The 72089-nt window shown below is 44.1% G+C and overlaps 1 protein-coding gene across 1 annotated transcript; it reads right to left on the bottom strand.

Annotated features, from left to right (window-relative positions):
• Nucleotides 1-45623: 45623 nt before the first annotated feature.
• Nucleotides 45624-52719, bottom strand: LOC114690825. Its single transcript, XM_037199565.1, has 5 exons — nt 52545-52719; nt 50155-50289; nt 49634-49788; nt 46846-47242; nt 45624-46609 (listed from the first exon to the last, which is right to left on the bottom strand). Exons 1-5 carry the CDS (start codon nt 52717-52719, stop codon nt 46395-46397), a joined length of 1077 nt encoding a protein of 358 aa, XP_037055460.1. The 3' UTR covers nt 45624-46394.
• Between the last annotated feature and the right edge of the window lie 19370 nt (nt 52720-72089).

Here is a 72089-nt window from a genome sequence, read left to right as displayed (position 1 = left end):
GGATGTGTTGAGTTGGGCTGTGATGACAGTTACATCACCGTACAACAGGAATTCTTCAGCTCCCTGGAATGCAGTCCAGTGGCATCTAAAAACTCATTATGTGGGATACAAGCATAACCTTAGCTATAAAATCATTTAATTGCACAGAAATATAGATGCTGGTGTGAACTGCTTACACTTAAGGAACTCATACATGAAGGAACCCCAACAAAAATACAAGTACAATGGAGAGGAATTTTCTCATTCCTGGAATGTTTTGCCATGACTGTGAAGGAAGGCTGGGAAGAGATGGGCAAGGATGCAGTGGCTTCTTGGATAAACATCTTGATCTCTTGGCCATGGCTGAAGCTGTGCTTCAGAGAAGGAGCTCTGCTTGAGGGGCTGAGTCCCTTGGGCTGCAAACTACCCCCAGGCAAAAGATCTCTGCTCCTAAAGTTTGATGTACATCAGGAGCCTGTGTGACAGACTGGTGCAAAGTCTGCATTGAGGCAAGATTTATGAATGTGTCCCACCTGCAAATTCTCTCTGGTCCTTAAGCTTCCCTCAGATAGACAACTTCCCAGAACCGATCAGCACCTAACAGTAAGTTGAGCAACTCCTGAACATCAGCATCCACAGGAACATATGTCTTTGCTACCAGAGTTAAGTTGCTATGGGTGCACAGCAAGGAAGGAGAGAGACCTCCAGAGTCCTGGAGTCAAGCACCTGTAGGAGGCAAATGCTTTTCCAGGGCCATTTCAAGAACCACAGATAAGAAATACTTCTTCTGGTCCCTGGGAACTTTGGCTCTTATTTTATGAAAAAAAAATTGAAACACTACCCTTTCCCCTTCTCCGTCCCTCACATGATTTCTATGGAGAGAGATCCTGGGGAAAGAGCAGTGTTGGCTGCAGAGTCAGCAAAGCCTGATCTGGAGGCTTGAGATAGGCATGGAATTCTCTTCTAACCCTGGCCTGACTCAGGATCTGCAGAGATGATTTACCTTCCATGGCTGAAAGAAGAACTCGTGTGTGTGTGTGTGTGTTCGTGTGTGTGTGCACAGAAGTTCTTGTAGCCACCCAGTGCCTCCTGTGGAGGCCCACAAGAATTTCCTACTGAGATCTGAGCTTGCTTTACCCAGCAGAGCTGCATTAGAGGATTGCTTGACCATGTGCATGGTTTCTAGGTGATTGGAAGGGTTTTACACTTGGCTGAGCTAGGGGTAGGTCTTTTGCACTACCCCTTGGCTTTCCTATAAATAGCCCTTTAGAAGAGCCAGGAGGGGCCAGTAGATAAGGATTCAGGCCCTCCCGAGCTATCCTGTGTTTCTATCTGTCTCTCTCCCCTCTATCCTTCTATCTAAATCTCTTATCCCTCTCCTCAAGAGCACACTGGGGTAAAATGTGGGAGCTGGTCTCCCAGCTAGTTTCCCACAGACTCCTCAGCAGGGGCCTGTACCACTGTCCCTCTACCACCCACCCTGCCCCTGTCATCTCTAGGAAATGTGGTCACCATAATCGGCTGCCACCCTTTAGTACTTCCCATTACTCAAAACAAACATGGGCAGTGCAGTCTCTTTCCCACCTGCATTGCCCCACTTTCCATCCTTCTCTGCAGCCACAGGGCCACCGTAGTTCCTGGAACAGGGCCGTGCTTCTATCCAGGGCCTTGGCGCTGTCGCTTCCCCCGATGGAAATCTGGGAGTTAGACTCACACCATTCGCAGTTGTGTTCAAACGCCCTCTCCACCGTTCTCCCAGGCTCCTTCTAAACCCCATGTCTATCTTATTCCACTTCAGGGCACATCCTCCCCTTGTCATTTTTGATAAATTTGTATGGTTTTTTTTCTAGGTATTCTTTATCTCTCCATAAGCATGGTGAGGGGAGAACCCTGGACTTGCAGTATCCCTCATCTCATCCCTTAGAATAGTGACTAATACATCTGTTTCTACTATTCTGGGGCTGCTGCAATGGTCTCACTGACCTATACAGCATGGTCCTTGTGCTGAGCAATGAGGGGATATTCCTCGGCGACACTGGAGTTGTCTGAGTTTGTTCCAGCCCACTCTGCAACATTCATATGAGGAAATCAACTATGCATCATCCCAACATGTCTCACCACCTCATAGCCATGATTTCCTGACATCCTAAATGGATGGGAGCTTCTGGGGGGAGGGGACACAACAGAAACTCTTCCCTAAGGTATGTGACAGATGCTCATGGGAATACGTCGATTCAGGCACAGGAATACTGTCATTGTTGCACATGCTCGTGTTCATCAAATGACAACAGTGGGGACCAGTGCCATCCTTTGCCGAGGCCTCAGAGTGCTCCAGGCACTGAGAATAGAATTTTCCCCTATACAAAGGAGTCTGCAGTTTCTCAGGCAGAGACCCACTAAACCTAAGGGATGCCCAGGGACCTACCGTGAGGGGCAAGGCTCGGGACTGTACAGGTGTGGACAGGAGGATCAAACGAGCCACTTCAGCCTGGACCTTTAGAACTCCCCCAGGAAGCTGTCAGTATGGGACTGGCTGATAGATTTCTGACTTAGAGCTTTTCTATGAATCTGGTGCAGACAGAACAAAGGTATAATATTTCCTTCTCTCTGCTAAAAGACCCAGTACAGGGCAGAGGCATGGGTGGGCAGGTGGCTGGCTGTTGAGGGACCTGAGGGCTTTCCCACTCACCCACCCGTGCCCAAAAAGGACATCCAGACATCAGCTGTAAATATCAGCTCATTGTAATGATGCCTCCAGTCCAAATCAGCCCCTAACATGCCAGGACCCCAACATACATTCTGCTCCGGAGCCAGATCCCATCTCAATACTTCCAGCTTGTTCAAAGCTGACTACTTGGTTCTCAAGCCCCTCCCTGCCCCAGAAGACACAAAGCATTCACAAGAGCAAGGATAGATGGCCATGCTGTCCTACTGGCCACTATGACAATCCACTCAGTCTCTTGTCACAGGCCAGCATGTCTCCTACCTCCCGTGACCCTGTCAGTGAGGTCTCCACATGCGCTCAGAAGCATATTCTCCCTTCTCGTCTTCACAAACCTCCAGTTGCCTCCTGCCTGGGTACCAGCTGAACTCAGAGCTTCCTTAGGTTAGCCCACAATCCTCTATAGCAATCCAGGTACTACTCCAAACCCAAGCTTCATCAGCCAGCTCGACACAGGTCTTCCAATCCCAGAAAAGCAAAGTAAAGACTTTCCTGTGACTTCTCAGGACAAATCAACACCCTGCACAGCCCTGGGACCCCTAACTGATCAGCTTTGTCTTCTACTACCAACCCCCTCCTCCACTGGTGTGCTTCTTACTGCCCTCAGCCACACCAGGGTCCTTCCTCTTTCCCTCAACAAACGCTGTTGGCATCTGCCTTTGTACTAACAGCTGCCCTTGGCTAGAAAACTTTCATGCTCAGAGAAAAATCGTTACGGTGGCATTAGGCCTTTGTTAAAATTCCAACTCTTTAGAGATTATGTCCCTGATCACACCTTTCTGTGTGTTTGAAAAACAAACAAACAAACAAACAAAAAAACAATCAAGGGGTCTGGAGAGATGGCTCAGTGTTAAGATCCATGCACTCTTGTCCCAGAGGACCTGAATTCAGTTCCCAGCACCCACGTCAGGCAGCTCACAATCACCTGTGACTCCGGCCTCAGGGACTTTCTCCAAGAAACCCTGCAATCATGTGCATACGCCACAGACAGGCACACCAGCACACATACACATAAATAAAAGTAATAAAAAATAAACTTTTAAGACAAGCAAGCAAAACAAAACAACCACCGAACGCTTCCTTACATCATTTAGAATGCTGATGTTTTACTTGCTTGTTGTTCTACTTTTAGGCTTCATGAAAACAGAGGCATCCTCTATGGGGTTAATGCTTTATCTCTGTGGTTGGTCATGGTGTTTGGCTCACACTGGGTGTCTAATAAATGTATATGGAATAAATGGATGGATGTAGAAATAGCCTTCAAAGATTCTCAGGACCATTAGGCCAAGGGGATGAATGATTCAAGTCAAAGAACCAAAGAGACAGCTGAGAAAATGCCAGACATCATAATGCACAGAGCAGCGATTCTTCACGGAAACCCTACGAGCACCATCAGGAGGTCGGAAATGAATGTTGTTTGGTCCGCAGTAGGCAGCACAGTGGCCCCTGAGCATGCCTGTCCTGGTCCATGGGCCATGTAATTAAGTTAGACTGCGTGGTGTGATGGCTAATCTTATCAGCTTGACAGGATCTAGAATCTCCTGAGAGACAAGCCTCCAGCCATACCCAGGAGGGGACTGTCTAGATTAAGTCAACCTCTGGCCAGAATGGAGTTAATGGAGGTGCTGAAGACTAACCCAAAAGGCTGTGTCACAAGGCCCTGGGCTTGGGTCCTGGACCACAGTAAAAGAAAACCACCTAGCTGAGCTGGACTCTTCATCTCCTGCTTCCTAACTATGGCCATGGCCAGCTGCTTCAAGCTTCTGCCAACATGATTTGTTTGTCATGATGGATCTGGAACTGTGTACAAATAAACCCTCTCTCCCTGAAGTTGCTTTTGCCAGTGTGTTTTATCACATCAATGAGACAAGTAACAGAGACACACAGTGAGGGAGAATTGTGGTTGCAATGAATTCACGGTTGCTGATGAGAGAACTTTTAAATAGGGATTTTTTTTTTTCCTGACTGGGCAGGCTCAGCCTTATTCCAAGGGCCCACATGACCCAAGGGAGAAGGAAGAGCCATTCAGAGAGCAATGTGTCTAAAAAGAGACCCAACTAGCTATCACTGGCTGTGGAAATGGAAGAAGCTGTGAGCTGTAGAAGATGCAAGGAGAGGTTCTCCCAGAAACTCTAGAGAGAAGACAGCCTGCTGGCAGCCCCATCCTAGCCCAGTGAGGACCAGGATGGGCTTCTGACTTGGAGACGAGTGAGAGAGATAAAAAGCAGGTTCTTCCCAGAAATCCAGAGGAAATGCTGCCCAGCTACTGGTTTCCAGCGATGTAAGGCAATAAATACATTTGTGTTCCTAACCCGCTGGATTTGCGCATGTGCTCTCATAGCAGCAAGGCGAAAGTGGCATGTGGCAGCGTAGTCTTCTGTCTGGCTTTTAGTAGTAACTAAAATCCTAGAATACAACATCCTATCCTTGTTTATTTGTCCGTCATCAGGTGCTCAAATCAAAGAGGTAACTGCTGTTAACTGGATAGTATGACATTTGTAGAGTGAGCATATTCAACAGGTTTGGTTGTTCCTGTAGTTAACACTATATTCTGTGTACTAGAGAGGCCTCACCAGGCACCCAGAGCTCTTGTAATGAATATCTAACTTCTGAATTAAACACCTCAACTCTTTTGCACGTTGCAAAAACTTTAGCTGAAAAGAACACAGCTGATAAAATAACTGTAATAAAATAATCTCAGAAGCATAAATCCCAATGCAGTAATATGACAAAATGCAGTAATATGAGAAAGAGGAAAAGTCACAGCAATGTAACACCTTCCAAAGTTACTAATCTCACAGTAATGGCCTCCAGCAAGAATGAACTAGGTTAAATCCTAGACAAAGAATCCCCCCAAAATGAATATAAGCATGCTTTAAAGAAGTAAAAGAAGAAAAGAAACACATGAATGATTCCAAGAGAACAAACACACACAAACCAGATGTATGAAATAAAAAAATGATGCAATATATGTAAGAAGGCCTCTATAAACTGATAGAGATACCAAAGAAAACCCAAATTGAGATAGATAAAGAGGCAAACAAATAAAAATTTCCCTGGACAGCCTCACCACTAGAATGGGTCAAGGAAAGCACAGAATATCTAAGCATGAAGGCAAGGTGAAGGGATCAGAACATTCCAGCAAAGACAAATATCAATTAATAATATATAAGAAAGACTTGTTATTACATTCCATACACCATTACATGCAAATCTAAGAATCATGGGCACAAGAGGGAAAGCATGGAAAATATTTTCAACAAAATCATAGAATTTTCCCAAAATTAGAGACAGACGTACCAATCAAGATAAAAGAGTCATTCAGAATACCAGGCAAGACCAGAAAAGAACCTTCCCTCATCATCATCCATCAAGAGGACATTACAATTCTAAACACATATGTGGCAAACACAAGTGCACCCGATTTTATGAAACAAATACTGTGGCATGTAAAGTCATAAATTATCCCTAGTATAAGAGTAGCAGGTGACTTCAATACTCCACTCTGAAGTCTACTGACTCCACCAGTAGACAGATCATCCCAATTTAAAGAAAAAAAGCAGAAAAACATCTGAGTTAAATGGCATCAGAAGCAGTAGCCAATGTACCTTCATATGCCTACCCATTTTTCTAAATTATCAGAAAAGCATAACTTTTTCTCCCTTTTCGTTTTACATTTATTTTCCAAACATGCTTTCTCAAATACTGTGGGCTTCCCAAACATGTTGGGTTTCCTTTCTCTTTATGTAACACTCCCTTCCCAGCATGTGAACGTTTGCCTACCATGTGTCTGATTTCTATGGGGGTTAAAATGACACGGTTGTTAAAGCCTTTCTTCTCTGTTATTCTCCTCTAGGCAGGTGCTGACATTCAGTTTGCCTTCCCTGGGTAGAGGGTAGCCGAATTCTAATACATTTTTAAAATTTTACTAGAAACATTTAAATTCTAATAAGATTGTCCTCAAGCTTTGAAAACAATGTCATCATAGATCAAACGAAGTTAACAGACATCTATGGAACATTCCATCCGGACACTGCAGAATACCCACCTCAGTAGCTCATGGAACTTTCTCAAGATATGACACAAAGTTAAGTCTTACCAAATATAAGAAAACTAGAATCTCCCATGTATTCTCTCTGATCACTATAGACTGACTGCAAATAAATAGCAAGAGAAACCCCAGAACACATATGAACTCATGGTGATTAAACAACACACCACTGAATGATCAATGGATCATTGAAGAAATCAAGAAGGAAATTTTTAAATTTTTCGAATTCAGTGCAAATAAAAAGAGAACATATCAAAACAGTAGATTATGATGAAATCAGTTCTAAGAGAGAAATTTGTAGATGCAAATACGTGCATATAAGTGCCAGATGTAGCAAGCAGAAAATCTAATGATATACTTTAGAGCCCCAGAAAAAGAATAAAAGTCAAATCCAAAATGATAAGATGAAAAGAAAGTAATAAGACCATGATAGAAATCAATGAAATTTAAATAAGAAATACAAAGAATCCAGAAAATAAACAATTGGTTCTTTGATGAAATAAACAAGATCTACAAACTTTAGCCAAAAAAAAAAAAAAAAAAAAAAAAAAAAAAAAACGGAGAGAGGATAGGAGAAGACCTAAATTAACAAAACAAGAGAAGAAAAGGGAGCCAGATACTGATAAAACTCCAAAAATCATTTGGACATATCTTAAAACACATATATTCCACTAGATTGGTAAATCTAAATAATTGTATCAGATACATGTGACTTAGCAAAATTAAACCAAGATGAGATAAATAATTTGAACACATGTATGACATTCAGGGGAACTGAATCAATAATTACAAGAAAATCACCCAACTAGAAGAAGGCCTAGAGAAAAGTATAAACTAATTGCCCTAATGACCACAGGTGTAAATTTCTCAAAAGTGGGGAGGGGGACAAAATTCAGGAACATTACATACAGATTGCCCCCCACTAGCAAGTTGGCCTTATTCCAGAGAAGCAAGGATGGTTCAATATATGCAGAGTAATAAATGCAGATATCACAGAAATGTATGCAAGGACAGAAATCACATGATCTTCTCAATAGATAGAGAAAAGAAAAGGCTTTTGACAAAACATTCCTTAATGATTACACACACACAAAACCACACAGGTACACACACACACACACACACACACACACACACACACACACACACACACACACTGAAGAGACTAGGAATAGAGGGAACGTATCCAGTATTATACCAATTGGTGAAAGCAAGTCGGGATGTTCACTTTCTCAGCTGTTACTGTAGTACTTAAAGTCTTAGCTCAATAAGACAAGATAAGCAAAAAAGAGATATAAATGGAATGGAAGGAGTCAAAGTGTCTCTATTTGCAGATGGTAGGATTCTATACAAAAGTAAGCCTTAAAATTCCACTAGAAAATTCGTAGTGCTTATAAATACTTTAAGTCAATGGTGGGATGCAATATTGACACACAGAAGTCAGTAGGCGTCCTATACATCAGTAACCAACATGCTGAGGAAGGAGGCAGAGAAACAATCTTGTTCACATTTGCCTCAAAAGAAAGTACCTTGAAATAAACATAAGGAAATAAAAAACCCTATAAGTGAAAGCTTGAAAAACATAGAAAAAAAGAAATTGAGGAAGATACTCAAAGATGGAAAGATCTCCCATGCTCATGGGTTGGAAAGGTCAATGTGAAAATGGCCATCTATAGATGCAGTGTAATCCCTATAAAAATTCCAGTGACATTTTTCACAGAAATAGAAAAAAACTTCAATTCTTTTGTAAGTCCAAAAAAACCAAAACAAAACACAAAACAAAACAAAACAAGAAACCCTGAATAGCCAAAGCAATCTTGAGCGAAAATAATGCTCAACAACATGTCACAGTAACAGACTTAAGCTGCACTACAGAGTCGTAGTAACAAAAGCAGTGTGCGCTGGCGTGAAAACTTTCATATGGGTAAATGGAACAGGGAACCCAGATATAAATGTACACAACTACAGCCATCTGATTATTGATATCGATGCCAAAAGTATACACAGGAGAGAATAACCTTTTTAAAAATGGTGCTAGAAACACTGGATATCCACACATATAAGAATTAGATTAGAACCCCATCTCTCATCCACACAAAGATCATCTTTAAATGAATTGAAGACTTTCATGGAAGGCCCAAGACTACAACAAGTAGAGGGAATACTAAGGAAATCACTTGAAGACACAGAACAGGCTAAGTCTTTATCGATATGATTCCAGTGCTCAGAAAACGGGCCTGTCAATTGACAAAGGAGCCTCATGACATCAAAATGCTTTTAAGGGGCAACAAGGAGATGAATGAGTGAAGAGATCACCCACATTATGGGAGAAAGTCTTCATTAGCTAGACATCTAACAGAAGACTAATATGTGTAACACACAAGGAACTAGAAAAATTAAAGGACAAGAAAACAAAATAAAGAGTTCTAAAAAATAACTTGAAAATGTTTGTCATCCCTAGCAATTATAGAAATGTGAATCAAAACAACTTTAATATATTTTATTTTACCCTAGTCAGAATAGCAAAGATGAACAAAACTATTGACAACAAGTGCAGAAGAGGGTGTGGGGGAAAGGAAGCCTCGTTCACTGTTGGTGAAGTTGCAAACCAGCCCAGCTACTCTGGAAATCAGTGTGGGGAATTCTCAGAAAGCTAAAAGTAAATCTACCATATGACCCAGCAATACCACTCCTTGGCATATGCCCAATGGGCTGGACATCACACTCCACAGATACCTGCTTAGCCAAGTTCATTGCCACTCTATTACAATAGCTAAGAAATGGAAACAACCTAAATGTCCTCAAACAAGGAATGAATAATGAAAACACAAGACATGTATACTATGGAATGATATACAGCTATAAAGAACAATAAAATCATGAGCTTTTCAGGTAAGTAGATGGAACTACAAAAGATCATGTTGAAGGAGGTGACAGACCTAGAAAGATAACTGTTTCATGTTCTCTTCCATGTGTGGCTCATAGCTATAAATCTTGAGATGTAAGTACATATCCTGGAGGAACTGCAGAAACCAGGAAAGCAAAAGTGGTCCATTGCAGGGAGCAGAGCAATACGGAGTGGAATATCAGGGTACAAGTAATCTGATTGGGAAAATGAGCAAAGGGGGTGAATATAATTAGGGAGAGGCAGAAGATAAATACAGAAGAAGGAAGGAAGAGGGTAAAATTACAGTAAGGATGTCTGAAAAAAATCATAAGGATCATACTGTTAATAATCTGCCGATAATACATGTAAGTTGGTATACAAACATAGATATATAGTTTAAATGAAATTTTCCCATCTGGGATGACAATGCTCCCTCCAAGAGGCAAAGATTGTCTAACAAAACCACCCTGGCACTGAGCATGAGAAACCCTATTTTGAGTTGTTGATCAGTATTGTCTAAGAAACTCCCAAAACACTACAGGTTATTTCTGTTGTCCTTCGTTGTCCCCCAATGATGAAAGGTAGGTTCCTATGGCTGAAGACATCATGCACTTCAGATTCAGAGCCAAGTGGCCCATGAGCTGGAACTGACCTGAAAGCCTACTCCCTGAAGGCTAGCTTTCATGGTACTAGAAAGAAACAACCAATAATCCTACCCAGTGATGATGCCTATGAACCACAACCATAACCAGTATGGCATGATAACCCTAAAGGTGCAGCAGTGGCATTCATACCTTGGTGGTAACCAACATCTCTCTGGTTATATTTAAGACCACTCAACAAGAGAGAAATCATGCTTGATACCAGAAATCTAAGCCAATTACCCATGATTTGGAAGATAACCTACAACTACTACTTTTTGTAAACCAGCATAATCTCTAACTACATTCTAAATATTTTTCCATATGTTCACAGATAAGAAAAAGACACAAATATCTATATCTATATATCTATATATATCTATATATCTATATATCTATATATCTATATCTATCTATATATATATATATATATATATGTTTTTCAAGACAGGGTTTCACTGTATAACAGCTTTGGCTTTCCTGGAGTTAGCTCTATAGACCAGGCTGGCCTTGAACTCATAGAGATCCACCTGCCTCTGCCCCCTGAGTGCTGGGATTAAAGTATGTGACACCATTGCCCAGCTTTAAATAAATATTATAAAGTCCTCAGCATCCTCAGGCATCAGGGAAATACAAACTCATTTGAGATTCCAACTTATCCCAGTCAGAATGGACCAAGAACAACAAATGTTGGCAAGGATGTGGGGAAGGTAGGACCCTTATTCTCCTTTGATGGGAATGTAAAGCGATGCTTCCCCGATATCCATCAGGATGGAGGTCTCTCAAAAAACTAGAAACAGAACTACCTTATTATCCAGATATACCATGCCTAGGAATGGACACAAAGGACCTAACATCTCTCACAGGCATGCCCAAACAGACATTCCTATTGCTGTTGTAGTCACAAGAATAAGGAAATGAAACCAGACAGGATGTCCATCAGGTAATGAATGGATAATGAAAATGGAAAATTGTATATGCAATGTAATTTTATTCAGCCATAAAGAAGTGAAGTGATGAGATTTGTAAGAAAATGGATATAACTGGAAAATACACTATTTCAGAGACCCAGGCTCAGGAAGACAAATACCACGTTCTCTCTCATCTGCAGATCCTAACTTCCTATATTCACACACCCCCGCCACACACAAACACACACACAAACACATACATACATGTGAGTGCATGTATGCCTCCCCCGACTCCCATCTGTGTGTGTGTGTGTGTGTGTGTGTGTGTGTGTGTGTGTGTGTGTAGACCAGGAAACTAGAAAATAGGATACGAAAGAGGTTTTAATGCAGGGATAAAGACAGTAAAATGTAGCTGATATGAAATGAAAAAGGAAATACTAGGTATGGAACTGTTTAAGCAGAAATGAGGGAGAAGAGGGGTTGGGGAGTATCAACCAGTATTTAAGATACATTAAAAAAAATACCCTACTACTTGTGAGCTAGTTTTTGTTTTGTTGAGTACTGGTACCCTGTGGTTCCCTGCTTGGGTGGATAAAGCTGCTCCCAGCTGGAGGCACGGCTCAGTTGGTAGAGTGCTTGCTGGTGTGCAGGAATCTCTGGGTTCAGTCCCCACCATCACACAGAATTGAGCTGGTGATGCACACCTATAATCCCAGCACTGCGGAGGTGAGAGACAGGAGGATCAGAAGTTCAAGGTTAGTCCTGGCTACACAGAGAGTCTGAGGTTAGCCTGGGATCCATGAGATCCTATCTCAAAGTGAAAGCAAAGCCCAAACCAAAACACAATGGTTCCCAGAAGCCATGGGTTATTAAATGAAAGGTTGTGTGCCAGGAGTTAACTACCTCCCAATGAATTGTTTTTCATGGAAACCTCTGAGGCCTTCAAAATAATACAGGATATTCCCATTGCTCTTGGTTGCCTACCAGAACTAGATGTTACAAATATTTTGCTAAAGATGCCACATAGCTTGATTACAAGACACAGAAAAATCAAGTGAATATTGAGAAAAAAAAAATTTCCTCCACGATGGTCAACATTTGCCATGCTTGAAGTGCTATGCAGGATACTGGGGAGGGGGGGGGAGTCATCAATAGTCTTTACTGTTGCCTCCTTGGTGCTATACTACTGGCCTACCGGACAAGATGTGCCCACTGGTGCAGTAGTGGTATGATGGTTATAGGAGTAACCAACTTCATTCTGACTGGAATTGAGGCCTGCTCCACAGGAGAGGGTTTGGTCTTGCTACTCTAAACCTTGCCCAAAGTCCATTGCTGGTGAGGTCATGAAGCTATTACTGTTGTTTTTGGAAGTGTACATATAACTGTGAAATCATCTAAATATTTATACTTACACTAAATTTTTTATATTATGTTACTATCAGCTTTGGTCAGAGAAGTTTCGTTTTGAAGTAGGTGGTGATTAATATAGAGACTCATAACTTGTCAGAGTGCTGAAAATAAGCACTCTTTGGACCAACACATTACATACAAGTGTGAAAATGCTATAATGAAACTCATTATTATGTATAATTCATATATGCTCAAAATAAGAAAGGAAGAAGAAAACTGAAAAAGTGCAGTAGATGATAACTCTGCTTACTACTTGCAAGTGTCATATGAAGAGGATACACAGAAAATCATTAGGGCTCAGTCATAAATTGAGCTTCCACATTAGCTTCTCCAAGGTTCAGGGACCATCACAGGAGGGGAGGCAGAAAGGATGTAAGAGCTGGAGGAAGCAGATGAGTGCTATGGAATATTATCTTCTAAGGATGATATTGCCATGGTATTAATCAACTCATGGCATCTATGATTACCTGCAAAATATAAGCCCCATAGTAGACTCATCAATATTTCATCACAGAGTGAGAAAGCACTCACAAGACCCTAACCCTACTGAGGAAGTAATACAGTTATTGATTACAGGGGAAGGAGCAACATTTTCTTCAGTGCTATAGTCACTGGCAAGTTGTCCATGCTTCTGTAAGTAACCCCTCAATGATGCTCCCATAACAAGATCTAATCCATCAGATGAAGATGTCTTAATGAAACATTATTCTGTCCAAGTAATACATACTTTAAAAGGAAGAAAAAAGAAAATAGAGAAAGTGATATGGATTATAACTCATTTCTCACTACCTTGTAAGTGTTACATGACAATTTCTCTAGAAAACTATTAGTTAGCATAGTTCTAGTTTACCAGCAAGACAGAGGCAGTACTAACATAATTTCCTAAATATAAAATTTGGGTCAACTCCCATTGTAAGATTTGTGTAGATTTCTGCCAGCTCTCATTGTAATTTTGTAAAGGGGGTTAATTCTTCAAATAAAAAAAGTTCTTGATTTTGTGTACAAGCTAACACACACACACACACACACACACACACACACATACACACATACCACATACACACACATTCAAAACTTTAAATATTCCTATATTACATTGTATTCTGCATATTCTGCCCTTGAATTGTCAAGGTATAGCTTCTCCAGCTAGAATATTTTCAACTTGGTTTTTGAGAAGTCAGTGCCATCTCCCACTTTCTGAGCAAATATGGCAGTCTTGTCAACACTTGAAGGACACTCGTTAAACGCAGCAATCTGGTTCAGCAATGGGGCTCTCTGCCCACTTTGGTTACTCAAACTGGAGGCAATGTTTCAATGTGCTGGGCAGTAGGTCAACATTTTCAGGCACCATTCCATCTATTTCCCATAATAATCGCTCGGAAGGTAAGACGTCCATTAAAAAAAAAAAAAAAAAAAGCAAGTCCCACAAAGCCACATAGTCTAATACTACCCATTTTGAAATGGAATCTTGGTCTGTCTGAGGCCAAAGTCTACATTACATCTTTTTTCTTTACTAAAACTTTCAGTTCCACATCTTTTGACAATTCAGTTTTCTTGTCTGGGTCCTGGAAACAAAGAGTCATTAAGGAAGAGACACATGACATTGACCTATGACACACATACTCACATACCCAGACATGTACTCCTCACATATATATGTGTATACATATGCCACAGACACACACACAGAGAGAGAGAGAGAGAGAGAGGGAGAGAGAGAGAGAGAGAGAGAGAGAGAGAACTATAATGGCAGGCCTGCTGTTACTGATGATCCAGTTTTATTAAGTACCAAGTCATAACTTCATATGACTGAGTCTGTAAGGATTTTGAGGATAAGAGGTAACATAGGAAGAAAAAAATACCTACTTTTTAACTTAGATAATGAGAACCAAAGTTTAGTCTCTCACAGTTCTGGAAGGAAGAAAGCCCCAGTTTAGGTTTGATCTAGGCTGGTTCCTAGTAAAGATCATGTGTAAGTTTGTCAAGCCCTGTCTCCCCGGGTTTGGAGAATACAGGAAAACCTTGGTATTCCTTGGCTGAAGACGTATCACTCCAGCCTCTTTGTCATTATGATGTGATATTCTCTCTTTGTGTCTCGGTGTCTCCGCTATAGTCTTTATCTTAAGTATCCCCACAAGTCCATGTAGTTAAGGCTTGGTCCTTAGGGAGCAGTGATTAGAAAGTGGTACAACCTTCAACAGTGTGACACCTTCAGCCACTGGGGACCTGCCTTTGGAAGGTCTCTCTGGACCCAAGGTCTTCTTCTTCCTCACTTTGACATAATGAATATGAGGTGAACAGTTTTGCTACTGTAGGCTGTGTTGGGCTGGATAACCTCACCATAGGCCTCAGAGTGATGTGGTCCATTACTCACCAGCTAAAACCTCCAAAACTATGAGCCAAGAGCAGCCTTTTCTCTTTATAAGTTGATCATCTTAGGTATTTGTTACAGTAACAGAAAGATGACTGAAAAAGAAAAGTTTTGGTATCCAAACACCCTTCCTCTTATAAGGGAACATTCAACATGTTCAAATTCCACATACCCTCACCTTAGCTCAGTTATGTCAGGAAGGACTATTTTCCCAAAGAAGGGCATGTTCACATGCACCAGGACTTCAACACATCCTTCAAAGGACACAGTTCTACTCACAACACTCAACTGCACACACACACACACACACACACACACACACACACACATACACACACACACATTCTAGATAAATATTGGGATGTTCAACATATTCATGGATGGAATGACTCATTGGGAATAGAAATGTGCTTCAAGATGATTTGAAGTGGGACAATCAGGATGCACTTTAGATGTAACAAGACTGGCCATGAGCTGATAATTATTGAAGCTAAATAAGGAATATGCTGGGTTTGGGGTTCATAACCCCATTGAAGATCATAGTTTCACAAAATATCACTCATGATACTTAGGGCCAGTAAGACTTGCCCTTATTTCCCCTCTCTTGGACTGTAGGGTGGAGCCTTCTGTTTCTTGTGTTTGTCCCATGTGTGAAGTCCATGGGGGAAAAAAGCCTTGGAGAATCCACGGTGACTGTGGAGCACATGCCACAAATGACCTTCGTTGCTCTGTGTTGTCTGTCATGACAGCATCACCTGACCATTCCTGACTAATGCGGTGGGCTGGGCTTGGGGTTTGGGTTAAATCTCAACCAATAATAGCTTAGGGAATTGGGCCTAGTAAGCAAATTATGCATATTAATGCTTCCAACAAGCTACACAAAGTACCTAGGAGGCTTTAGTGAAGGACATGTAGGGAGCAGCCAGCACATAGTAGGTACTCAGGAAAGGTTGTACTCTGACTTGCCATCTGCCTTGAGTCCCTGTGTTTCCTCATCTTCATATGAAGCCATATGGCTGGATCAGATGTCTTGGTTAGTTAGGCTGATATGACCATGTTAGGTCTCAAGCGTGGGACAAATGGCTAACTGAGGTGCCCATTAACATACCAAAGTGGACAATGGCAGCCATGTTCTCTCAGCATCCCTCAGTTTCTGCTTGCCACAGAGCCCTCCTGGTTGGCATACCCTGCTCCCTACCCTGAACTCTCCAGCCCAGGCGTCGGGCTGGGCTTCCCTTTCTCCAGTTCCTCTGGCCCCTATATAACTCAGCCATTTTGGCTATGCCAGTCTCCTGGTCAAGGCCACCCTCTTGGTTGCTAACTCTTCTCTTTTCTCCCCTTCTCCCTCTGTTCCCATGGCCTGGCTCAGGGTCATGTTCATTCTGGACTCTCTCAGATGTCTCTGCCTCTGGCTATGCTCTCTCTCATATCTACAACAAACTTCTCCTCCATACCTAGGAGCACTCATGTCTTTCCCTTTTTATTTCTTTTTTTTTTTTCCTTCAGACAATATACTGTGGATTGATCCATGTAGAACAACAGGATTTCATTCTTCACAGGTCTATGGCCAGGAAGTCTTAGGTCAGGGTACCAGAATTACAGAGTTATGATGAGGGTTCTCATCTGGTCATAAACTTCTTTTTGTATCTCCACACACAGAAAGAGTTCTTGGCAAACCCCCTTTAAGGACTCTAATTCTATTTGTGAAGCCTCCACCTTTGAAACCTGCTCAGCTTCCAAAGGCCCCACATTCTAATACATGGAGAAGAGGATTTCAACATCAGGAGATTTGTGACACACAAATGTTAGATCTTCGTAGTCTCTAAGGGGGCTGCTGCTCTCAGTGCATGACAGATTGAGGAGTGACTTGCAGCCAGAGTTGTGGAGTAGGACCCCAGGGCCTCTGCACAAACCTTGACAATGATGGATCGCTGAGGGGACACTGAGTGCCCAGCTCTGCCTTCTTTCTCGGAAGAGCACTAGGATCATTTCCCTGTCACGGGAGTCATTTATTATGTTCATAGACACTTGGCAGCCTTTGCAAACAAGTACTCAGAGTTAGGAGCTGTCCCCCATGAAGCTTCATAGATATGCACCTAGAAGGTGACCTGCGGAGCCGAGGAAAGCCACACAAACATGTATTATGGCTTCAGATTAGTCATTCCCCATGGTTATTTTCTTACTAATGCGATCAGATCTGCCTCGCTGCCTGCTTCTCAAGGCAGCTTTCTCTGTGGAACTGTTTTTGCTCCTTAACTAAAGCCTCAGGGTAGAACACAGCAGCGGAAGCCAAGAGAAGAGCTTCCTCCTCCTTTCAACCTCACGGCAGCATTTTCTTCCAGTGTCTTTCCCAACAAATCACCGTTCCCCACCTAACTTCTTCAAGCAGCCTACGTACAGTGTCAATATCCCAGACCAGGAGGTTGCAGTTGACAGTTTCTGCACACCCGGGTTTTAGTGTATGGTCAATGGATAGTTAACACCAGTCCTAGGAGCCCCGACCTGACTCATGGTTCTAAGGCATTGTGGTCCTTGATATGGCTGTGCTTGTGTCGATAAAATACATTCACTCAAGACTTCATCCAGTCCTCGCAATTGCCCTCCATCTCTCCCTGCTTTCCCTGCTTTCTTCCCTTTAGCAATAGCACCCCCAGAATCTTAGCAGAGCACCAGATAACATGTCCCACTTTGCCTGCAGATAGAGTGATATGACTAAGTTCTACCATAACAGATGTGAACACACTGCAGGTCAGGACCTTAAAGAGGGCTGGGGGTGTCACTCATCTGAGGTGGAGGGGAACACTTGCCTAACATGAAGAAGGCTCTCCATTTGATCTCTAGCATTGAAAACAAGACAAACCAAAAACCCCAGACCCCCACAACCTTGAAAGGAAGAATCCTGGGCATCCTTATCTCCTTCTATTGTACTGGTGCTCGTGGAATTGGTATGTAGTGATTTTGTGCCATCAGACCACAGAAGAAGGCAAAAGGTGCTGGCATCCCAATACGGAGCCAGGTCAGTTCTAAATTTATCTAAGTTGATCAGCATTTATGAGCATACCTTTCATGTAAGTCACTTTGGGATTGTGTTTGTGTGTGTTTTCTTTCAGTCTGTGTTTAAATAAATACATTGCCATCACAGTTGCTGAAATGAAACAATTTCCATGCTTGGGTGACAAATTATGGCCCTCGGTAGCCTCTATACATTGTGAACTATATGCTAGCATGATGTGGGAACAAACTATACCAAGAATATAGCCGTGTAACCAGGCAACTAAGTCTCAGCCAAACCTGGCAGTTGAGCTTCAGCCAATAACAGGTTGGCACCTGACCAGACCATGTCCATGTAAATATTAATGCTAACTCCAGCCAATCAAGTTGTCTCTCCATGACACTTCCTTATCTCTGTCCATAAACACATCCCGCACCTGTTGTAGCACAGGACCTTTGGAAGCATTGTGTTCCAGTTCTAGGAACATTGTGTTCATCAAGTAAACCTCCTTACATTTTGCTGGTCTCGGTTTTTCTTTGGTGAGGTAGTGCTTTGCCCAGCATGGTGGTGCACACCTGTAACCCTAGCACTTGGGAAGAGAGAGCTGGAGGAGGCTCATGAGTCTGGGCTATATGACATGATCCTGTCTCAAGAGGAAGGGAGTCCTTTATCCATTCATTCCCTGACATCCAATTTTTCCCTTGCATCCATCCCAAATCTGCTTCAACCTGTCCTACAATCAGCTTCCCCTGAAAGCAGCGTATTACCGGCTAACTCCTCATCTAGACCGTATTTTCCCTCCAGTCCATCTCAGATAGCTCCAGAGCCACTTTTAAATCCTTCTCAGACCTGCTGGAGCACCTTTTTCTCACTCTGACTACCTTTGTCTTCCTGCCGTTTTGCTAGGCCATCTAGCTCTCTTCGGTCTAACCTCCGCAGGAGAATACCCACTAGTACCCTAACATACCTTTGCTCAAATGCTTAAGGCAGGACAACACATTACCTGATCTTTTCAAGATGTTAAGTATATATGGGTATGCATGAGGTTGGGGGATGGAACTAATTTTACTTGACCTAAAAGACCTATCCGCTAAAGCAATGTTTAAATCTGAATGTTTAACCTCAGTGTTTAACACCACTGCCAAATGATACTGCCGAGCCATGTGGCAAAATTCAAAGCCTGGCTGATTATTAGATTCTGTGATCGTTTTAAATACCAACTTTCCACAACCTAGAATTACCTGGGAAGAGGGCTTCAAATGCAGAATTAGTTAGACCAGTATGATCTGTGGGCATGTCTGTAGAGGATGGCTTGACTGTTAGTTTATATAGGAAGGCTCAGCCTATTGTGGGTGACTCCATTCATTACCCAGACAGGGTAAGAAATGAGAAAGCTAGCTGAAAACAGAAGTGAGCAGGCAGCATGTCTTGGGTAATAGCGTCAGGTCATGATGAATTGAATCAGCCTGTATTGGGCAATAGCCCCAAGTCATAAAGAATCGATTAGCCCCAGCCTAACCATTATAGCTGTAACTTCCTGGTATCTCTCCTCTCTTTCTCTCTGTCTGTCTCTGTCTCTCTGTCTGTCCGTCTGTCTGTCTGTCTGTCTCTCTCTCTCTCTTTCTCTCTTCTCTCTCTCTCTCTCTCTCTCTCTCTCTCTCTCTCTCTCTCTCTCTCTCTCTCTCTCTCTCTCTCTGTGCATGTGTCCGTCCATGTCAGCCCCTCTAAGGGTTCCCAACCTTCATCTTGAGGAAAAGTTGGGCCCTTCACTGCTCCAATAAAGCAGCCTCAGCCTGTTGAGATAGAGACTGTCTGCTTCTCTGCCTCATTTTCCTTAGAGCATGGATTCATTTGTTCTTCCCTGCTTTAGAATATGGATGTAGCTGCTTCAAGTTCTTGCCTTGACTTCCTGCAATAATGGACTATGACCTGCAATTAATTATAAACTGAACAAACTCTTTCCTCCCAAACGCCACTTTTAGTCAAGGGTACTTTATCACAGCAATAGAAACGAAAGTAGAGCAGATCCCGTTATGAAATTATTGTACATTTTTAATGTAGGAATAAGATTGTGGCATGTTTAAAAGGAGTATTTTTTTCTCTTAAAGCTACATCCCGAATCCCTGACAAATTAAATGATAGGACTGATTTAATTCAAAGAATCTAGCAGTCAAAGAGCAAGCAACGGAAAAATATAAATAAAATAAGGTTGGCCATATAGTATATTTAATAATTAACGAATCTGGATAATAAGCAAGAAAACATTTGTCACACCAGTCTATTTTGTGTATATTATCTTGTTTCCATAGTAAAATTAAAAGCTAAACAAAAGACAGCATTGCCCAAGTGTGCAACGAGCCCCATTGCCTTCAGGGTCGAGTGTCCTCCAAGGGAGGTGTTTGTGTCACGGTGCCCCATTCTGATTTCTCCCTCCAGAACTCCTGCCACCTCCCCATCCATGCTCCTCTCCAGAGCAGCCAGGCCCCGTCCTACTGCCAGGAGCTGCCTTCCGTGCTGAGTCTTGTGCCATCTTGTACCTGCTCAGAATACTCCCTACCTTTCTGTTCCCATGCATGTTTACTAGTTCACTACTGAGCCTTTTCCGGGTCTGTGTGGCTTTCCCTGACCCATGTCTACACCATCGTACCGCAGGAGAGAAGAAACACCTTTGTTTCACCCATGCTATGTCTGTGGCTAATTCCAATGTAACCAAGGATGGACCAAGAAGGGAAAGGCATAAAGATGTGTTCAGAACAAGGATTCCACAGCACAGAAGTATTCAGCAGGAAATGAAGATCCGAGGAAAGAGTTTATGTATTTCCGTGCTAGAGCTGATGAAGAGTGGACGGTCATGAATAAATACAAATGGACACAGAGGTATAACCCGATGGAAATGAACAGGGCGGTTAAGCAGGCCGTCTTGGTTCAGATTCTTCTCTGTCCCCATATCTTCAGGGTTAAGGGCATTACTGTGGGTGTAAAGAAGGAACCTCTTCAGGAGAGTCTCATGACCTCACCATGGGAGAAAGGGAGGGGGTGACTTTTTTGACTCATATTTTCTCACATGCCAAGGTACATATCTTAGAGTAATGTGTTCTGGACAGCATCAACTTCCCCAGTACACAGGGCATGTGATGGCTATTTCTTGGTTGTCAACTTGACTACATCCAGAACTAACTAAAACCCAAGTGACTGGGTACACCTGTGAGGGCTTTCTCTTAATTTCATCATTTGAAGTGGAAACACCTTTAATCCGGATCTTTGACATGGGAAGATCCACCTTTAATCGGGGCCACACCTTGTGTTGGCGGCCTATATAGAGAGCATGGAAGAAGAAGCCTGCTTTCTCTGGCTGCTTGCTCTGCTAGCAAGTCCATTCCCATTGGCATTAGACTCTACTTCAAGATTCTATAATATCCTGAAGATGAGCTGAGACATCCAGGCTCATGGACTGAATAGCTACTGGATTCTCGGACTTTCTGTTGGTAGACAGCTATTGTTGGACTAGCTGGAACACAAACTGTAGCCCACTCTAATAAATCCCCCATACATATATATTATATACAAGGTATAATATATAATATAGTTATATATAACATATAATATATAATCACATATAATTATGTAAGTCACATATAATTATAGTATATATAATTCTATAATGTATTCTATATAATACACTATATACTGTATATATTATATTAATATATTATAGTATATTAATTATATCATTTCTGTTCCTCTAGAAATCATTGACTAATACAGGGAGCCATCCAAAACAACTCTGGTAGCACATTTGTGGCATTTTTCGTCTACTCTTTTCTCTCCAGCATCAATTCCTTGGGAAGGTAAATGTGACCTCTGGTATCATTGAGGGGGGTGCAGTCTTGGTCTCCAGTGGTCATTTAATAAAGAAGCAGAATGGCCGGGAGAAAAAAGGTCAAGCTGAGTGAACACTTGTCTAGCAAGGGAGGCATGCATGTGTGTGGGATCTGGAGAAGGTGAGTCAGCTCTGGCAGAGGAGGACTTCTTGGCTGCAAGAATATCACGTATGGTTATCACAAAGACGGCTGATGTGCTTTGCCAGCCAGAAGACAACAGTGAAGAAAAAACACAATACTCCTATTGTTTGGGAGAATGTGGCCCAAAGGGCTGTATGTTAAAGCTCAGCCCACTGGTCAGCTGTAGTGGAATGTGCTGAGGACCTATAAGAGGTGGGGACTGTGGGAGGTTCTTGGATCCCTGTGGATATGCCCTTGAAGGGGATGGCAAGACCCAATGTGTCTCATTCTGCTTCTTGGTTAAGCCATGACAGCAGTCAGTCGTATATGAGCCTCCTCCATAAGATGACACTATCAACACAGCCCTCCTAAAATGGGGGTACCTGATGTTGGCCTTGAACTTCCCGATCCCGCCTGTCAAAATAAATTTCTCTTCATAAGCTAATACAGATATGTGTCCTGTCTACACCTTCCCAAAGAATAGATATTGGAAATGTTCCTGCTGAGAATCTGTCTTCCTTAAAGGGAAACCAACAACTACTCCTTCTGCTGGAAGCCCCCTGGCCTGTCTATCTCCCCTATCTTGAGCCCTGTAGATGGGGCAAGACCTCCACTCTGTTCTGTCTATGAAAGAAAGCTTTCAGACCACAAGAACAGAGGCCTATTTCCTATGGAATCTGAACTGTAAACATCTATGGTGATAGATCTCTCCAATGGAGAACTTAGTAGTAAACTAGAAGGAAGTGATTCAATAGCTCTCCAGTAAGCAGGATTCAACTCCCCTTGATTATCTGGGGGACCAGAATGGTATCTATTTATGGTTCTTTAAAGATCTCTAACCCACCAGGTTCTCTCCATGGCCATTTCTTCCACTCTTAGCACAGAAACAGCACCTGATGGGAGCCTCACTGTCCATTTCCTGTTCTAAAGACAAGAAAGGGAAAAACATCAATCATCAGGTATCCCATGTCTTACCTCAGCCTCCTTTCTGATGTAGCATCTCATGAAAGGAGGCATGATTTTACATAAGATATGACAAAGGTCATTGGCTGGTGGTGATATCTCTCTTTGGTGGTGTGCTCTGGGATGTGACCATGAATGAAATCCATGGTTCCCTTCCTTAGAGCTTACTTGAAAATCCAGACACTGATCAAGGCACCCTTCACATCATGTCAAACCAATGGCCAGGGCAATTTGGAAACAAGTTATGGATGAAAAGCAAACTACAAAACACGACAACCTTCCAGGAACAGACTGGGTTTCTAAATCCTTACCACCAGCAGTTCAGTTCTCAAGGCCCATATGAACATTTAATGGAGACATACAAATAGATAGCCAGGCATGGTGGAGCACACCTTTCGGTACGGCACACAGGAGGCAGAGGCAGGAAGATCTCTGTGAGTTGCAGACCAGCCAGAGCTACACCAGTAGTGAGATCTCAGTTAACTACCGAGTCCACGGCAAGGGTGAAGGAGGTAGCAGGCTGATACTGACTGAGCACAGGCTACATAGTTTGCATATGTTGTCTCGCTTAATTTTAGAGCAACTTGCTGAGGCACGCTTCAGTTTCTCTGTTTTCGGAGATGAGCAAATAGAGGCAGAAATGAGTTCCGCCTTTGGGCAAGTTCAAACTGGGGAAGAGAGCCACTGTAAGAGTTGAAGTCCAGGTTTGGTAGAGTTCAAAGCCCTATGTTGCTAGACTGTCATAGCTTCTTACTCTGCTCTCAGCAGGACAGAATGACACAGCAGAAGTTGAACTCGGATGCTCTTCCACCCAAGTTAAAGATTTCTAATAATAGTCTTTTGCCATTTTGCTCAAGAAGTTAATTGAAAGAATTTTATCTTTTTTTTCTCCTATTATTTGTTTTCCTAAGCTTTGGTGCCTGTAATCTCCTATCTGATAGTGATATCAAAATCATCCATCCAAAAATGAATTGAAAACTTGTGAAGGATAATTAATAACCCTTCATGCTCTGTTCAGTACATTTGATTTTGTTCTAAAATACATGCCACCAATGTTGATTTCATATTGTAATTGTGTTCTGAGAGCCTCAGGGCCTCACAGGGAATCATGTACATAAGGTCAATTTTAAAAAGTGTTTGAGACTGGATGTCCTAATGTGGACTGTCTGTCTACCAAGGAACACCAGGGTGGACCGTAAACCCCCCTCCAAATTATCCAGGACACACCAGGGGTGATAAAATTAATTTCCTACTCAGAAATAGCTGGTCGTGTTCCCTCTTTGCCTTTATAAGTAGCTTGTCTATCCTGGTATCTGTAAGGGACAGAAGCAGTCCTGGGTGACTCAGTGGATCACCGCTTTCCCACAGAAAATACCTCCCTTTCATTAAAGGAGGAGGGAAATTAGGTCACTGCCTGAGAGCCATGGAACAGAACTGTTATGCTACAAACAATTATATAAAAGCCAGGCCCCACTGAGAATCAACCTCCTGGGACAATACAGAAAGATGAGAAGAAAGAGCCTTGTAAACAGCGGGGTTGGAGGCTCCACAGCCCTGCTGAGAGGCCAAATTCTTCCTGCAGGTAGGCCTTTATTCAGTCTCTCCTCTGCTAATTTACCCACCATTTAGACAGCCCTGCTCTGTGCTGCCCAGGGCTTTGCAAGGCTCCTGGATACACAGGGGAATAAGCTGGCCAGTCTCATGGAACACAGGAGTGCTACAGAGAGAATTTATAAAGTGTGACCCATAGAGAATGGAGGGTGGGAACCACAAAGAAATGTGAGCCTTTGGGAGAAAACCTTACGAGACACTGAGAGGTCCGAGAGGATCTTGAGGTATGACACAGGGAGAAGGAAGAGAAATGGATCGTGCTCCAACAGAACTAAAAGCTTTGGTGCATCAAAGGACACTATCAAGACAGCAAGAAGACAAATCAGGAACAGTGTTTGCAAAGGATGTGTCTACTAGAGCATTTGATGAACTTCCACAATTCAACAACAGCAAACATGTCCCTGTTAGAAAATGATCAAAGGACCTGAACAGATATTTCTCTTAGTAGGGTATGCAAATGACCAATACTTACATGGAAAGACACTCAACCTCACTGACCATTAAGTGATGCAAGGCAAAGCCACATCACTTCACATCCATGAAGATAGTACTTAAAACAAACAAACAAAAATGTTGGCAAGGATGTGCCCAAACTGGAACCCTTGTGTGTTGTCCAAAGTATGGAAGTTTTTCAAATAGCTACACACAGAAATATCAGGTAGTCCAATAGTTCTGCCTGTGGCCACCAACGTAAAAGGATTAAAAAGAAGAATGTTTTTATAGCAAGTATCCATGCATTCACCTTTCATAGACCATTTTGCACAAGACCCAATGGTGGATACAACCCAAGTGCTCATCAGTGGGAGAACAGACAAAATGCAGGGCATTCAGTTAGCCCTCTATATCCTTGGGCTCCACAGCCACCCAATCAACCACAGATGGAAGGCATTTTTAAATGCCTTGTGTCCCTACTGAAAACATTCAGATTTTATCCCCTAAATGATACAGTGAAACAACTACTTATATGTAGAATTTGCATTGTATTTGGCATTTTAACCAATTTAGAGATGATTTAAAGTATACAAGAAGATGAGTATAAATTCTATGTAAATACTATACTATTTTTATATATATATGGGATTTAAGCATGTTTGAATTTTGGTATCCAGGGAAGGGATTTTAGCCTAGAGCCCACCTCTATGGATGTTGAGAGATGGCCATGTGTATAATAGACTGTTATTCAGTCTTATAAGAAAGGAGCTGCTGGTACTTGTTAGTCACCCCTTAACATTATGGGCTGCAAATGAGAATTCCTGCAAAGACATTGTCTCTCCAAGGGTAATTGATTAGAATTTCAGTGATGTGGGGAGGTTGGAATGTTGCAGATCCTGAATCTAATGACAATTTATCTTGGACTGTCATTAGCCCCCCCCTAAAAAGTCATTCCTGGTCTACTTCTGGATTGGATCTAACATCCTGTAACTAGTAGATAAAGGCAGACTTAACATCGTGATAAAAAAAAAAAACCTTTGGAATGTATTAACTTAACAAAACCCTATTCTCCATCAATCAAACGGTTAAGAATGTTATCAGGTAGCATCTAAGGGCAACAGCTGAGATTTCTACACCTGGCTATAACCCACCTCTCTGACGTTTCCACCAATGTGTTTAAAACATGATTTATGACTTTCTTTGTTCTGTTAGTATGAAACCTTCATGAAATTACTTGCACATTGGAAGATGGAATTTGGGGTCATTGATAAACCAGGCTTCCTCCATCTTAGGCTTGAAAAACATCTTACAGTAAAGAAAGACAAACTAGGCCCATTCATGTGTATGACTAAATCTATTTTTCAAGGATTGGGCTATGCCCTACCTATAATGTTAACTACAAATGGTTCTGAACATGTTTCAGGAAATGGTAACTATAAACCCTACCTTTGTTTCAATAGGTTGTTATGAGCACCTATTGTTATGACTACCTTGTTGTGCCCATCTTGCAATCATGTCTTTGTTTCAGGAAGTCATTATGACTAACTTGTGCTTATGCCTTGCTCCTGAAACTGCCTATTTTGCTTGTCAAATCCCCCAGTTGGAAACCCCCTACCCCTGAGGTATAAAAGCGTTGTCTCCCTCATATTCAATGTTGACCTCTTGAAGGAGGCATCCCATGTGCACAGATAAATAAGCTTGCTTTAATTAGCTCTTTGCTTTAATTAGTTTGGCCATGATGATTTGGGTCGGTGTTCTTTCTCCTCAAATCTTTAGGATTAACAGTCACCTAAATCTGTGTTCCTAACCATGGTCACTCATATTTGGCTCCAAAATAAACTCTCTCTTAATTCCCTTGAGATAAGGGCTGCATTTTTGTCTTTGTATTTTGGCAAAATAACTAAGGAAATCAACATATAAGAGGGAAAGATTATAGCCAGGTGTAGTGGCACATGTTTTTAATCCCAGCACATGGGAGGTAGAAACAGGCAGATTTCTGAGTCTGAGGCTAGCCTGCTCAACATAGTGAATTCCAGGACAGCCAGTGATATGTACAGAGAGACCCTATCTCAAAAAATTAAAAAAAAAAAAAGAGAGAGGAGGAGGAGAAGGAAAGATTCCTCCAGCCTCTGGTTGGTTATCTCCATTGCTTTTGGGCTTGAGTTGAGGCAGAACATCACACAGGGAGCTTTCAATGAAACAAATCTGCCCACTTCATGTTACCCAGGAAGCAAAGGGAGATGAAAGAAGGGGCTGGGTCCAATATATCTTTCAAGAACATGTCCCCAACAGCCTAATTTTCTCCCACAAAGTCCAGCCTCCTAAAGATTCTATCCACCTTCCAACAGCCGCAGGCTATAACCAATCATTTAACATGTGGTCTTTGGGAGACATTGAAGATCCACACTACAGCAGCCCACTCCTTGGTTCCTTAAACTCACTTCCATGTCTTGATGTAACATGCATTTAACACATTTAAGTGTTGCCTTAAAAGTTTCTGCACTGCTTAAAGTTCTCCAAATTCTCCTGTGAACTCAAGGCAAACATCATGGGCCTGGGTTAAACAAACGAACAAACCAACAAACACCATCAAAGACTCTCGTATACAATAGGGGGAAGAGGCTAACCATTCTCATTCTAAAAAGGAAGAATAGGGACTGGGAAAGGAACATCTGGATGGAAGAACATTAAATCCTGTAGCCTCACATCCAGCAACCAGAGCACATGGTGGTGTGAAGCGGGCTCTAAAAAGTTGTGAAGTCTCGACCTTATGCTGGCTGTAGACCATGTGGCTCTCTCTCAAGCTCTGTTCACTGCATATGGCCTCCTTTGCAGCTGTTCCATGGTACTGGCTTCTTGCTGGGGTCTCCACTGCAGTATGAGCTCCCCTTTCATCCTGCCAGGGGTGCCTGCTGTGTACTTCCTCACTTCCCAGACTTGCTCCTTCAAAGGCTCAGTGGAAGCTTCTATGGCCCCGTAACTCTTACCTTCTTCTACATGACTGCAGATAGGCATCATGTGGATTCTGCCAACTCTTCCACCAGCTGAAGCAGTAGCGGAGGCTGATTAAAATAGCTTCAGAGTTCCTGGGTCGCTGAATGCCAGGACAAATCCTGGTAAAAATCTCCATAGGTCGCCCTCTGTGAACTGGGTGTCCCTGTCTCTTCTTTCTTCTCAAATCAGTCTTTGAAATGAGTTTACATTTTTATACCTCTCAGCCCTCTGACTCCTGAGATGCCCTCCAAGCATTTTTCCTGTTGTTCTGAAACAAAGTGCTTTTGTTTGGGGTTTGTTGTGGTTGTGTTTTGTTGCCACAGAGTCTAGTTATATAGCCCTGACTGGACTGGTACTTGCTATATACTCCCTGCTGATCTGAAACTCATGGTAATCCTCCTGCCTAAGCTCACAGATGCTGGGATTACAGACATGCACCATTATGTCCAGCATACCTGCTGTCTCAGGGTTTATATTGCTGTGAAAAGGCACCACGACCATGGCAACTCTTATAAAGGAAAATATTTAATTGAGGTGGTGGCTTACAGTTCAGAGGTTCAGTCCATTATCATAACGGCAGGGAGTATGGTGATGTGCAGGCAGACATGGTGCTGGCTACATCTTGATCAGAAGGCAACAGGAAGTGGACTCAGCATCACACCGAGCAAAGCTTGAGCATACATGAGACCTCAAAGCCTGCCTCCACAGTGACACACTTCCTCCAAGAAGGCCATACTTACTCCTACAAAGCCACACCTCTCAATAACACCACTCCCTTTGGGGGCCATTTTCTTTCAAACTACCACACCTGCCTTCTTTTTAATAATGCTGACCCCACAATCTAGTTCCAAGAGCTTCTGGGCTAGATCATCTACTGTAGTCATAGCAACAGCTTCACTTCTGTACCAGTTTCCTGTATCAGCCCTTTATTACTGTAACAAAATAGCTGAGAAAATCCATTTCAAGGAAGAAAGGTTTATTTTGATTCATGGTTGCTTGAGAGAAGAACATCATGAAGGGAGCAGAGAAAAATACTCACCTTATAGAAGTGCCAGAAGGAGAGAGTGGGGGGCAGGGACCACAATATTCCTTTTCAAGAGCATATGGATCATATTGAGTCTTACAATGACTCTAATTCTTTCCCGTAGGCCACACTCCTAAATGTTCAATCTGCTCCACTAGCACCACAGCCCGGTAAACATGTCTTCAACTATGGACTTGGAAGAGCATTTCAGATTGAAACTATAACTTGGTGTCATATGGAGAACCCTTGAGGACCTTATGCTAAGGGAATCAAGCCAACACCAAGGAACAAATACTGGGGTTCCACATATACAGTGGTACCTAGCTTCCTCAAGTTCATGGAGACAGAAAGCAGAGTGGCTCAGAAAGCTGTCAGGTGACTAGTCAGCCCATCAGAGCTGGTGGGTGGTGCTACACCTGGGCTGGTGGTTCTGGGTTCTATAAGACAGCAACAGGAGCAAGCCAAGAGGAGCAAGTCAGTAAACAGTATCTCTCTGTGGCCTCTGCTTCAACACCTGCCTCCAGGTTCCTGCCTGGCTTGAGTTCCTCTCCTATCTATTTTCGATGATAAACTGTGATAAGGAAGTATGAGTGAAATAAACCCTTTTCTTTCCATTTCTTTCAGTCACTGTGTTTCATCACTATCGTCACCCTAACTATGACAATACCCCACATACATTGATATACATCACCCTGTGGTACAACCAAGTATTGTACCAGGTCCATCTAACAGGTGTCTCACTCTCTTATTTCTTCCTTTCTGTACCTCTAGTTGTATTTGTTGGAGGGAAGCATTTCCTTAGGTTTTAGTTATGTAGCAACAGGGTAGGCAGCTGAGATGGTGGTGGAAGCCATTGTGATGCTCCTGATAGAGAAAAGAAGACACACCTGTGGGTGAGAAAGACTACTCCTTGAGTGTGGATACCAGGAACACTGCCTCACAGATCCTTCCCTTCTGCCTACAAAAGCGCTTCATGTTCTGAAACCCATGTTCTCAGCAAGCTCTGTTATGTTTTCTTCTCAAAGTTTATACTTGACAATGCAATCCGTGATTATACATTAATCTTTTGGACAAGATGGGAGATTTAAAGCTGGGCAACGGTGGCACATGACTTTAACCCAGTACTTGGGAGGCAGAGGCAGGGGGATCTCTGTGAGTTCAAAGTCATCCTGGTCTATGGAGTGAGTTCCAGGACAGCCAGGACTGTTACATAGAGAAACCTTGCCTCTAGAGAAGGAAGAGGTGGAGGAGGGGGAGAAGGAGGAGGAGGCAGGAGAAGGCGGGGGGGGGGGGGGGGACGGGGGACGGGGGACGACGACACAGGGGAGGAGGAGCGGGAAGGGGGAGGAGGAGGAAATTTAAGTCAAGATTTACTTTTTTTTTTTGACCTATGGATACTCAATTGTTCCATAACCAATTATTGAAAAAAAAATTCTTCCATTGAACTGCTTTATTATGCTTGTCAGAGATTCATTGTCATGCATGGCAGATCAACTCTGTTCTCTATTCAGCTCTATTGACCCAAGAGTCCATCCCTCTACCAATATTCTTCAGCTTGAGGACTGTAGGTAATTAATCTTGAAATCAAGTTGAGTAATTAACTCATTTTTTTCTCTTAAAAACTACATCCCTGGCTGTTCTAGAGCTGACTCTATAGACCAGGTTAGCTTAGAACTTACACAGCTTCATCTGGCTCCATCTCCATGTTATTCCTTTTAGAAATTTGCTCTATGCAGACTGAGCACACTGTATTTACATATTTAGGAATGTGCGTGAACATACATTAACAATATTTAGAGAAAAAAGAGGCCATGAATTTGAGAAAGAGCAAGGGGAAGGAGTACATGGATGAGCGTGGAGGGAGGAAAGGGAAGAGGGAAACATGATTATATTTATGAAAAAAAATTAAAAATTGTTTAAAATATCCCAATTTTTGCCTCTCCTTATTCATTTGAGCATAATCTTATCACCCACAAGATCATCTTGATAATATGATGGAAAACTACATTAAAATAGGCATCAATTTCAAGAGACTCTGCTTTGCTACATTGATTATTCAAATCCATGAAAAGAGTGTCTGTCTCCATTGATTTAGGTTCTCTTTGATTTCTTTCATCAGTATTCTGCAGTTTGCTGAAGTACTTTATATTGGTTTTAAAATAGCACACCTAGTATTTCAATGTCTCATGACTACAAATGGTTTTCCACTTTTAATTCTAGTTTCTAAGTGTTCATTATTTTTCTTCATTAATCTTGTATCTCATTTTTTTATGCTGAGGAGAGTTTGTACCAAGGCACGTCTTTGGAGATCACAGGGATGCTTGAAGGAGTAGGCATCTTCTTCCACCATGTGTGACCAACTTCAGACATCAGCCGTGGCAGCAAAGGCCACTTCATCGCTCTAATCTTGCCCCTTATGTCATTGGCTAGCTCTAGGAAAGCTTTAAAGAGATTTTTACAACTTTTTTTTTTTTTAACATAAATATACCTACAGCAAGGGATACTTTCATTCTTTACTTTGTGATTAGTGAGTCTTGCATTTTCCTTTCTTGTCTTATTACAGAGGTAAGAGCTCCCTGTACTAGGTTTCTTAGGGACGTTGAACATAGACTTCTTTATTTCTGATCTTAGAGGCTCATTGTTAGGGTTTCTACTGCTGTGATGAAACACCATGACCAAAGCAACTTGGGGAGGAAAGGCTTATACTTCAACTTCACAGTTCTTCCATCAACGGAAGTCAGGGCAGGGACTCAAGTAGAGCAGAAACCTGGAGGCAGGAACCAAAACAGAAGTCATGGGCGAGTGCTGGTTACTAGCTTGCTCCTTATGGCTTGCTCAGCTTGCTTTCTTTTAGGTCTCTGAACTACAAGCCCAAGGGTAGCTCCACCTACCAAGAGCTGGGCCCTCCCACATCAATCATCAATCAAGAAAATGCACCACAGGCTTCCCACAGGACAATCTGGTAGGAGGATTTTTTCAATTGAAGTTTCCACTTCCCAAATGGCTCCAGCTTGTGTCTAGTTGACAAAAACTAATGAGCATGGTGGGGGGTGGAGGATGGACATCCAGTCTTTCAATATGAAATGTATTGTTACTTCTAAGATTCTCTGGATATCCAGATGTCCAATTTGGAACATTCCTACTATATTCCTTATCTTCTAATCATTTTGGATATAAATGGGTATTGAGTTATGTCAGATGCTTTTTCTGGTGAAATGCTTTTTCTGGTGACATGATAATGTGAGTCTTCTTTAGTCTATTGATATGATGTATTACATTGATTGGTTTCAATAAAATGAACCAGCCTTGCATACCTGAAAAAAACCTCAGTCAATCATGACACATGCATAACATTTTCATATATTGTTGAATTCAGTATTTTACTTATTTTTTATGGTGTCTTCCTTGTATTTTTCTTGACTGGTTTTTGTATCAGGGTAATAATGGCCTCATTAAAAAACAGAAATGTTCTTTCCCATATTTTATGGAAGTCATTGAGTAGAACTGGTGTCAGCTTTATAATTTCAGGAGTATTTTTTCAGTGGAAAGTATCTTGACTTGAGATTTCTCTTTTTATAGACTTTCAATTAGGAATCAATTACATGAATTATAGAGCTCTGCGAAGGATCTGTTTCATATTGGGGTTGTTCTACTTACTCTCTCTTGCTGTGTTGAATTGCTGCCCAAAAATATCCTGAGGAGTAAAGAGTTTATTTAGCTTATGGGTAACAGACTATTGGAGAAAGTTGGGGTAAAAACTCAAGCAGGAACTGTGTAGGAAAGCTGCTGGTTCAACCTTCACAGATTGCTCGGTTTACTTTCTTATAAAATCAGGAGATGTATCCAGAGGTGGCGATGTCCACAGAGGGCTGGACTCTTTCACATCATTCATTAGTCAAGAAACCCCTACAGGCCAACCTGTTGGAGGAAATGTCTCAGTTCAGGTTTCTTCTTTCCAAGTGGCTAGAGTTTGTTTCAAGTTGACAAAAAACGAACCGGCACAGGGCAAGTGCGATAGCTTTTCTTTTTCTTTTCTTTTTTCTTTTTGTTCAGGAATTTGTCTGTTGCATCTAGGTCTCCTTTTCTTGACTAGAGTAGCTCCTGGAACTTTCCTGTTACCCTCTTGACATTTGCAGAAGCCGTAGTATGTTGTTTTGCTATGAGACAAGCAGTTCCTCCCCTTTCCTCGTCTATACCGCTGTTGGTTGGTCAGTTTCTTCTCATCGTTTTGTTTGAAGAATCGGTTATTGATTGCATTGTCTTTCTCATATTCTTTTTCCTGTTTCCAGATTCACAGAATTAAAACAAAACTGGGGGAGGGAGGAGTCGACGAGACAATTCAGTGGGTAAAGGTACTAGTTAGCAAGACTGATGACCCCAAGTCCTCAGAACCCACATGGTAAAAGCAGAGAGAGAATTGACTCCCATGAGTTGTCTGTCCTCTAATATCCACATGCATGTAATGTCTCACTTGAGTGTGGGTGTACATATATACACACTAAATGTTGAAAAAAAATGTGTGCCTGGAGAGATGGCTCAGTAGCTAAGAGTATGTAGTGCACTTGCAGGCATCTGAGTTTGGTGCCCAGCACTCACGTGGGGTAGCTTAAAACTATCTGTAATTGCAACTTCAGGGGTCCCAACACCTCTAGTCTCTTTAGGCACCTTCTCTCAGGTGGGTATACTCCACCCAAACACACACACACACACACACACACACACACACACACACCTCAAAATAAAACAAACCTTTAAAAATTGCCTGTGTTCATGCTGTGTGAGAGTGTGTGTGCATGCTCACATGTGTGTGGTTATGTATGCACATGTGTATGTGTGTACCTTTGAAGCCCAGAGGTTGGTGTTGGGCATCTTTTTCAATCACTCTCCACTTCCCGAGGCAGCGTCTCTCATTGAATCTGGGGCTTGTTGATTCAGCCAGTCTAGTTGGGCAGCTTGGCCCACAGCTCTTCAGTCTCTGTATACCTCCCAACAGCTGTATTGCTGGTGGGCTTCCACACCTACTATTTTCTCCTGGGTCCTGGGGATCTGAATTCCAATCCTCACGTTGTGCAGCAGCTGCTTTATCCCCTGGGCAATCTTTCTAGAACCCTAAATTCACACATTTTTAATTGTATCTTTCTTCTTTTCTCCTTGCTTTGGCCTTTTCTTTCCTTTTTAAATACAGACTTTGTTTTTCTTAATTTTCTGGAGGTGAAGGTTTAGAATATTGACTTGAGAAGTGTCCATGTGCAAATTTTCCTTTCAGAATTGGCTTAGTTGCATTCCATAAATTTTGAGATGTTGCAGTTTCATCTTGATTCATCTTAATGTATTTTTATTTCCTTTGAGATACCCTCTTTAATACAGGAGTTATTTTAAAATGTAAGGTTTGGCCTATAAGGGTTTGAATATTTTATTATCAACTTTTTAGTCTGATCTCATTTTTATCAGAGAAGCACATTTAAATTTTCAGTTCTCTCAAGATTGCTAAGGTGAATTCATCATATAGGCACTGCGTATCTACACTAATGTTTCCCAGGTGCTTGAGCAGAATGAATGTGTATTCTGCTGTTGATGGAGTAGTTTATAAATGTTGTCAGGGTGTTTACTCTGTCCTACATTTGTATTTGTTTTCATATATCATTTCATATAGTTATTTAATTTGATGCTGAGAGATTGTATTGAAGTCTCCAACTGCGATGACTGCAGAAATGGCTCCGTTTTTAAGAGCATGTATCCATCTTGTGGAGGACCTAAGTTCCTAGCACCCACCCTAGGCAGCTCACAAATGCCTATAACTCAAGCTCCAGGGGATCCAATGTTCTCTACTGGATTCCATGAATACTGTCACTTATGTGTACAAACATACACAAACACACATGTAGATCCATAACTTCTTTAAGAATTAAATCTTTATAAAGTCTCCAATTAGAGTTGTGGATTTATCTATTTCTCTATCAATTTTTGTTCGGGTCTACCAGCTTTGGTATAGTGTGCACTTGTTTGATGTGTGCACATATGTGTTATTGGCATAATGTTCCTCTCTGTTTCTGTCTTGTTTTGTTTGGCCTGAGCTAAATTCATTTGATATCAGCAATTGTACTAATTTTTCCTTTTGGAATCAATATGAGCATGGTATAACTTTTTTGTCATTTTGCTCTATCTTTATTATTATATCTGGGGTAGAATTTCTATAGACATCATATAGGTAAATGATGTTTTAAAATCCACTCTGCCAATTGTCTTTTATTTGGTATATTTGACCATTTACATTTAATGTAATCACTGGTATTAAGACTGGAGTCTCCACTTTAGCCTTTCTCTTCTCTTCTCTTCTCTTCTCTTCTCTTCTCTTCTCTCTCTCTCTCTCTCTCTCTCTCTCTCTCTCTCTCTCTCTCTCTCTCTCTCTCTCTTCCTCACTTCCTATGCACTCATTTTTTCTTTTTGTGTGATGCTTTGTGTCAGAGGTAAGAGGAACTTGACCATCGGAGACTTGTACCAACCACACAAGCTGGTCTTATGGCATGTTGCTTCCTTTCTGTGAATGAAACGCTGTTGAATGGCACCATGGTGGGTTCTCTGGTAACATTGTATTGGTAGCATCTGCACTAGGCAGAGGCCACAGTGTTTTTTTTTTGTTTTGTTTTGTTTTTTGTTTTTTGCTGCCTTCTGTGTAGAAGAAGCCTTCACTTGGGATTGGTATTTGAATCTTCTTGCTCAATGTGATGTGGACCTCTGGGACTTATATTTGTATGGTAGCAGAATAAGTCTCCTGAGGCTTTAGAGGCTGAAATGTAATCTCTATTGTTTTGTTAGGAAGATGAAGCTCCTTTCAACCTTCATGCTTAGAGGTGGGGCCTGTGGGAGGTGATGAAGATTAGGATGAGATCAACAGGGTGGGGCCTCAAGATTCAATCCTTGCAGCTTCATAAAAAGAGGGAGAGATGAAGGAGACAGACACACAGACCTGCTCTCTGTACCATCCTAGGGCACTGGCAGGTCCCTGAGCCTTTGCCAGAACTAGGCATTCTTTTACTCTCTGGCTCATGCATCTCCAAAAATATTTAAGAAACCTTTTTGTTCTATAAAGATGTTCTCCCTTGTTCCCTTGGCCTGGGATGGAGTCTTAGTGGCACATCCCTAGATTTGATGAGAACAGTCTCTACAGATATTGAACATCAAATACAGAGGAAGGGAGAGTAGGTCAGCACATGAAAGTGTGCCTGTCACTTTTGAGTACTGTGTGAAGTGGGTATAGACCCTGCCCTACCATTCACTGATGATTTATAAATAAGGGTCATGATTTACTCTATTTTTTTTTTTCATTCATGAGTACAGGTCTCTGGTAAGATATGTGGAATATGGGCAATGGAAGCATGGGAAGAAAACTCTTGGCTTTCTTGGGCTATGATCATCAATAAAATAGGGCAAAAGAGAGCTGTAATCTAATGTACCATATTACTGTAATTAGAGCTTCATGCATACAGCTCTTTCCCGCCTTCCCTCTGAAATAATGAAACAGTTTAATATAAATAGTCATGACTTTCATCTCCATCATGTGGTGCTCAGTGATTGGGAAATTAGGCTAACAGTGAAACTTAATGAATTCAGAGCTCAGAATGTAGAAGGAAGGACACAACACAGGAAGTCAGCCTTGCTGAGCTGAGAAGCCCCATTCCATCAAAGAGGAAACCGAGACCGGAAGGGGCAAGTGACCTGTAGATGCCAGGCACACAGACCCAAGCACTCAGACCCCTCTTTCTTACTCTGTGTTCTTTTCAACCCTCCATGTGGCCTCTGGAAAACTCCATCAAGACAGAATATTCTAGAAAGCTTTGCACATGTTGAGTTGGCTGGGCTACATGACACCTAAAGGAGAGAACACAGGTTCTGTGAACCTAAGGTGTTTCCGGGCTTTTCTATGCACGTTATAGCACTTGAATGTCATCAGCAAAGGGCTTGAGTTGTTTTTTTCCCATCACTGAGGTTGAACCCAGAAAGTGCTCTACTACTCAGCTACATCCTCCAGCCCTAGAAACATTTTTCATCATACCCATTTTGTTCCTATGACATAAAGAGAAGGAAAATTAGCATTACAAATAAGTAATTGTTTAGTTTGCTGTTCATTAACCTGTGTGTGTAACACAATCAACTTTAACTTTTGTTAGATTTCATTTCGGCAGTGATACTAATAGCATCAGATAAAGGACTCTGTACACCAAAAATGCTGATTGTTGTAATGAAGGCACACGGGGTGCCTAAGGAGAGGAGCACTATCCTCACAGTCCAGCTGGGAACAAGATTCCAGGCCAGAATGTGTAATCTAGATCCACGGATGGTATGCTACTTTCTACCTAATGTATGGGTTTAAACAGACCTCACCCAAAATCATGCTCCCACACAGTCCCTGCTCCTGAATTCTAGAAAGCCAGTTAGCCTTTGGGTATCCATCCATCCAGTTCTTCCTCCTCCTCACTCTGCACAGTAACTGCAAATAAAATACACTCCCTGGTCACCCTTAAGATACATCCCAATTTGACCAAGGCGCATGTGGCACAACCTATTTCTACCAGGCTGAAAAGATCCATGAAGAGATACAATGCCTATGTGCTGACCGTGGTTACTTGGCAAAACGAAGCAAGACAATGGGAAATGGAGGTAGCAGGACCACAAAGAAGGATATCACCCGTTCATAAACTTGGCTTTCTCGTCCCCAGTGGTGCAGCTCCTTATCTGGACTGCCGTCAGGCCTTACTCCAAGGTCAAGAAGGGGAAGGAAACACACCCTGATGGAGAGCTGAGACCAGTACACAGGGCGGAACCTCAGAGTGCATCTGTGGACCAAGCTTGATGTGAATGTCAAGCCTACTACCCAATGGTACAGAACATCCCCCTTGTCATCACTGATTCATGAAGGACCCAAGTCCCACGGGAGCTGAGCGTCGGGAGAGCTGATAGAGGAAATACACAAACAAATGATCTCCATTTTATGGATGAAGAAACTGAGGCACAAAGGGGGCAAAAACAACTCTGTCTGAGCCAGCCAGCATGGAAAATGGCCTCCAGTGGTCTCAGAGGCAGGTCTGTACTCTTTTCACTCATAAATATGATTTTTCTGGCACTCCGGTGCTCTTTCCCTTCCCCAGTCACCTGCTCTGGACAGTCTTTTTTAGGGAGCCTGTCACCTGTTTTGAATAGAAATGATTTGTCATCTCCCAAACCAAACCAAGCACCAGGCTCAGTGATGAAGACTTCTGTGTCATTACCGAGGTCTCCCAAAAGTCCCCAGAGCAGAGATGCAGTTCTGCAAGATCCTGACTCTCTGTGGCTAGTAATTAACATGAAAGTAAAAGAATGCTCTCAACAATACTAAAATCACTTTTCTTTCTTATTGGTATCTCAGCCTTTTTTTTTTTTTCTTTTTTGGTAAAAGGTTAAGTGGACACAGAGGGAAAAAAATAAAATTTCGAACAAACATCCTTATATCAGACATTGCATAAATGCTTTAAAGAGAAGTGGATAAACTGATTAGAAATGAATGTAGCTATTGTCTTCCTGCAGATGGTTCCAAAGACTTGGTGTTGCAGGGACTGGATGAACTGCACCCAGAGAACCTCGACTGGTTCTGTGCTAAAATGTCATCTTTACACATATGATGCAAGGAGGGGCCTTGTGAACACAGCAGGGTGCCAGCTCAGCCACAGCTCACACTGATGCTGCAAGTATGCCACCCAGACTTGAGTAGGAGGCCCCCAAGCTTCTGCCAGGATCAACAGCAAGTGTGGGGGTGGGCGCTGGGGTGGGGGGGTGAGCACTACACTGTCTTTGAGGCAATGTGTACATTATGTGCTATTTGCTGACAACTTGCAGGTTCTGAGCCTGTTTCTACTCATTGGACGCTTCTTCTAACGAATCAAGATGGAAAGATTCACTGGCTGACAGCTCTGGGATACGGTGTTCATTTTACTAAACCTTTTATCAGTGCGTTCTCAGGTGAAAGCTGGACTCATCAGCATGCCTGAGTTAGTTTTGGCTCTGTGGTCTTCTATTAGTCCATTTCCTGTTACTAGGACAAAATCCCTGATGCTGAGAGCTTCCCAAATAAAAGAAATGTTTATATAACTCACAGTTCTGAAGTTCCAAAGGGATGGGGTCTGGGAATGATTGATTCTGGTGAGGGACTCAGGACAGATGGTATTACAAGAGCAGGAACATACAAAGGGGAGGGAGGAAGGGAGAGGAAAGGGAGAGAGAGAGAGAGAGAGAGAGAGAGAGAGAGAGAGAGAGAGAGAGAGAGAGAGAGAACAAGAGTGAGCACACTCACGTGCAAGAGAAAGCACCCATGACAAGACTCAGAGGGCAGGGATGAGCCAGTCTTGAAATCTTCCCTTAAGACCCACTATCTCAAGGTCCTACTACTTCTTAACATCAATGCTCTGAATACCAAGCTTCTAACACAGGAACCTTGTGACACAAGCCACATCTAAGCCATAGTAAGTCCCAACAAGCTTATTGTCTCATCCGCAGACGTGACAACAGCAACACCTACTGAACAGACTTTGTGGGAACAGAATTCACCTGCAACAGCACTGTCAACAGTGACCAGACAAGCTTGTCCCAAATCATTGCCAGTGCCAGCAGCTGTCAGCAGAGGTGGATCCCACTGAGAGACTGGCTAGCCCTGGGACCAGAAAGCAAGTCACTCAGGATCAACAGCAAACAACGTCAGATCACTTCTCTGCACCTCACTCTTAGAAACATGAAGCTTAAGTTTCTGCAGAGTCCATCATTCATGTGCCCGCCACCTTTCTACTCCCTGCTACAGCTAGCCCGATCTTACCTGTGGCATCAGTTCTATCTCCCCTTGTATCAAATTGAAGTTCTTTCTGTGTGCATCTTCAGTTTGCCTTAATGAATGATTCACAGGTTTGACACACACACTATTCACGCAGGAGTATTAAGCCAAGCACTACTGTGTTGCCTACTGCAGACAAGAGTTGCTTTGCTTTTTCCCTCAGAAACAGACCTGCCAATGTCTTGTATGTACACAACGATGACTGGGATGTTCCCCAGCAGAGCATAAGTGCAGTCATGACAGATTTAAAGGCAACCATATACTACAATCCATTATCTCATCACATTTAACATGGACTCCTATAGCACTTTACAGTTCTAACATTGTCATGGTCATTAGACAGTACAGTCCCAACCACAGATAGAGCAGCAACTGTGGTGGATAATGCATCCCTTTTCCATAAGGAGCCCAAGATGGCAGAGAATTCCCAGAAGAGCACCACAGGGATGGCGCTCAGCATTTCTATATTTTCCATCTTCACTGGACCCCCTGCTCAGGGGAAATTTTATTTATTTATTTTTATTTTAAGAAAATCTGCTTTCTCCTTCCTTAGGCATAACTCTCACACCATCTTTTTATTCATTTGTTCTACCTATCCATCCACTGGCTGAGCCATCCATTCATCCATCCATTGGCTGAGCCACCCATTCACCCATCCATTGGCTGAGCCATCCATTTACCCATCCATTGGCTGAGCCATCCATTCACCATCCATTAGCTGAGCCATCCATTCATCATCCATTGGCTGAGCCATCCATTCACCATCCATTGGCTGAGCCATCCATTCACCATCCATTGGCTGAGCCATCCATTCACCATCCATTGGCTGAGCCATCCATTCACCATCCATTGGCTGAGCCATCCATTTACCCATCCATTGGCTGAGCCATCCATTCACCATCCATTAGCTGAGCCATCCATTCATCATCCATTGGCTGAGCCATCCATTCACCATCCATTGGCTGAGCCATCCATTCACCATCCATTGGCTGAGCCATCCATTCACCATCCATTGGCTGAGCCATCCATTCACCATCCATTGGCTGAGCCATCCATTTACCCATCCATTGGCTGAGCCATCCATTCACCATCCATTGGCTGAGCCATCCATTCACCATCCATTGGCTGAGCCATCCATTCACCATCCATTGGCTGATCCATCCATTCACCCATCCATTGGTTGATCCACCCATTTACCTATCTATCCCATGAGCCATTCATCTATTCATTCATCCACCTATCCATTTTTACCTTCCCTGTCATACATATATCCACATCAATTCATTAATCTACTCATCTGACAGTCCATCCATCTATCCAAGTGTGTGTGTGTGTGTGTGTGTGTGTGTGTGTGTGTGTGTGTGTGTCCATGGGAGCATGCACACACATGTGCAGGGCTGAAAATTTAACTATGTCAGGGAAGCAAGCATTCTGCCACTGAGCTACATCGCCAGCAGGGTATATCCATTTTTTAATCTGCCCTTACACACACACACACACACACACACACACACACACACACAATCCATCTATCCATCCATCCATCCATCCATCCATCCATCCATCCATCCATCCATCCATCCATCCATCCACTCATTCACCTATCCACCTATCTACCTTCCTAATCCACCCATCCACTCAGTATCTGAGTGCCTTCTCTACATCCAAATTCCTGGGCCTTCCCGCCAGACTTCATCCTCACCAAAAGCCAAGTCTTCATTTTGAACAGGAATAAGAGTGAAGGCCCTGCAAATCTTTCTCACCCACCATGGATCTTCCCTGATCACAGCAAAACAAAGCAATATACTCCAATTTCTTTTTGACAACTGAGATAAGAAACTTGAGAAGCTGACAACAAAAAAGTAAGAAAAATAAGAAAAACAAAAACCCAGAACAAAACCACTTGGTTCCTGAGAGCCCTTTCCTTTCTGAATCTGCCAGAAGTACAGTTACTGCACTTATGTAATTGGAGCACTCGAGACACAGAGGACACACACTTTTAGCCGCTCCACACGAACAAGTTCAAATACTTAGAAATCCATCCCCAATACAGTTTTGCAGCCTTTTGGACGTGCTAATTTAAGCACCTGGCAGTTTCTCAGGCTACAGTTCAGAGATCCACTTATCCACAGGATTGAGCTGTCTGGGGTTTTTCAGTTCTCAGTTTCGGGGCTGGAGGCGGTGAACCCATGTCAACGGTGTGGGTGCTTTAGGATAGCAAGTCCCCATAAAGGGAAGGGCTTCAGTAGGTCAGCACAATCTCCAAAACCTTAGCAGACAGAACACGAACCAATTGTCAAGTCGTATACAAAAGAGAAGAACTCAAACACACCACAGAAAAATGTTGGCTTTTCAAATCTGAAACGTTCAAATAAAAATAACACTTTAACAATTCTTTCCTCTTGGTGTTCCTGGGTTCTCACACAAGCTATCACTGCTCTTACACTGCTTCTCCATGAGCCACTGCTTCTATGGAGGCTGTGACTCACACTTGGACACGGTAGTTCCAGAGCTATATCTCTCTCCTACCCAGTGATCCTTCAGGTGACAGAGTGGCAGAGAATGTGTTCAATCATTATTCATTTCAGAGGACCTCCTAGTAGATATTATTTCCAAATGCCCCACATGCAAACTAGCAAGCAAAGCTGCATGCGTCTACAAAGGGATGTGTCAAAGCCAGATGTGGTGGCTTTCGCTGGAACCTCGGTACTTAGGAGATGGGGGCAAGAGGCTGGCTTTGAGTTCAAGGCCAGTCTGGGTTACATAGTGGTTTCCAGGCCAGCCCAGAGTGAGACACTGTCTCAAAAATGAGATGATGCCAGGTGTGGTAGTGCACACCTTTACTCTGAGCACCCAGGAGGCTGAGGCGGTGGATCCCTGAGTTTCCGGGTCAGTGTGATCTATGTTTCAGACCAGCCAGGTCTACATAGTGAGACCCTGTCTCAAAAAACAAACAAACAAGTGAAGAGCTACACTAGGGGAAGAGAAGCTGGACATGAGGTACTAAAATGCAGTTATGTGGGAGGGATAAGTTCTAAGGTTGTATAGCACCAAGGAATATAACTGCTCCCGATGCATCATACTCCAGGTTTAGGAAGAACCGGAAGGCACGAAACACAAAGACACAAGGAAATGGAAATACTAAGTCAATTACCCTCAACTCATCATTGCATGCATACAGGTATAATGACTTATCACAGAGCCCTCCTGACAAGTGTAATTGCTGTTGTCAATCAAAAAGAAATGCAATCATTTTTTTTAAAATGTACACTTGATTCTTCCTCCATACCTCCAGTGGTTTCATCATCCATTTCCTAAGACCTAAGAAACCCAAGAGTCATCCATGCATTTGATGTTGTTAATTCTCCCTTCTAATCTCAAATCCATCATCATCACCACTCAGTGGAGTTATCCTGTCCCCCAGCTGGATGCCCATGCATCCACCCATTCACACATCCTTATCTGGGAATGATTCAGCAGTTAGCCAGCTCCTCAGCTTTCTCCTTTCTATGTCTACCATCAAAGTCTGTCCCAGTCCTTGGGGCGGTGCTGAAAGCTTCCCAGGGCAGACCTTGGAGCATTTAATGGTCCCAGTTACCCCAAACACCAACTACTTGTAATGACGTCAGTCCTCTGTCTCTCGGCTCTTGAGTCAATGACGTCAGATGTGCCCTCCACGTGGAGAATCCCTTCCCTTTCCAGCCTGTGTGTTACAGCTGGTCAATACTCGCTTCTCTCTTTCCAGCTGAAAAATTCATAGCTTCCTGGAAGCCTCCCATTTCCCCCTCCAAACAAAACTTGATTACAACCCACCTCCTTTCCAGTCCTACACTCTTGAATCTGGTGGGTATTGCCTACATATTACTGGTTTTCCATTCTTGTCCTATCAAGGCCCATATCTATACAACCCTGGGCCCAGGGCCAGCACCCTTTGTGGACCAAGTAGATTTAATGGAATAGGCTTTTTAAATGTTTTGAAATTATTTTAAAAGAATTGCTTTTTGTGTTGAAAAAATGTCAAGTAATGATTACAATCTGAAGGCATCTTTACTAAGAAGGGGCACAAGGCAGGATGTGTGTAAGCTAAAATGCATTGAGTGGCATATGAGAGATGTGCATTCTATGTATGTAAATACTTCAAAAATGAGAATATGGTGCTGTAGCTCAGTGGTAAGAGCGTGCGTTAAGTGCACATGAGATCTTGGGATCAATTTCTAGTACCCCAAACTCCAAAATCAAACAAATAGATTATTTTTAATTTGTAGTGTATTTCTTGAGTGGGGATATGAAAGCACATACAGGCTAAAACATCTACCACATTATATACAACAGAACTCAATGATGGCCTTCTGGAGACTGAATGTTTGGGTGCTCCATTAATTCATACACTGAATTCTATTCCTCAACACACTTGCAGTAAGAGATAGAACTCACAGGCTATGATTAACTATTAAGAATTCACTCTAAGGAATGGAATTGCTACCCTTGTAAGATGCCAGAGGGAGCTTCTTCAGCCCGTGTCACACAAGGACTAACTAAATGTACCATCCACGAATCAGAGAGCAAGCCTCCTCCAGACCCTAAAACTGATGTCTTGACTGTGTACATCTGTGAGTAATAAATTCCTGTTGTTTATAAAGTATCTTGTCCAAGGTATTTAGCTATAGCAGCAGCAAAGACTAAAACACAAGCAAAGGCATGAGAGACCATTAAGATGCTAATTCTTTCCCAAAGAGCCGGAATTTAAAACACAGTAAATAGTTCTTTAAGTTTCTACTCTGAAATGTGACTGTGTGTGACTGACTATACCTCACTTAAAATTGGGATTTGGAACATTTTTAGACAAGAAAGACCTTTCTCCACCAAATTACTGATTTGAAACCCCGTTTCATAAACTGGGGAGGTCTGAGGATATAAAGCATAATTACACTTCAACATTGGAGCGATTTCTAGTGACCAGTGCTGCTCAGGTAGGTCTTTGTTATTGTTCTTATTGTCTTATGTCTTAAAGCTCTTTTTCTTTTTTATGAGTTAAAAACCCGTCCATGGACAACGTCACACATGTCCGCAGGGCATGCTGACCACTCTCACGCCCCACATTGTTTTTAACAATGTCATTTTTCCTACTGGGTGCAGGATCCAGGCCTCATGCATCATGAGGGCCACCCTCGCAGACCTAGGCCTACCTCTTCAGAGGACAGAATATTACAGTAGCCTGGATCGAGGCCACCAAGGAAAAGATATGTCCTCCTGGTCAGAAGAATGGGATCTACCCCTGGATGGAGACAGAAGGTTCCAAGCTACCCAGAGCACAAGAGTTAATCCAGCTGGGCCCATTGGTCACCTGGCCAAAGAGACCAGCCCTCAGGAAGGCAGATGCACCTTAAGTCGTGCCAAAGACATGGGAGGAATAATTATTCCTTTCTTGAGATAATGTATTTTTCCTTCCCAGAAACTCCTGGCTATGTGGCTCTGCTACAATCCGCTCAATTTTCTGGATCACTTAGAAAAACATAACTTTCCCTTTTCCCTTCTTTTTATCGTTCTCCGTCTTTCAGATACTTGCCAAAAGCCCGAGCACGCTGCCCGGAACACTCTGGGCTTCCTCACTCTCTTCCTCTGAAACTGTCCCTGAGACCCACTTCCATCATGTGGGAGAGCTGTCTTTCTTCCTCTTCTCCATCTTCCTCCTCCTGGAAACTGCTGAGATTCACACCTTGCCTGCCCTGGGGTTCAAATAAAATACAAACCCAAATAAAATTGTCCTCGAATTTCCTCCTGAGGTCATTCTTCATTTTTTTTATTAACAAAATTTAAAAAGGAACTCCTATTGCCCCCATAACATGTGGCAACCCAAGTGGAGTTCCCCAAAAATTCCAGTAACAACAGGGAAAACAAAGAATGGACTTAGGATCTTACTGTGTCTTCAAAAGCAGGCAGATGCCCAGGCCCATTCTAGGAATATGCTTGTTCCCACCATTCTGTGCTGAGCTGGCAAAAAGGCAGTTTTGAAACCCAGTAATTAAGACACTCTTCAGGTAGGGTGAAAAGCACCCGGGGGTACATGCTATGTGTCCGAAATGATGAGCTTCACCAGACAAGAAGCACTAAAGGGATGCTGTCCACTCCAGACGGATGCTGCCCTTAGCAAGCTGAAGCGATTTTCCTACCTGATTTTGCTTTTTTTTTTTTTTTTTTTTTTTTGGAATAGTTTGTTCAAAGTTTCATCTCTTTAAGTTTTCCTTTGCTATTAATACTCATACTTTGACACTTAAAAGATAAGAGATAAAGTCTTAAACCTCAAATCTCTGGTTTGATGAAGGCATGACTATTACGATGTCACTTTCATCCTTAACAAGTGAGACATAGCTCTCTGTCCCTTCTAGCACCAGGATTAAACAGCCAGATATCGAGCCACCTTAGTGGCTATGCCGCCAAGGCGGCATCGCAGGCCCCTTTCCCTGACGGGGAAAACCGAGGCAGCCCAGTGGCCTGTTAGATGAACCATCCCACAGCAGCTGCGCTCACTCGCGATCGGTCTGTCCAAGTATTACCCGATGCAAAGGAAATGGTCTGACAAAGTTGGCAGTGTGCGCGGGGAGATGAGATGGGGGATGAGGCGGGGTAGTGGGATGGGCGACGGCCAGTGATGGTGGTGGTGATGGTGATGGTTGGTGACAGTGGCGGCGATGACGCTGGGCCGGCTCCTCTCCCGTTTTTCCATGACTGCCAGTCCTCGCAGCCTCCGCCGTCCCCGCGTGGCCTCTGCCCGGAGAAACAGGATTTGCACCCAAGCCGCACGTCCGCGCGGGCGCGAGGCTGCGGCGCCCCGCGAGCCGGCCACGCGCCCCTCTGAGCCCCTGCGCCGGCGCCGCCCGAGCATCGCGGCTGAGGTTCCTCCGGCCCGGCCTCCCCCTCTATTCCCCCTCCTTCGGCAGCGCCCGCGCCAGGGCCCGCCCCGCCGAGCCCCCCGCAGCCCGGTCCCGGCCCCCGTCACTTACGCTGCGCTGGGCCCGGCGCTCCCCGCGGCCGGAGACAAAGGCTGAGCGGCCCCGGTGCCGCCGGCTGCTCCCCTAGCCGCGGCTGCCGGGTACCAGGAGGAGGATGGGGAGGATGGAGAGGAGGAGGGGCGGGGAGCAGGAGGAGGCAGTAAAGGAGCTCGGGGGAGGGGCCCGCGGAGTCCGCCACCCACCGCAGCCGCCCCAACCCCAGCCCTCCTTCTGGGCCGCCACTCTCCGGGGGTGCAGACCTCCCCCAGGGACCAGGGTACCGCCCCCCGGGGGCGGGGTGGGAGGAAGAGGAAGGGAAGGAGGAAGGCGGTGAGTGCGCCTGTGTGCTCCTCCTCAATCGTGATCGTCTCCACCCACCCCCGCGTCCGCCAGCAACCCCAGGAACATGCTAGACTCCCCGCCTCAGCTGCCTGGCTCCCAGCTCCCCGCGCCCGCCTCCCTCGGTGCCGACACACCTCTGTCCCAGACCAGCCCGATCCACCTCCACAGGCGAACAGACCTGAAGGTTAAGTGCCCTAAAGCGCTGGCTGGCGAGGGAGAGCCATCTGAGAGGTGATAGCTGGGGTCTGAGCCCTTTGTGACCTGCCCCTGGTGGCATCTGCTCTAGCACTCTCCCTAGTACCTAGGGGACCCGCCAAGGTTGGGGAGTTGGGCAAGTGAGATCTGTCGGGCTGGCGTTTCCCATAGGCATCTTTCTCGGAAAAGTAACTCCATGGCTTGACTCAGTCATTCGTGTCTTGGTGCAAAGATTTTGATTTTTTTTTTTCATATTTTAAAAACTTTTTATTTTATTTTGTTTTTTAAATCAAAGGAGGAAAATAGTGTGACAAACCATTTTCAGCCTCAAGAGATGTCAGAATTTTCCCAACTTTCATCCACTCCACTCGAGAAGATGATGACTGTGTCAGTTTCCATTCCTTGGTGGCATCTTACTAATGTTATTTTCAGAGCATCCTGGTCCCCAGGCCTGTGCTAAGGGCTTCACCTGTGCTGCTTGGCTTGGGAGGGAACCCACAAATTTGTCCCCGAGTTGGCGGTTGTAGGGCTCTTGATATACCATGAGCTAAGCAACACTGACCTAGCCAGGACCAAACTGCTGTGTCTGTGCCCCAGACTCGACCAAATGTGACTGATGCCTGTCCTTCCAGGAAAAAAAAAAAAAAAGGAACAAACAGAATGTCGACTTAAATTCCAAGGATTTTAGTTCCGTTCTTAGCTTTGGGAACCCAAGCGCAGCTTATAAGCCACAGAGGTAGTTGGAGTCTTGAGGGTGGGGCCTGGCACCCGCCAAGGGAACCAGATTTGGTTGGAGTCCTGGAGTCCACACACAGAATGAGATGAATGCCCAAGCACCTGACCTTGGTCTATGCTTAATTTTTATGTGTTTAAGAATTGGTTCCTGCCTGCTCCTCAATAGTGCAGCGTTCTAAGGACAGGCTCAGGCCACACTGAGGGTACCTGGCCTCTCTATGTATCTTGTCCCTCCTGGTGGCAGAGCAGAGGGGTGCCCTTTGGTGAGTGATTTCCAGAGCAGTGCTATGCACTAGTTGAGTAGCTAAGATCAAAATGAAGACTATGTTCTCAGACTATCTGACTTTCAGTCTTTGACTTCTTGTCAGTAGTGTGAGCCCTGGGTCAAATGACTTGGCAACTCTGTGCCTTATTTTCTCAATGGGAAAACCTGAGAGTATGGATGGAATCTGTCTGTTGTAGCTGCTGGGAGGCATTTATGTATGTAGAGTGCTTGGCCTGGAAAGGTTGAGAAGGCACTGTGAGCACTTAGCCTTCCATATGGGAAAAGCAAAATGATTGAAGCCCAGAGAGATTGCCGTTCCAAAGGATTTGCAGCCTTGTTTTCAGAGGAGGGGAGGGGCGTACCCCCCCCCCACACACACACACTTTGTTTCCAGAAGAAGCTGAATATATGGAAAGCCGAATGGCTCTTCTCTTCACAGAGGCCTGCAGAGATTCATGCAGGTACTTATAGGCAGGCCTCTGAAAAACCCCTCTGGACCCGGCTCTCCTTATCTTGTGACTCCAGGGCACAGTCTTTAAAGGCTGGAAGGAAATGTCCACTCTGTATTCACCTTCCCAGCCAAACCGGCCACAGTGACTAGAAAATGCCCTACTGCCCTGACTCTGTGTGAGCTGTCCCCAGAAGCCTGCCCACCCCACATTCATGGTGGCAGCTGTCAGGCATCCAGGCATCCCAACTCATGGATTGAGCTGGTACCCATCTTCAGTCTTGGTTGTCCTTGTGACATTCTTACCATTGTCCAAACCCATGCTGTGCAAACTACCCCCAGAACAAGCAAACAATAACCATTCTCCCAAGAGGGTTTGCCCCCACACTGTCACTCCCAGTCCTTAGCCAGCCCAGCAGCCGGCACAGGTGACTTGAACTTGCTCACATGCTCATCCTTGCCTGGGCCCCGAGAGGCAGAGGCCTGTGTGCCCTAGAGCCGGGGCATCCAGCACCATGATAATGACATCCTGACTTGGATTTTTCATGTCCTGGTTGCTCTCTCTTCTCATCTGTAGTGAGAACCATAGCCCCCGACCCTGGTGGGGCTCAGGACTTCACTAACTTTTTCTGATGAGAGCTGTGTTGTGTCTCTCATTTTTGCGTCACTGTGGAAAAGCACCCGAGAGCCCAGTTTCGAGAAAAGGAAGGTTTGGGAGGTTCTGCGTGGTCCCTTGGGTTCTGTGACTTTGGAGCAACATAGAAGTGAGGTGGAAGGCCATGGTGGGGAACTCACAGCACAACAAAGCCACTCACCTCACGGCAGCTTGGGGAGCAGAGAGAAGATGGGACAGAGTCCCAGTGTCTCCTTCTAGGGGACACCCCCAGGGACCCAGCTTCCACCCGCTCCTCCATCCCAGTAACACAGCTTCCTGCTCTTCTTCTGCCCCACACGTTAGCGATTCTTTGACCTGCGCAAAGTGCAGTCAGGTGAGGACCAAACCTTAGGCATATGGGCTTCTGGGGGCATTTAAGATCTGAACTGAGCACACATCCCCCCGCCTTCTGTCTTGGCTGTTTCATGTCCCTCGCGCCTTCCTTAGTTTCTCTCTTTGCTCTGTCAACCCCATTGTCCTTTGCTGTGTCGTGACATCCTATTACACGGAGTTTTGAAAACCTTTCACTGGGCTTTGCCTGGACAAACTCAGGACAGTGACTAAGAGTAAAGCCAGTTTCCGGTTTTGTAGGATGAGATCGATAAATGAAGCGTGGTGCCTGTCTTTTCTCTTCAGAGAAAAGCTGCCAGATTGTAAGTGTTCTTACAGAACACGGAATACCGTGTGATGCTCGGAGATAACTTTGCCAAAGAGCCTTAGGAATGGGTGAAGACGAGACATAACGAGGGACATTATTAGTATCCATTTGCTCTTTGTGGACAATCTGACACTCAGAGGCAGCTCTGAGGGAGAACTCTATAAACCATTAAAATGACAAAGAACTTTAGTCTAGATAAAGAAAGAGAGTTCGGTTAGCTAAATGGAAGACCATACAAATGTAAGCGGACAGCTCGCAGTGATGAATGGGCTCCATAGCTATAAAGATCAACTTACAGAAGATTAATAGGTGGGGAGATGTATAATATCTAGGCTTCCAGCTGTTGAGGAGTGCTAAACTTATTGACATTGAAGATAAGCTCGGATAAAAGAAATTCCATCCAAATGGAGAGAAAATACTTTAAAATAAGCCTAATGCTAGCGACTAAATTAAGGCAGTAAATATATCTGTGGTTCCAGCTCATTTACTCTTATAGGGACTACAGATCATTATAATGAACAGTAGATTATTAACCACAAAGTGCCCTATGCATCATGAAGAATTTGGGCCACTTACTCTCCCACACCAAAGGAAATCCAGTTGTCCTAACAACAAGGAAGCTTACATGTACTGGTTGGAAACTAAGAACATTGAGAATGTCATAGGGAGTGTTTTTTATATCAAGAAGGTGATCTGGATGGGTTTGCCAACCAGGAGAAAATAATGGAAGAACTGATAGGTAACATTCTGAGGTTAATTGGTAAAGGTCTGGCGGTACATCTGGCTCACTTGGAGGGCTCGCCTTCAGAGTTCCCTCTAACGGAGACACCAGCCCCAGAAACATGGAGAACTCAAGAAGATATACTGAGGTCAACAGTCTCAGCCTTGCTGGCATCTCAGTCCAGGCACCAGATGCGGGAACGAAGATGCCTCCAGATGATTGGCATGCCCAACCCTCAGGAACCCTCCTGTTGTTGAGTCTTTCCAAGTGAGACACCAAGCGCCATAGAGAGAACTGCCACCCCCTTGATAACGTGACCAGATTCCTGATTCCCCAACTCTGTAAGCACAGTGTAGTAAGGTTGCTTAGTGCCATGAAGTTTGGGTAGTCAAAGTGATAGATAACAAGAATATTAAACAATGTACAGACAAAGAAGAGAATTTCTGTTTCAGCAAAAGGAGATTAATATAATGGGCTAGCTACACAGGCCCTGTAGTTTTATAGTTAGTTGACCTTAAGTCAGAGTTTTACACTCTTGTTTGAACTGTCCCCTACAATAAGAAATACACATTGTGAGCCAGGCACATAGTATCTACCTATGGAAAGCCATATTCAGATGTTGATGAAATAATACTGGCCTTAATACACACCCTGCACACTGATACTTCCTAGTTGGTTGTACTGTTTTGTTTTGTTTTTTTCTCCTAAAAACATTACTTGTGTTTCACAGTCTGCTAATGAATCAAAATTTACAAGTTGAAAGCCAAGCAGTAATTATTTTTTATATAGCTTCTGCAGTGGATTATCTTATGTGCCAAACTGACGAGCCTAAGGGATGCCCAGACAGCTGGAAAAAGTGTGTGTGTGTGTGTGTGTGTGTGTGTGTGTGTGTGTCCAAAAGAGATGTGCTAGAATCAGTATATGGGGTAGAGAAATTCACCATCCTCAGTTTCAGTTGGCATCATCCAATCCATTCAGTCCCCATATTAAACAAATAGGAGGAGGAAGCCAATTTCAGGTTCTTGAGCTGGGACAACAATCTTCTGTTATCCTTTGGCCATCAGTCCTCTGGTTCTCGGGCCTCCAGGTTTGGATTAGAACTAAATTAGTGGCTCCCCGTTATCCGTCTAGCAAATGACACACTGTGTGACCTCTTAACCACCACAATCCCATGAGCACTCTAATATATTACCGTCATTTTCTATATTTCTCTATTTTACTGCTTCAGATTCTCTTCTTTAGTCCTGACCAAGGCGGACTCTTTACAGTATACTTTTCATTGTTTTTTGTCTCGTTCAACTAATCATCCCCACTTTCTGTATGTCCCACCCTCTTAGGGTCCCCATTCTGCTGTCTTCCAAGAATGAGCACCAGCTCTGCATTCTGCAGAGCCAAGAGTCCATCCTGTACAGTGGTGCAGGATCTCAGGTGGATGTCACTGTCTCTGCAGGCCCATGCACATGCCTAGCACAGAGTAAGTGCTGGATGGGCTCTTTGGAGTTGATCTTGGAACAGGACTACCATCCTGTATTATTCTGCTCATGCTATATGTGTGGGAAGTGGTCAGTTGCTCCCAGATGATGTATAATTAGATGTCATCATTGATGGTGATGTAATTTAAGTGTCAGGGGGGAAGAGATCTGGCGAGCATCCCTTTCCTTGGCGTCTCAAGCAAACCTGCCAGGCACTCACTTCTGTCATAATGCTCATCTTCTGGAAAGCTGCTTTCCTTTTTAACAACAGGACATTTAAAATCAAAATCCAGAAAATGCCTCTCAATTAAAATTTTACACTGCCCGTTGCTGTGCGCCAGCTTTGTTACTGCTTTTTGTTGCTGCCCATTATAAATAATGACCCTAGGACACATTTTGTAACCAGAGCCATTACCGAACATGCCATTCTGCTCCCATGAAACAAGCCATGCATCTGCTAAGGTGATTTGGTAGACAGTATTTTTTCTATTCTCTCTCTCTCTCTCTCTCTCTCTCTCTCTCTCTCTCTCTCTCTCTCTCTCTCTCTCTCCTCTCCTCTCCTCTCCTCCAGACAATGGAAATTTCAGAGAAATATAAGTCGTAGCTGCTCCTTCCTTCAGAGGCCTCTCCATCTGGCTCACAGTTTTGGGGGCCACATTTGAGGGTGCTGAATCAATGAAATGAGAATTCGTTAATAGGAGAATGTCTCGTCTTCGTTCTGTGATTTCAGAGACAGGGAATGACCTTCTCTTCAAAGGTAACTTTGTGATGGAATAGAAAAAGACCAGGGCACAGCATTACACAGACAGGGTAGCAAATCCTAAATCTGCCATGTACTAGAGCTCTGCTGAGGCTGACAAGTCTCGGAGGATGATGCAGGCGTCTAGTTAGAGCTGATGAAGCCTTCATGCTGCAACACAACATGGCGGTAGACATCACATGATTTGACAGAGCTGCCTTCTAGCAAAACCATTCTGCAACAACACACTGCCATGAAAGGAGCCAGGGCTTTGATGGCCCAAACAACTCCTCAAAAGGCCCACCTCAAAACCTTGAGGTCATGAACTTGGGGATTAAATTCCCAACACGTGAAATTTGGGAGACACATTCAACCATTCTAAAACATGAAGAGGCTAAGAGAGAGGGCTATTAACATTCCTGCTAAGAACAGCCAGGTAGGACTCCCAACCAAGGGACACAGCAGGGGGGTTGATGACCTCTAGCCTCCTGCTGATGCCCCCACTGGCTGATTCCACCGAGGAGGCAGAATGGAAGGGACCTGGTAGACCGGTATGTGAAAGGTGGGCATCCCAGCCACACAGGGTGGAGAAAACTGGAGATGGGATCCCTGGGGTCCATGAGGACTCTCCTGTACAGACTGCCTACTCCTGTTCTTGGTTCAGTTTGGAAAGGTAACTTTACAAAGGGAAGTGAGAAGCCTCACTATGTGTTGAATTATCTCTGGTGGTGTAGTCCAGCCAGGTACCCATGTGGAACCTCTGATTTTAGCCGCAAGTGGATCCTGGGGCATGGGTAGCAGGGAGGGCAAAGAGAACAACACAAACATACTTGAAGAGTTCCCTCCCCTGCAGCTACTCCTCAGGCCTGATGAGGTAAGAACAGGTGACTTCCGGGGTACCTCAGTGGGAGGAAGCTCTCTGTTAGATGGCAGAACACAAACTTTTGACCTAGAGAGCTTTGAGTTCTTGATGGCCTTGATTTGGTCATAGTCTTCTATGGTTGAGGACTATTTACAAGCCTGTGGCTCCATGAATCCACTGGGATATCAACAGAACACTCCCCTCCCATCTCTACTGCATGGCAGTAACCTAAAGCTTTCCCATATTTCTGTACACTGATATTCCTGATCAGCCTGGTGATTCTATGTCGACATTTTAGGTTGGCAGTATGAAGGCCAAGGCCCAAGCTCACTGTCTAACGTGTTCCCTGGTGACATACTATGCTGTGGAATCTAACACTTTCGAACCCACTGATTCCAAGATCCCAGGATGAGATGAAATTGTTCCAGTGTTCTTTTAGGTCTAATGGACTCAGAGACATTGCTAATACAACTCTTTGTTTGCTAGACCATGTATCTGGCTTCTGGGCAGACACCACCAAACCCTGGCCGTGGGTTTGAGGCAGATGCCTAATCAAGTCATCAACAGCTTTAAGGATGGTGCCTCCCATCTGCTCCCATCACTGAGCCTTCAGAACACCATTCCAGCATCCTATTAATTAATGCTGCTTCTAGGTAGGGGAGCTTGGGGTAGTAATAGCCCAGCGCATGGATTTCTGTGGTCACACACTGTGTTTTCTGGTTACGGTCAATGTTGTAAGGCATACTGTAGGTGTCAATAAGGAACCCCCCCAAGCCCCCAAATCTGTGAGTCTGGCAGAGCACCAAGCAGAGGAGAGGAAAATTCAAACACATATTTATCAGTTAATTTACTTGCTACTGTGACAGAAAATATCTGATAAGAAGGAATGTAAGGAGGAAGGTTTATTTCTGCTCACAGTTTAAGGGTGTCATCTATCACAGTCACGAAAGTGTGGTGGCAGCAGCCTGTGATAATTGATCATGTTATGTTCCCAGTCAAGACGGCGAATGCTGATGCTCAGCTCATTTGCCCCTTTTTGTCCTAGGCCATGGAATAGTGCAGTCCACATTTAGGATGGGTCTCGTCTCCCTCCTCAGTTAAATATTACTGGAAACACATACAAGGATACATCTAGAAGTATGAGACCATGGTGTTTCTAAATGCCAGTTGTGTTGACAATGAAGATTAACTACCACATCCCAGGAATTTCTCCTTTGGAAGACAACTTGCAGCCATCTCCATAGTGAGAGGTTGATGTGATGAAACTTTCAAAAGCTAGCAAAGTTACCCACCATCCCTTACCTTTATCTAGAACAATGGTTCTCTACCTTCCGGATGCTATGACCCTTTAATACAGTTCCTCATGTCGTGGTGACCGCCAACCATAAAAGTATTCTGTTACTACTTCATAACTATAATTCTGCTACTGCCATGAATAGTAATGTGAATATCTGATATGCAGGCTATCTTGTACATCACACACACACACACACACACACACACACACACACACACACACACACCTTGCGCACAGAATGAGAACCACTGAAAAGGAGCCATTTCAGGAGCTCAACTGATTGCTGTTAAAGTACCCAGCCCCAAGTTTGAGAGAGGAAAGCTCTTTTGTTCCTTGTCCTCTCCCAGGACCACTTTGTCACAAGGAGAGGGAAGGAAAGGGTTGCTGGACAGCTCCAGGATGTACTGTCTTCCTTGCTGCTTATTGGGGGAGTCACAGTTCCAGTGGCTCTCTCTAGTTAGGACCCTTGATGCCTTCTCACTCTGTGAACATTCCTAGAACCTCACCCCCTCTCCTCCCTCTGACAAACTCTCTATCAGCAAGGAATACAGTTGTAAGGTCTATCCCGAAGCTAATGTGTTAGAAGTCCAATTCCTAATACAACAGTTTTGAGAGGTCAGAGCTTTAAGAGGTAAGTAGGTCATGAGGGTCAACTCTACACACATCGATGAACTCATGCCCTATCAGAGGAGTAGGTATGTCCAGTCCTCATTTGCTCTCTATTGCCATGTGGCGCCTTCTATCATGGCATGATGCAACATGAAGGCCTTTCCAAGTGTGTTGACTATCTTAGGCTTCCCAGCCTCCTATATGTGTAATAATACATTAACTGAAACATAATAAACTTTTATTACTTATAACTTCCTGGAATATAGTATCCTGTTACTTCAAAACAGGAGATAGTGGGTTGGTTGGCTTAGAAGTCCCTCCCCTGCTCATAATTCGAAGTGGGTCTGGATCTCTTCATCTAGATCCATGGACCCCCTGATGTATGAACAAATGTTCAATCACAAGGACCAGAAAACAAAAAAGAAATGCCTTCTCTATATACTGCTGAGGTGGTGCATGCCTGTAATCTCAGCACTGGGGAAGCTGAGGCAGGTAGATGGGCATTTTGAGGCCAGCCTGGAGTGCACAAGAAGACACCTTCTCAAAAGGAAGGAGAAAATATTGAAGAGTAGGTAACATGGGTAAAGTTTCTAGGGTTTCTGTGGATAAGGATATCCTCTCTAAAGCAAAGACAAAATTTTCCATCTTGACTTCTAGCAATGAAGAAAGAACCGTGATGCACAATGGGCCTTTCCAGTGTTTAGGAGCAGCTGGTTTTACATCATGTTCCTAATTGCTTCCATCTGGATACCGAGTGTCACCCATGTCTCCCATGTTTGAGTGAGGCTCACAAGAAGACTTTGCAAGGGCTCTTGGCTTTGGGGCATCCACACATGCCATTTGCATCCAGCAGTATTGAGAGTATCAGCGTCAGGTAAAGGTGATGTATGGAGTTCGTAACGAGCTCCAATGGAGAGTTGCATCATGGGACCCTGAGGATTTATAGCAACAATGCTGTCTGCTATAGTCTTCATGTGTTCCCCAAAAGTTCCTGTGTTAGAAATGTAACCTTCACATTCATGTGTTGCTGGTATTTGGGATGGATGGTGGTTTAAATGAGAGATGTCCCCCCAGGCTCTCATATTTGAACACCTTGTCTCTGGTTGGTGACAGTGTTTGAGGAGGTTTAGGTGCTGGAGCCTTGTAGTCAGGCCTTTTTTTGGGTCTCCAGCTCACAGAAAAAGACATAGAGACATATTAATTATGAAAGCTCAACCTTAGCTTAGGCATGTTTCTAACTAGGTCTTATAAATTAAATTAACCCATTTCTATTCATGTACTTTCTGTCTCATGGCTTTATTACCTCATCGCCATACAGCCCACCCTGCCTGCTCTGTGTCTCCCCTTCTTCTTCCCAGCATCCTCTCTGCCAGGGAATCCTACCTAGCTGTTGGCCATTCATCTTTTTATTAAACCAATCCAAGTGCCACATCTTCACAGTGTATGAAAGGATTATTCCGAAATGGAGCCTTGCTGAGGGATGTGTGTCACCGGGGGTGGGCTTTGAGAGTTTATCGACTCACTTCACTTCCAGTTTGTGCTCTCTGCTTTCTGCTTTCTGTTGAAGATGCGATCCCTCAGCTTCCTGTTTTGTTTGCTGCCACACCTCCCCAGCATGATAGACTCATCCTTCTATAACCACAAGCCAAAATAAGCTCTTTCTTCCATAGGTTGCTTTTGGTCATGGTGTTTTATCCACAGGAACAGAAAACTAACCAATACAAGAGGTAGCCGGGGTTGGAGGAGGTGGTGAAGATGAGGCCCCTGTGGTGGGATTAGGGACTTTATAAGAGGAGGAAGAGATGTGAAGTAGCACACTTGCTCCCTCAATTCCTGTACATTTTTCCCCAAGGTTATAGTAACTCATTTGCCCTCTGTTGTAATGTCTGAAGATATCTGAGCTACTTGGACAGGCGTTTACCCCTTAAATCCATATGTCACTCACTGCTATTATGACCTAGCAAGAAGTCCCTTTTCAATTGCTAGTGCTCTGATTCTTAACTTTTCAAAATAAATTTCACTTATTAAAAATTATGCAGGTTTTTTTTTTTGTATTCAGTTAACAGTAACACAAAGTGAACTAAGACACTGTGTTCAGTGAAGAGTTACACAGTTTTGTTTTGTTTTTTAAATCACTTCTCCTGGGCTGTTCAGTCCTGAACGAGTTGTATCCTTTGAACCCAACAGATAAGCCAATGACAAAGCAGGTCATTGCCTATCATCACCCAGTTCTGCAGACATACCAAGCCATAAGATTGAGTGGACTCAAGAGCAACTATGTGTAAGGTCTTAGGAGAAATTGGTACATCTAGGATTGAGCACAACCAGGACTAGAGGACCACCAAGCTGCGTGAGCAGGTATTCATGCCCTTTGTAGCATCTACCTCTATGGGGCTGGCTCCCCTAATCTTGACTCATGGTTATGGCTCTGTGGGGGGGGAATGAGAGAGAGAGAGACACAGAGAGAGAGAGACAGAGAGACAGAGAGAGAGAGGAGGAGGAGGAAGAAAAGACAGAAAGGAAAGCCTGGAGGTGAATTTCCAAATGAATTGGTTTGGTATGTGAATGAAGGAAACTTCAAATGGAGAGTAAGTACACTGCTTTAAACCATGCCTGACTGACAGAGATCAGGGAGGTCCTCTCGCTGGATCCCACCCCATATTAAGGAGCTATTGGCAGTTGATAGCTGCTGAGGACGGGAGACTCATTCGTTGAGACTGTGGCCACTGGCAGGTTTCCCTGGTCCAGTGGATGGCCCCGGAGCCATGCACACGTGGGCAGCACTAATTGAACCTAGTGTGTTACTGAAAATAAGAAAGAGGAGGAGAAATGAAGCTATGAGAGGGATATGTTGAGGGGATTCAGAGGAAATTGGAGGGAGAATGAGATAGATATAATAACATTTCACAAACTATATATATAGTATGTGAAATATATCCATATATGGATATAATATCATACATATTTCAAAGAATATGATAATAAAGGAAAGAATAAGCCATGACTTGAAAGGCAGTGACAAAGGAAAACTGTCCCAAAGGCCAGAGCTTTGGTAAGAATCCTGGCTCCCTGCCTGAGGAAATGGTATGAGATGGAGAAGTGGTGAATAGCTCTCTGACTGGTCAGGGGCCCAGAAGAAACAAACTCGGGAGACGAGAAACATCAGGTTCTAGGAGGCAACTGGTCACTCATGTGGAAGTGGCTGTGAAGGGTGAGGACCTCAGCATGTGACTCAGCTGTCCCCACCAGAGTTCTGAGCTGCTACAGGACACTTGGTGGCAGCTCTGGCCTCTGACAAGAAATGTCTTTGGGTTTTAGTAAATGTCCCAGAAGAAGGTGGCTTATAGGACTTTCCTAATTGAGAATCATCACACTAAACAAACGAACAGACAAGATGACTCAAACGTCTCATTGCTCTCAGCCTTTGTCACTTACTATCCCATTGACGTCAGGGTGACCACGTGTAATGGCCACCTATGACGGCTGACTTTTTTTTAAAGTATCTTTTACTTTGACCATTTCGTTTGTGTATATCATGCGACTTGGTTCTATCCACCTCAACTCCCTGCCTCTCCCCTCCGCCACACCCCAACCCATTGCTCTCCCACCGCCATGTCCTCTCCGATTTTTCTCCCAAGTCCCACTGAGTCTGATCAGTGCTGCTCCCTAAAAGGCTTACGGATCTTTTCTGGCTTGCCCTTGTGCGGGTAACCATAGCGGCAGTGAGTTCTCGGGTGTAACTGCTCTGTCGGTTCCAGAACGCAGCAGTTCAGAGCACTGCGCCCTACTCTTCCATTCCGTTCCTTCCCACTCTGGCGTTCCCCGAGGCTTACGGGGGGGGGGGGGGGGTTATAAATATGTCCCGCTGAGGGCTGAGCACTCCACAGCCAGTCACTTATTCTCAGCACACGGACTAGCAGTTATCAGTTGCTGGATTAACCACTGCCTCTTGTGGAACACGGGCTTCTCTGGCCAAAGTTGGGAGCAGGATATGTAGAAAGCAGCTTGATCACAAGTCCGCTTGGTAAACTGAAAGTTAATCTTAATTGGAGGCTGGGTTGAGATCTGCCAGGAAATTTAAGGAAGCCCACATCAGGGTGTGTCTGTGAGGGTGTTTCCAGAGACCATGAGGGCTCTGACTTAATGAATGGTTTAAGTCATTGGTGGATTCAAACTTGAATAGATTCAATTCCCCATACAGCCCAATCAAAACAATCCTGTTTTGAGCGGAGTGTTGGTAAGCAATTGAACTGTGGAAAGTGGAGCCTGGTTAGAGGCGGGTCAGTGTTGGTGTCTCTTTGGGGGCTGTGTCTTGCCTTGGCTCCATCTTGCTGCTGCTTTGCTCTGCTTCTGTCAGCGGGAATGGAAATGCTCCACCATTTTTCCCACCACAGTGAACAGAAGCCTATGACGCCATGAGCAGCATGAGACACTCCTTCTTTAAGTTGTTGGCATGGAGGTGACGAGAAAGTACCTGCCATGTCATGGTTAACCAAGCATCAAGGCTGAGCCTGCCCCTAGGTATAGCAACTCAGACTCCCACTTACCAATGCTGATCTCGCTGCTGTCTTCGCTAAATACCCACCAACTCATTTGTTCTCATCTGACAGAAGTGTAGACCAACAAAAAACATTCAATATGGCCTCAGTCGTCAGAGTCCAATTGGTCACTTGATGGCAGAATGACTCGGTTCATTTCAATAAGAAAGGCAGGTTTTAGGTAAGAGTTTCCCTTTTCTGCTCATGTGACATCCAGACTGCCTTCCAAGGCCTGGCATAATGTTTGTTTCCCCGGTGAGTCAGTATTAATCTTGTCTTTTCATCCTAATGTGTTGTCATCTGAGGCCTTGCTGTCTCTGGGGAAATTGCACAGTTCCTAGTGACGGGAATTACTCACCTGTGAATGTAAACTCTGAATGTAAACTCACCCACCTAGGGATTATATCTACAACCTTCTCCATGGGTTCTCACACTGTGGGTTACTATCCCCCAGCCCTAATCATCACAAGGTCAGACACCAAACAACTAGTAACAATCCCTACACCCCACAGCCCATGGAAATCACCCTGGTCAGCCAATTCTAAGCCTGCTTCCTAGGCCATATCCATTCCTTCCTGTGGGAAAAGCCTATAATAAGGCTTGTCCTTAGGTCTTCTACTTTCCCTTATCCTAGACAGGTCCTGGTACTGTTGTACCCATTTCGAGAAACCCCCAGAGACTACCAAGGAGCCGCTTTCCGATGCAAGCACATAAGGGTCCTTTTATTGTCAGGTTCAACCTGGGCCACCTCACCGCAGATGGAAGGAAATGTGCTGGCGGCCAAGACCCCAGGTGTAAAGAGTTTTTATAGGGAAAAACCACAAGCCAGGAATTACATGCTTGGGACTGGGTAGAAGGGATATGGGGCAAGGTGTTTTTTTTGAAACTATTGGTCTAGACTTTCGGCGCAAAGTCACATTTGAAATCTTTGGGTACACCTTTTGGCGGGAAACCATAGCCAGGTGAACAGGATTATTTGGACTGCTCAGCAGGATTATCTAGATATTTTCAAGGGCCATAAACTGCAGACATTCTGTCTGCAGGAGCACACTGCCCTGTATCTGTTCAAGCTGTCATGGCACATTCCTGAGGTCCTTCCTGGAACTGAGTGCAGCAGGTGGTCTAAGATGGTGGCCCTACCCTAAGAGGGAGTCTGTGTTGCCTTCACAGTCCTTCCCCATGCCATCTCTGAGGTATGCCCTCCTCTGGGAAACACTGATGAGCTATCTTTTCTGCAGCCTTTCTCTTGTTGGCCTCATCCAATTGACATAAAGAGTAAAACTTCACAGTTCTTCTGTAAAACATTAATATGTAGTAATTAACTGGGTAAAATAGATGTTTACAATTTCACACATATACAGCATACACACTGACCACTCTCATCTCCCTCTCCCCTACCATTCCATCCACCTTCTCCAGTCTCTACAAATCTCTTTTTCACATTCCTATCTTCTCCTTTTGCTTTGTGAGCCACTAGGATAAACAAAGGGCATTGTGTGACATGGGTTTGAAGCTATCTATTGGAGCCTGGAGGGCTCAACAGGGGGCGAACGATTAAACACAGTGTCTCCCCTTCTCCATGGGACGAATTCTGGCCCATGTACACTATGGGTAAAGACCAATAAGAGCAATTAGCATGTCTTTATCCATATCATTTCCCTCTTTAGAGCCTCCCGAGCTCCTCTTTACAACTCTGCAACAAACAGATTACAGGTTGCTGTGAACCAGTCAGCCACCATACTGCAGAACTTGAGAATGCATTAAAACAGGCTGCAGATGGCATCAGACTCAATGGCCTGTTTTACAGCAGAAGAGGCTGGGAGTGAGTCTGTGACCACGGGATTCACTGGTTCTACAAGTCAGGTGTAGAGAAGTGGGGTCTGTTAATGTCCTGGAGCAATTACAGGAGCCAAAGCAAGAAAAAGAGAGTTCCGTGAGAGACAGAGGCGTGCACTCCCCTGCTACGGCAGCACCTTGCTGGGAGCAGGGTATGGACGACAGCACAAGCTACTCATTACCTCTGTCAAGGCCACTACAGTCTCAGAACTATCGGACCTGAGGTCACCAGTGTGGGGGAGCAGCCCCCATCTGGTGACACATTGAGGTGGAACAGGAAGACAGAGCCACCCGACTCCTCAGCTCCCTGCTGGGTGGGATGCAGCTCTGTGGGGTTTAGTGAGATCCCATCAGTCTCGTTCTCAGCAGGACCCTTCCTCCTCCCATGCTCTTCACAGGTGCTGATCTCTGAATCCATCAGCCTGGCTTTGCTCTAACAAAACTACCAACTGGTTGGCTGAGACGACAGAAATTTGTTTTCTTGCCATCTAGTCGCTGTAAGTCGAAGACCAGCATGCCAACAGAGCTGTTCTCCGAGGTCTTCTCACTGTTGTTCTCTTCCCCCTTGGGTGTGTCCTAATGGTCTCTACAGAAGGATGCCAGTCTTATGTGATTGGAAGCCACCCTAATGGCCTCATTTCAACCCAAGTAACTCCTGTTCTGGGGACCTGAGGGGAAGGGTTCCAACGTGTGAATATTGAGCACACACAACTCAACCTATATTAACCGTCTAAAGAGCATCTTCATCTCCAGGTTCTATCTCAGCATCTGCTTTGGGAAAACTGGGCCTGAGACAGAGAGCAGCACAGTGAGCCCCGAGTCCCGATGTCAGTGGGCTAAGCCTGATCTCAGCTTACATTTCTCCTCTTTTCATCTTCTCCATCCCAGGCTCTCTTCCTGAACCTTTATGGGTATACACACTGTTTCCCTGGAGAGCAAACAGCCAAGAATGAAGCTGGAGCATAGTAAATTAATATTAACATTAATATTAATATCTAAATAGCTCCTGGTTGGTCCCACTTTCATCCCTGCCACCACCACCGTGGCTCCTTCGCCTGGATGTGTGTGTAGCATCCTCAGTGGCCTCCCTGTCTCCAGACATGTCCATTTCCTGTCTGCAGCCCTACTGATCCTCCTGAAGAGTGAGTTCTGTGGCAGGATGCTTTCTTGCTATTACACTGCTGTGTTCCCATCCCTGTAGATGATGTAGTTGAAAGGGAAAAATTAGTAGCCATCTTGAGAGATGTTCCTTCCCCTTCCCCCTCTTCCTCTAAAGGTATTTGCTGACCAGCAGTTTTTGAACTGACCAGAAGTTGAACTTATGGGACGATAAGGCTGGGATAATAAATCTATGTATCTTGGACTTGGCAAAACAAGATATAGGGAGTAATGGGCTCAATTGACCAGAAGTTGAACTCAGGGGAGAGTAGGACTGGAACAATAAATCTGAATGTATATATCCTGGGTTCAGCCAAAGCAGGACATATCTATAGATACCCTGAATCCTGTTAGCCGTTAGCAACCTTATGCTTATAGTTCAACCAGTAATTTCAAAGAACTACTTCACCCCCATTCCCCCTCGTCCAATCCCAAGATATGTAACATTCTACGTGTAAACCTTTCTTATATAAACCCCTGAAAGTGAGTGCTCATGACTTCCCTCTTTTCACCTACTGTAAAGTGGTGTCAGGGAGGTCCCTGCCTAGGCTGGAATAAATGAAACCTTTTGTTCTTACATCGAAAGTTGGTTCCTTGGTGTTCTTGGGGTTGGGGGTGGGGGTGGGGGTGGGGGGTGAGGGTGAGGGTGGGGGTGGGGGCTCACACGTGGCCATTACAGTAGTCTGTCTCCCTTTGAACTGAGTTGGTGGCAGACAGAGCTGGAGAAAGGGGCTGCACATGCCTAGAAGTAGAAGGCTTCGCTTAGGTTCACATGGCAACAAGAGGTTGTAAGTCCCTTCAAGGAATGTGGCTTTGTTTGTTTTGAAGTCAAAGTGAGTGAATAAGAAAAGGTGCAGGGTTTAATTTCCACCGGGTCTCAAAAGCATTCATTGGCACACCAGCCAGAGCCAGGTGGAGTCCCCAGCTCAGTCTGCCGGTGAAGACACAGGAGCAGCAGGATTTCCCACCCAAAGGGCCAAGCAGGGCCTTGGAAGGTGCCAGGAGGAATTTCAGGAGGGAGGGCAATGCAAGAGCCAGATGCCAGAAGGGCGGGTGGGCTTCAGGCTGAGGGCTGACCCTTCCCCACACCCATCCCGTCCTGAAACTGACAGATGGTGTTAGAGGAAAGGACAGGATGGGTCGGAGTCTCCATCCTTCAGGCATAGCTTCATGGGCTATCCTCTCCTTCCTTCCCTCCCTCCTCCATTTTCTTCCCTGCCTTTCCCAATCTCTCTTTCTCTGGCTCTCTAACCCATTTCCTCTTCCTCTTCCTTCTTGGCCTCTATCCACCTTTTCTTTTTCTCTCTCTCTCCTTCCCTTTCCTAATCTCATTTCCTTTTCTTTTTCCTCCTTTCCCTCCACACTTCAGTTAACAATGTGTGAACCCTGACCTTTCTTCAGCACAGATTTGACCATGTACGTTTCTTAGCAATATCCTTCCGTTCTTTCCGTGTGTGTGTGTGTGTGTGTGTGTGTGTGTGTGTGTGTGTGTGTGTGTTTTCTCGAGACAGGGTTTCTCTGTGTAGCTTTGGAGTCTGTCCTGGAACTCACTTTGTAGACCCAGGCTGGCCTCGAACTCACAGAGATCCACCTGCCTCTGCCTCCCAAGTGCTGGGATTAAAGGCGAGTGCCACCACCGCCTGGCTTCCTTGTCATTTTAAAAAACAAAATACCCACAAACCCTTACTACAAAGAAAGAGGGGAAGTGAATGGCGGCTTTGCTGTTTCCATGGTGGACTCTGGGACTCAGATGAATGAAACTGGGCAAGACTGTTGTGGTATCTACCGTGAAGGTACTGTTTTGTTCTTTCTGTAACTTACATGGTCCCAGGACAGGATGCCAGTCCAAGAGAGACAGCCTGGAGATCGGGACTTTGGGCAGCCTGCAGTCTTAGTAGGTTCCTTGTTCCCATGTAGGTTTCTCCAAGTTCACCTATGAGGGTGAACAGATGAGTTATAAATACAATAGAGGTGTGGATAGACTCTAGCAAGCCTCTCCAGAATGCTGGCTGGCCTCCTGGTGGATAATCGGCTTCTCTGGAGAGTGAAGAAGACCCTAAGGCTCATCCTGGGATCATCCTGGAAGAAAAGATAATAACCAGCAAGAGGCTGTGGAGGATCAAAGCTGAACAGTGTCTTCTGGACGTGACAGGATCACTGCATTCATGAACTCATAGATGCTGAGGTTGCCTGCACAGCATCAAACCAGTCAACATGTCAGCACAGAAAGGGCCTAAGGACCCTCACCCCAGGCCGAGAAACTATTGACTCTCATTGGCCTCTTTGTGAAGAAGAGTCAGCTTTCTTGAAGGGGCTCCAATGGATGGCCCCATACCCATGAATGATGTAGCACAAGTTGTACACTATGGGTTATTAATAAACAAATAACAAGTTGGGAAGGGAAGGTGGGGGCAGATCTGGGAGGAGTTAAAGAGAGGGGTGGGGGTAGTTATGATCAAAATACATTGTATGCATTCATACAATTCTGAAAGGATTAATAAATATGTATAATGTATGATATTTTATATATATATATATATACATATATTAAAAAGGGTACTAACAACTAATCTTTGAGAGAGTGGGTAAGGCCTTTGCTAACAGCTGACCCTCACCTCTGCTGAGACAGAGGATGAGAAAAGGCAGCCTTTGGCTGGGGAAGCAGTAATCTCTGTGACAGTCATATACTCCTTCCTTTCCAGTCCTGGCAGCAAATATCATTGCAGCCAGGACGACGAGATGCACGCAGCACCCAGGATGCCCTGGGAAGCACCAGATCCTGTTGCTTTGGGAAAGAGGGTAAGAAGGTTGATAGGGGCAGTTAGTGGGTCTCTTCAGGGCATCCTCTGCTGATGAGTCCTGTTCTGGTTTCGGGGGGGTGGGTGGGTATCTATTGCTACAGAGTACTGCTCAAGACCCAAGGTAGCAGCAGCTCAGGCCTTTTCCAGGTAGGCACTTAGCCTGTGGCTCTGCCAATTTGCCTGGGTTGAATGGCTTGAATATTAAACCTTTGCATAATCCAATGTAAATACAGCCCCACATCTGAAAGTCAAATAGAAAAGGATTCCGGATTTGTATCATTTTACATTATCCAGGCTTCTGCTTTCATCCACAAGAATGAATAAATAAGAGTTGTTTGAGACCAAAACAATTTTCTGGGCAAGGCGGAATAATGTGTTAAAATGAAGAAAAGGAAGAAAACTCCCCCAGAAGAGGAAAAGGTTTTCACCCGAGATTGAGCTAGGAGAGACGGAATCTGCCCGCTCTTTTCCATCTGTTCACCCAGCCTTTTATTGTCAAGGTGATGATAGGGGAGAGCAGGTACCATGGGAGGGAAGGAAGAAAGTAAAGGTGAAGAAAAGTGCCCAGCAATTAGCCCCAAGCCAGGCCGGCTACAGCCCCGCACCGCCCTCTGCATGCATGGGGTGCCAATCCGGTCTCCTCCAGGTCCTCAGATTCCCTTTAGTAACTTAGTATTTTGAGAAGCAGCTAGAGCAAGCCAGCCCATTTGCTAATTCACACGAAGGAGATTCGGCATCGTCCTCTCTCTTTTCCACTTTGAGAAAGGAGTAGACATTTCATAGACTGATGACTTTTCAGAGCCTTCTAGAATGAGGAGAAGGGGTTCATCACAGGAGCAGACCTCTTCTGACAACTAGGTATTTTTCATCGTGGATTCTCTAAGAAGTCCTAAAAATATGTTTGTTGGAAATAGCTTTCTTGAGAACATTTGTGCAAAAATGACTTCTAGCTTTATTTACTCATCTATTGGCCCCTGTCAATTGCAACAGGTGCTTGGGTTGGAGAAATGGAAGCAGTGAGCTGAAGTGGCGTTTTAAGATGGGCTATTATGGGCTTTCTAGTTCTCCGAACATCAAGACTGCTCTTTTGACTATGAAATATGAAATATGTCTACACGCAGACACACATAGCTTAACAAGTGGCCTGGAAGCCAACTGCCAGTGAGACCATTATTCCCCCAACTCCTGTTCCCACTCAGTGCTCAGTCCCTCACCCACACCCCTGACTTCCCTGGCTTTCCTTTTCTTGCATCTTTTGTACCTGTTGACTTCCTAGATATGGACCCTAAATAAAGACGAGTTCCTTTGTCCCTCTGTCCCTCTGCCTCTGTCTCTCTCATTATGGTCCAATAGATTTTTGTTTCATTATTTTATAGAAACCAATTTTTTTTGAAGTCCACCTTATCCTGGTAATATTAGAGGAAGCCTAACTGGCTGGTGTTCCATTGCTAGGAGTACTAACCCACCTTAAACAGCTTACAAAGATGGAAGGTTCACTTTGGTCCATGGCTTCAAAGCTTTTAGTTCTAAGGTCAGTGGTCACACTGCTCCCAGGCAATGCTGAAAGTGATACATCATAGTGTCAGCATGTGGTGGAGTGAATCTCCTCATTTCATAACTAGGAAATGAAAGAGAAATAGAGGAACAGACTCCAGGGCTCCACCATTCCCTTTGAGGGCACACCCACAATAATCTAAAAGTCTCCTAATAGCCTACCTCTGAAAGGTGCCACTGGCTGCCAACAGTACCACAACTTTCCATCACATCTTTAACTTGGGGGTCTTTGGGAAATATTGAAGAACCAAGCCACAGAGCTCGTTAAACGGCCTTTGCGTCTTTTTGACTGGTTCCTTTCATCTTTTTCAAGTCAACTTTATGTTAGTATTGCTCTCAGGAAACGAAGCATGCCCATCCTGACTGCAGAGATCAGTCAGTGCTGACAAAATATGTACCTGTAATGACCATTGTCACCCCTGAGATGTAGAGTTTCTATCACCCCTTCCCACTTTTTTTTTTTCTTTTTTCGAGACAGGGTTTCTCTGCGTAGCTTTGCGCCTTTCCTGGAGCTCACTTGGTAGCCCAGGCTGGCCTTGAATTCACAGCGATCCGCCTGGCTCTGCCTCCCGAGTGCTGGGATTAAAGGTGTGCACCACCACCACTGCCCGGCCCTTCCCACTTTTTTAAAGATTGGTTTTTTAATTCTTACACGTGATGTGTCTGTGTGAATATGGACCATCTGTGTCCACTGCCTGTGGAGATCACAGAAGACTGTGGAACCAAACTTGGGGTCTCTGGATGAGTAGCAAGGGCTTTTAACCACCAGGCTGTCTCTCTAGCCTCTATCCTTTCAACTGTTTTTGTGCCCTTTTTGGTGAATTCCCAAATGTCTTAGTTACTTTTTTGCTACTGTAACAAAGCACAGCCTGACCAAGGCAATTTACAGAAGGAAGGGTTTATTGGGGCTTACTTTCCAGAGAGCGAGTCCATGACCATATTGGTAGCGAGCATGGCAGCAGACAGACAAGCATGGTGCTGGAGCAGCAGATGAAAGCTTCCATCCTGATTTTCAAACAGCAGACAGAGAGAGCTGGTTGGGAATGGCAAAAGATTTTGAAACCTCAAATCCCACTTCCAATGGCACACCTCCTCCAACAAGACAATACCTCCTGATCCTTCCCAAACAGTTCCACCAACTGGAGACTGAGTATTCAAATATATGACCCAATGGGGGCCATTCTCATTCAAATTACCAGCCTCCCTTCCACGACTGGCTGGTGTTGTTTTATGTCTGTTAGTTTTTCATTTTCTCTATTTTTTCGGCTTCCTGCACTGAGGAGTGTACTATGGATAAACCCTCACTATCTCTAAGTAGCACTATGTGGAGGCTTTGCAAGCTCTTGTGTCTATTCATCTATCAGTGGTCATTTTGAGTTGCTTCCTGTGTGACCTGGGAACTAAGCTTTTACAAATTGCATACAAACAAGTCTTTGTGTAGACATGGTTTTCACTTCTTTGGTATAAAATCCAGAAAACAGCATCTAAGCTTTGCTGCCAGGACTGGAGAAGGTGGTTGCCCTAGGAAATAGTTCTGCAGCACCTCACATACATTCCATGCAGCCTAGTAGCTGCAATTGTGGGGTCCCAAGAGGAATGTGCTTGGGGGGGGGGCTTTTACTTGATCTCAAACTGGTTCATAGAATGAGTTCCAGGACAGCCAGGGCTACATAGAGAATCCCTATCTCAAAAAACAAAAACAAAAAAAGAAAAGAAATTGTCATAGATCAACTAAGGAACACTGAGAATGGGAGGAATAGTCTTCCTCAGGGAAGAGAACACTAATTGGTTATCCGGTACCAAATGGTTAGCCCTGGAAACATATATACAAATAACATTATAGAGATTGAGCAGGCTATATTGGCTATATTTAGGAATACATACACACACACACACACACACACACACACACATACACATGTATATACACACACACACACACACATACACACGCGTATAACAATTATGAAAAAAGAGGCCATGAATTTGAAAGAAGGCAAAGAAGGGTATCTGAGAGTGCTTAGAGGGAGGGAGAAATGATGAAATTATTATAATCTCTGTGAAAGTTGGAGTGTAATTGGCCTCCGTAAGTTCATAAGGAATGGCTATTAGTTGTGGCTTTATTGGAGTAGGTGTGGCCTTGTTGGAGGAAGTGTGTCACTGCCAAGGTGGACTTTGAGGTCTCATATATGCTCAAGCCACACCCAGTGCCTCAGACCATTTCCCGTTCCTGTTGCCTGCTGATCCAGATGTAGGACTCTCAGCTCCAGATGTAGGACTCTCAGCTCCAGGACCATGTCTGCCGGCACACCACTATGTCCCTCCACGATGACAATGGACTGACCTTCTGAAACCGTAAGCTACTCAATTAAATGTTTTCCTTTATAAGATGGTCATGGTGTCTATTCCCTACAATAGAAACCCTAACTAAGACAACCTCCAAAACAAAACAAAACATGAAGTTGAGGTTTTGGGTACAGAGGTAACGAGGTTTTGGGAGGAGGTGAGGCTGGGGAAGAATATGATCAAAATCTATTGTACAAAATTTTCTTAAAAAAAAATAGTTGTCATTTCAGTACCCAGACTAATAATATTCCTGTACTTAAATAAACAAAACCAGTAGCTAAACTACACTTTTGATGAAATCTGTTTCTGCTCTGCATGGAATGCAAATGGGCAGACAAGGGAAGTTCTGGCATGAGAAGGGAGGTTTCCCGTTTAGTATATTAATAGCCCAAAGATTTCCTAATACTTGAAATGCCGTTGGGAAGAGAGAAGCAGAGAAATTGCTCTGGTTTAAGTACAGAGGCCAAGAGCAGCTCACTTCCTCCTGACACTCCCATTACCTCTTATCACCAGGATGAATTGCCAAAAATTACCTCTCAGCTTCATTTCTTGCCGCTCATTAGAAAAACTCATAAACTTTACATTCTACTTATGCTAATGTTTTTAAACAGCCTTACTACTTTACATGCATGCCATCAAAATATTATTTGAAATCTTACATACATTTGTCTCAGTTAACTTCAAATGCAGAGAGCTACATGAGCAGTGAGGTGAGCAGAATTCATGTAATCCCCTCCCCCTCTCCTCCCCCAGCTCCTGCACTCTGGGGAGCCCGGGCTTCTAAGAGGTGTGCCATTCTCATTAATTCTCATTAACACTACCATTTAGTGATGTTAAAGATGGTGGGAGAGGGTCCAGCCTGTGCGAGAATCAGAGGTATTTCTCTTTTAGTCACATCAAAGACTTTTAGGTCAATGTCCTAAATGCCAGGCACTGGTCTAAGCATTTTTAATACACTCGCCAGTTCATTTCTTAAGAAAACCCTGTGGAGTAAATAGTATAGTTCAACCCATTCCACAGAGAACAAAAGTGAGGCACAGGAAAGCACATGCCTAGTCTAAGAGCTGACAAATGTGTGGCATCTGGGAATCAGAGCAAACAGTTCAGACCTGGGCTGGTGCTATGCCACCTCTCAGCTCAGTGAAAGAGCAGATGATAGGGGATGAATGCATGTGTGTGTGAATCAACAAATACATATGTCCAAAGCTCCACAAGGCTCCATCTCTACATGTTGCTGTCTGCTTTCGTTTGTGGCTTGGGGTGGACTATTTCATCAGGTGCACAGCCTCAGGGGTTTCCCTGGTCAACAACTCATAGAGGAGGTAGCCCACTCCTGGAGTGGGATTTCCGTTCAATAACCTTAGGCTCCTTCCTTTCCCATCCATGGAAGGTGCCTTAAAACAAACAAACAAACAACAAACAAACAAACCTCTTTAATTGCTGTCTTACTGCCCTTTGGGGGCACTTTTACAAATCTATTAGACATGGTTTGCCATCGTGTAATGAAATCTCTTTTTAAAAGGGGTGGGCAGGAACTCTAAAGGCCTGCCATCATTCATTCCAAGTAAGTGCCAGTTGGTGCGGGGCAGCTAAGGGCTTACTAAAAAAGAAATATTAGCAAGGTCCAATACAGTACAAAATGATTTCATGGCTTCTATCAGTTATTTAGCCGGAAGACCAATGTTGAGTACCACGGCACGGATGGGAAGCACCCACTCCATCTCACTACCCATCATCCTCAGACACTGTGCACAAGCAGTTTGTCTGCTCATCCTACAGTGCCACCTCAGGGCCACTGTGCCACTCTACAACCCCAGTGGGCTCACTAGTGCCCATCTTAAGCTGTTCAGCCTAGCCGGGGCCAAGAAGGAGAGAGGCCACACTCTTTCCTGCTATATCTATCCTCTGTGCTGTTAACTTTGTGTCAACGTGACATGAACTAGAGTCATCTGAGAGGAAGGAACCTCAACTGAGAAACTGCCTCCTTAAGATCAGGCTGTAGGCAAGTCTGTAGGGCATTTTCTT

This window comes from Peromyscus leucopus, chromosome 16_21 (genome assembly GCF_004664715.2).
Source record: "Peromyscus leucopus breed LL Stock chromosome 16_21, UCI_PerLeu_2.1, whole genome shotgun sequence".
Lineage (NCBI taxonomy): Eukaryota > Metazoa > Chordata > Mammalia > Rodentia > Cricetidae > Peromyscus > Peromyscus leucopus.
The sequence above is the reverse complement of the archived record's forward strand: the minus strand, read 5'-3'. Positions and strand labels throughout refer to the sequence as shown.

What these genes read in the sequence shown, in the direction of transcription:
- LOC114690825 (XM_037199565.1), bottom strand. Translation starts at nt 52,719, where the DNA reads ATGTGTCCTAGGGTCATTATTTATAATGGGCAGCAACAAAAAGCAGTA. An exon ending in AGATGAGCATTATGACAGAA is followed by an intron (nt 50,290 to 52,544) that starts GTGAGTGCCTGG and finishes AATGGTTTATAG; the next exon opens with AGTTCTCCCTCAGAGCTGCC. An exon ending in GCTCCCCAAGCTGCCGTGAG is followed by an intron (nt 47,243 to 49,633) that starts GTGAGTGGCTTT and finishes CGGGGAGTCTAG; the next exon opens with CATGTTCCTGGGGTTGCTGG.